The sequence below is a fragment of the Pelobates fuscus genome, chromosome 6, assembly GCF_036172605.1.
Source record: "Pelobates fuscus isolate aPelFus1 chromosome 6, aPelFus1.pri, whole genome shotgun sequence".
NCBI classification, from domain to species: Eukaryota; Metazoa; Chordata; class Amphibia; order Anura; family Pelobatidae; genus Pelobates; species Pelobates fuscus.
In genome coordinates, this window is record NC_086322.1 from 290863192 (window position 1) to 290935280 (window position 72089).

The 72089-nt window shown below is 51.6% G+C and overlaps 1 protein-coding gene across 1 annotated transcript; it reads right to left on the reverse strand.

Annotated features, from left to right (window-relative positions):
• Window positions 1-18073: 18073 nt before the first annotated feature.
• LOC134566203 (uncharacterized) lies at window positions 18074-40067 on the reverse strand. Its single transcript, XM_063425910.1, has 17 exons — window positions 39723-40067; window positions 35244-35342; window positions 34940-35086; window positions 34727-34810; window positions 34386-34499; window positions 29054-29152; window positions 28750-28896; window positions 28537-28620; window positions 28196-28309; window positions 25012-25110; window positions 24708-24854; window positions 24495-24578; window positions 24154-24267; window positions 18938-19036; window positions 18634-18780; window positions 18421-18504; window positions 18074-18193 (listed from the first exon to the last, which is right to left on the reverse strand). Exons 1-17 carry the CDS (start codon window positions 40065-40067, stop codon window positions 18074-18076), a joined length of 2127 nt encoding a protein of 708 aa, XP_063281980.1.
• Between the last annotated feature and the right edge of the window lie 32022 nt (window positions 40068-72089).

A 72089-nucleotide genomic window follows, 5' to 3' on the forward strand; every position in this document is an offset into this window, starting at 1 on the left:
TACCAAATCCTTCAATACTATGTATAAATTTAACGCGCTGACTACTCTATCCTACCTGAATGTAACCTTACTTTATACCGTGCATTTGAGACCTGCGAGTCCACACTAACATATATGTATGTTTACTTATGCCAATCTTTTACTGTTACACCAATAAAAGAGATTCACAAAAAAAAAGAGTATATTCAACTTTGTTCAAGATATTATTATTGCTTGAAGACTCTATTGTTGACTATACTGTTATTATGTGACTGCTATGCTTGCTTTCAGCAAGTAAGAGGCAAGGCTTAGTGGGAAGTCCCTGCCAGTATCAATTCTCACACTAGACTGGAAGCTCAGACATTAAACATTCACCAGCGGAGACGTGAGAGAGAACACAGTGAACACAGATTGTGACCAGGGGTAGGTCCAATGTAAAGGACACCATGACAAGACTACAAACAGGACATTTTTATCATATGATGGGGCTCTGAGCACAGCTCTTAGTGGGTATCCTATTATACAGCCCTGGCTAAGTGTGAGGCTTATTATACAGGCTCAGCCGTGGATGAGTGAAGCTGTAGTTACAGAGCTGCTGTGCAGATCGTCTCTGAATGTTCTCGACAGTGAGACAGTGCTGTACAGTCCTCATTGCTGCCCGATAGCTGGAGACATTGACCACACAGTTGCCGTTGCTTATAATGAACTGCAGGGCAAGTTGGAACCCACTTCCAAAAGTTTTCAGCTGCTGGTTGTTTCGAGGGAGAGGCAGCAATCACTGTATTAATGTGTCAAACGCAGGCAGTCTGGTTACATATTAAGCAAGAAACACAACTCTGAATTCAAGTTATATTTTAATGAGGTGAAACTGAAGATCGATCTAGATTGTTTGTTCCCACAGAAATAGGATCCTCAACTCCTCTTATATTTGTTTGTCAAATTTTGTATTGTCGGTTAGATGTATTGTACCTTTGTCTTTCTACTTGTATCAATTGTAACCATGAGCAGCACGGCAGAATGTGTTGGTGCATTACAATAAAAGTATGATAATAGCTCATCTTGGAAAAAAGTAATTTCTGAACTTTGAAGCTAAATCTTTCTGGAACATTTGCCTTTGGACTCAGACTGTGAGTGTGTCTCTCCCAGGGAATTATGTGTCTGTCGGCTAGAGCTATGTGTGATCATGAAGCTGCTGAGTGTAGAGTAACATTTCTTTGAGTCTGTATCTGTCTGTCAGTGTGAGTCTTGATTTACAGCCCTGGATGACTGAAGCTGCCATTTGCCTTGTCTATTTGGTCTTCAGTCTCCATCCAGCAGTCCTTTACCAACAGTCAATTTGAAGCAGAGACAAAGAAAAGACACAACACATTACAGAACACCATACATTGAATTAAACATTTTCCCTTCTATTCTAAGACAGCGCGTCACCACGCAACACATGAGCCCCGCGTGCGTCACCATGCAACAAATGAGCACTGTGCGCATCACCAGGCAACACATGAGCCATGCACATCACCAGGCAACACACAAGCCCAGCGCTCGTCACCAGGCAACACATGAGCCCTGTGAGCGTCGCCAGTCAACACATGAGTCCCGCGCGCGTCACCAGGCAACACATGAGCCTCGCGCCCATCACCAGGCAACTCCTCAGTCCTGCGCGCGTCACCAGGCAACACATGAGCCCCACGCGCGTCACCAGGCAACGCATGAGCCCCGCTCGAATCAATACGCAACACATGAGCCCCACACCCGTCACCACGCAACACATGAGCCTCGCGCGCGTCACCAGGCCACACATGAGCCTCGCGCGCATCACCAGGCAAAACATAAACCCCGCGCTCGTCACCAGGCAACACATGAGCCCCGCGCGCTTCACCAGGCAGCACATTAGCCCCGCATGCATCACCAGGCAACGCATGAGTCCCGCGCGCGTCATAAGGCAACACATGAGCCCCGAGCGCGTCACCAGGCAAAACATGAGCCCTGTGCCCGTCACCAGGCAACACATGAGCCTCGTGCGCGTCACCAGGACACACATGAGACCCGCGCGTCACCAGGCAAGACATGAGCCCTGCGCCCGTCTCCACGCAACACATGAGCCTCGTGCGCGTCACCATGACACACATGAGCCCCGCGCGTCACCAGGCAAAACACGAGCCCCGCACGCGTCACCAGGCAACACATGAGCCCAGCGTGCTGCACCAGGCAACACATTAGCCCCGCGAGCGTCACCAGGCAACACATGAGACTTGCGCGCGTCACCAGGCAACACATGAGCCCCGCGCATGTCACCATGCAAGACATGAGCCCTGCACCCGTCACCAGGCAACATATGAGCCTCGTGCGCGTCACCAGGACACAAATGAGCCCCGCGCACGTCACCAGACAACACATGAGCCTTGCGCGCATCACCAGGCAACACATGAGCCCTGCGCGCATCATAGGCAACAGCTGTACATCCCCTGCACGCACCTAGTACTGCACCTTCTAACTTTAAGTCCCAAAAATTGTTAGAGGACAGATTTCTTCGACGCGATGGGCGCCGCCACCACCGCCACCACTACCACCGTCTAGCACTGCGTGCCTGATGAGGAAGATGGGAGTCACAGCATGGAAATAGCTGCTTCAGGGCCTTGGTATGTGGCCGCACAAACCCTGGTGCTCAACGCCAGGGGGCGTGTGGTTACCCGGCACCAGACCCTGATTTTCTATTTCCACGCTGAGACTAGATGGTGGCGGCAGTGGCGACAGCTGACGCTGTCCAAGAAATCTGTCCTCTAACTATTTTCTGGACTTTAAGTTAGAAGGTGCAGTATTAGATGGTGGTGGTAACAGTGGTGGCGGCAGCGGCGGAAGCTGTCGCCTTCCAAGATATCTGTCCTCTAACAATTTTGGGGACTTAGGGTTAGAAGGTGCTGTACTAGATGGTGGTGGTGGTATCGGCGGCGGCGGTGGCTGTCAATTAAAATAATTATCTAATTGAAGACTAAACACGGTGGTCTAGTGGTAGACCAGTATGGACTTTTAGGACTCAACCTCTCAGTTTAAGCTTCTCAACTTGGGTTTTAATAACCAGCTTCTTTATAAGAGTCCACTGTGTTTTAGTAAGTAATCTCTATATCATTCTGTGGATTAGCTTCAGGCCTGTTCTACATACTAATATTATGTGCGGAATAAAATTCAGATTGCCTTTCTTCTCTACAGGATATATTGAGGTTTACATTTCCTGAATGACTCATCGAGAGCGTTTGTTTTTTGTTGCAAAAAGCTTCCTGCTTATGTTGCCAGTGAAGGCAGCTCCACAGGACTACATGCCGAGCCTTCCTTCCACACACAATTTTTGTAGAATCTTTTTATGCATACACATATTTTTCTTATTTGTATATCTCAATGTAAATCTCCCTCTTTCTTGGTGACTAGTGATGCTGCTGAAAGTCTGAACAACAAAAGACATTGTGTTAAAAATACACAATTACTTGGATTTTTGATGTCAGCTATTGACTTTGTATGTGGCGTTATATTCTGGATAATAGATAGTCAGAGAGCAGAACTGTCTCCTTTCTTGGCTCTGCCACCACTTAGAGCACCCCTTCTTGTTTAGAGCAGGAATGGCCCTGACTCCAGTGGCCCTGTGAGGGTTCGACGTTTAGACTCATATTACCACCCAAACTGTGCATTACTTTTTAGGAACTGTTCCAGTTCTCACCTTTGAGTGCTGACCGAGGTACAACACATTTCTAGAGACCACCAATATTATATTACAAATTTTCCCTTCTAAACTAAGACAGTCTGAAATCCAACCTTGAAATTTGGAGCGTCAAATATCAGTTTTTTCCAGTGTATTTATATTGCACAAAAAACAACTTCACAAATTATCAGCTTATACAAAGTTTATTTTCTCAAAGTAGCATACTCAAAGTAAGATATGTTGCGAGATAATTCTCGGTTGTACATGTTATATTCATATTTATTCTCCACTGTTCAGTTCATAGTATTTGGTTCATGGTTCCTTAATGACTATGTGAGTTTGATTGCGAGATCCATTTGGAATCCCGTGTAAGAACGCCACGAACATCTCTGTATCTAAGAGTCACACGCGATGTTGCTTTCTCAGATTCCATCTTCTCATTAAAGAGTAAAGTAGATCAACCCGCAGTAAAATCTCCTGAATTTTAGTTGTAGCGATAGCACGAGCACACGCCGTATCACCCTGCAGAGAAGAATAGAGAAATAATTATACAAATGGTAAAAGTAGAGAAAGGCAAATGGGGAGACAATGCTATGTCTGACACTATCCTCTGCTATATGATTGTTTTGACTTGTAATATGACTTGCTGAGAATAAATGCGCGTGGGAAACTTATCCTGAACTAGAAGATGCTGGAATTAGGGGTGGAGACGGGTTTGGCCAGAAAGTATTTGCAAACATTATTAATACCTGCTTTTGGACAATCTCCGTGAGGTTACTGAAATATCTTGTTATTTCTTCCAGGATAGGAGGATTTTCGTCAATCTTTGTAAACTGAAAACATGAAAGAATTTGTTATCAGTACCTTCACTATCAAGCAAAGACAGATTTTGTTACTTAATGAATGACTTAATAGCATAGTTTATAAAATACCAGCATATTCATCAGTGCTGTACAACTTACACACATGGCCAATGCATTTATATGGTAACGAAGAATTTGTTGGAACTCATCCCAGGTTGCAAGCTTATAACCGATTGACTTCTGTTGTAACCACGGGGACTTTCTTATTTCAATCAGAACCTTTCTCACATTGGCTGCAGCTAGCCCCTGGAATAACAAAGACAGACTTTAACAAGTGCATTAAGGTGAATACATTCAGTATTAATCAAATTAAAGCATTCATTGTCTCCTTTCAATTGTTGAGTAGAAACAGGTCACTACAGCAGGGTCACAATATGGTTCTTCGTGATTAATAATGGACTACCTGAGATTCCTTAGATGTTACTAAGATGTTGAAGACATTGGGAAGGTTTGGTAGCTCGAGGTCAAATGGACAAACCTCAAAAACATCTTTATCAGATCTCTAGAAATAAAAACAGATTAGTTAGTGAACGTGAATTTTTTTTAGAAATGTCTAAATTCAAGAAGTGTAAAGAGAGTGTTATCACTAACACACACCATGGGAATGAAGCTCTGGAGCAGATTTCCTCTCTTAGTCTCCTGTGTCGGACTGAGCTGTTTGCAGTTTGGCAAAAATATACCCGAAGAAAAGTTCAGCAAAATTAGAAACAAAAATTTCATTTTTAGACACATTTTCAACGGATCTTATTATTAGGCAGGAGGTCTGTCCTAAGTTGGGGTCCATCGTCGCAAGCATTTATAAGCAGGGTTTAACTTTGGATTTGTTCTGTGCGGAATATCTACACGATTACTTTATAGACTTTTATTCTATGAAGAGTATATTCAACTTTGTTCAATATATTATTATTGCTTGCAGAATCTATTGTTGTCTGTACTGTTATTATGTGACTGCTATGCTTGCTTTCAGCAAGTAAGAGGCGAGGCTTAGTGGGAAGTCCCTGCCAGTATCAATTCTCACACCAGGCAACACATGAGCCCCGCGCGTTTCACCAGGCAAGACATGAGCCCTGCGCCCGCCATCAGGCAACACATGAGCCTCGTGCGCGTGACCAGGACACACATGAGCCCCGCGCATCACCAGGCAAAACATGATCCCAGCGCGCGTCACCAGGCAACACATGAGTCCCGAGCACGTCAACAGGCAAGACATGAGCCCCACGCGCATCACCAGGCAACACATGAGCCCCACGCGCATCACCAGGCAACACATGAGCCCCGCGCGCATCACCAGGCAACACATGAGCCCCGCGCGCGTCATCAGACAAGACATGAGCCCGCCACCAGGCAACACATTAGCCCCGCGCGCATCACCAGGCAACGCATGAGTCCCGCCCTCCCGCTCGCGTCACCAGGCAAGACATGAGCCCCGTGCGTGTCACCAGGCAAGACATGAGCCCCGCGTGCGTCACCAGGCAACAAATGAGCCCCGTGCGCGGAACCAGGCAAAACATGAGCCCCGCGCTCATCACCAGGCAGCACATGAGCCCCGCGCATGTCTCCAGGCAAGACATGAGCCTTGCGCCCGCCATCAGGCAACACATGAGCCTCGTGCGCGTCACCAGGCAAAACATGATCCCAGCGCGCGTCACCAGGCAACGCATGAGTTCCATGCACGTCACCAGGAAAGACATGAGCCCTTCGCCCGTCACCAGGCAACAAATGAGCCCCACGCGCATCACCAGGCAAGACATGAGCCCTGCGCGCGTCACCAGGCAACGCATGAGTCCCGCGCGCGTCACCAGGCAACACATGAGCCCCGCGCGTCACCAGGCAAGACATGAGCCCTGCGCCCATCACCAGGCAAGACATGAGCCCTGCGCCCGTCACCAGGCAACATATGAGCCTTGTGTGCATCACCAGGCAACGCATGAGTCCCGCGCGTGTCACCAGGCAACACATGAGCCCCGCGCATGTCACCAGGCAAGACATGAGCCCTGCACCCATCACCAGGCAAAACATGAGCCCTGCACCCATCACCAGGCAAAACATGAGCCCTGCGCCTGTCACCAGGCAACACATGAGCCTCATGTGCGTCACCAGGCAACGCATGAGTCCCGCACTCCCGCGCGCGTCACTAGGTAACACATAATTCCCGCGCTCGTAACCAGGCAAGACATAAGCCCCGTGCGCATCACCAGGCAATAAGTGATTCCCGAGCGCATCACCAGGCAAGACATGAGCCCTGCGCCCGCCATCAGGCAACACCTGAGCCTCGTGCGCGTCACCAGGACACATTAGGCAACAAATGAGCCCAACGCGCGTCACCAGGCAACGTATGAGTCCCGTGCTCCCGCGCGCGTTACCAGGTAACACATGAGCCCGGCGCGTGTAACCAGGCAACACATGAGCCCCGCGCGCATCAACAGGCAACACCAGGCAAACCATGAGCCCCGCGCTCATCACCAGGCAGCACATGAGCCCCGCGCATGTCACCAAGCAAGACATGAGCCTTGCGCCCACCATCAGGCAACACATGAGCTTCGTGCGCGTCACCAGGCAAAACATGATCCCAGCGCGCGTCACCAGGCAACGCATGAGTTCCGTGCACGTCACCAGGCAAGACATGAGCCCTTCGCCCGTCACCAGGCAACAAATGAGCCCCACGCGCATCACCAGGTAACACATGAGCCCCGCGCGCGTCACCAGGCAACACATGAGCCCCGCGCGCTTCATCAGGCAATACATTAGCCTCGCGCGCATCACCAGGCAATGCATGAGTCCCGCGCGCGTCAGCAGGCAACACATGAGCCCCGCACGCGTCATCAGGCAAGACATGAGCCCGCCTGGTGACGGGCGCAGGGCTTATGTCTCGCCTGGAGACGTGCGCGGGGCTCATGCGTGGCCTAGTGACGCGCGTGGGACTCATGCGTTGCCTGGTGACGCGCTCGGGGCTCATGTGTTGCCTGGTGACGCGCGCGGACTCATGCGTTGCCTGGTGACGCGAGCGGGGCTCATGTGTTGCCTGGTGGCGGGCGCAGGGCTCATGTGTTGCCTGGTGACGCGCGCGGGACTCATGCGTTGCCTGGTGACGCGCGCGGATATCATGTGTTGCGTGGTGACGGGCGCGGGGCTCATGTGTTGCGTAGTGACGCGCAGTGCTCATGTCTTGCCTGGTGACACGCACGGGACTCATGTGTTGCCTGGTGACGCGCGCTGGACTCATGCGTTGCCTGGTGACGCGCGCAGGGCTCATGTCTTGCCTGGTGACGCGCGCGAGGCTCATGTGTTGCCTGGTGGTGGGCGCAGGGCTCATGTCTTGCCTGGTGACACGCGCGAGGCTAATGTGTTGCCTGGTGATGCGCGCGGGACTCATGCGTTGCCTGTTGACGCTCGGGGCTCATGTCTTGCATGGTGACGCGCGCGAGGCTAATGTGTTGCCTGGTGACACGCGCGAGGCTCATGTGTTGCCTGGTGGTGGGCGCAGGGCTCATGTCTTGCCTGGTGACGCGCGCGAGGCTAAACCATGAGCCCCGCGCTCATCACCAGGCAGCACATGAGCCCCGCGCATGTCACCAGGCAAGACATGAGCCTTGCGCCCACCATCAGGCAACACATGAGCTTCGTGCGCGTCACCAGGCAAAACATGATCCCAGCGTGCGTCACCAGGCAACGCATGAGTTCCGTGCACGTCACCAGGCAAGACATGAGCCCTTCGCCTGTCACCAGGCAACAAATGAGCCCCACGCGCATCACCAGGCAACACATGAGCCCCGCGCGCGTCACCAGGCAACACATGAGCCCTGCGCGCTTCATCAGGCAATACATTAGCCCCGCGCGCATCACCAGGCAATGCATGAGTCCCGCGCGCGTCAGCAGGCAACACATGAGCCCCGCACGCGTCATCAGGCGCACGCGTCATGAGCCCGCCACCAGGCAACACATTAGCCCCGCACGCATCACCAGGCAACGCATGAGTCCCACGCTCCCGCGCGCGTCACCAGGCAACACATGAGCCCAGTGTGCGTCACCAGGCAAGACATGAGCCCCGCGTGCGTAACCAGGCAAAACATGAGCCCCACGCTCATCACCAGGCAGCACATGAGCCCCGCGCATGTCACCAGGCAAGACATGAGCCTTGTGCCCGCCATCAGGAAACACATGAGCCTCGTGCGCGTCACCAGGCAAAACATGATCCCAGCGCGCGTCACCAGGCAACGCATGAGTTCCGTGCATGTCACCAGGCAAGACATGAGCCCTTCGCCCGTCAACAGGCAACAAATGAGCCCCACGCGCATCACCAGGCAAGACATGAGCCCCGCGCGCGTCACCAGGCAACGCATGAGTCCCGCGCGCGTCACCAGGCAATGCATGAGTCCCGCGCGCATCACCAGGCAACACATGAGCCCCGCGCGCGTCACCAGGCAAGACATGAGCCCTGCACCCATCACCAGGCAATAAATGTGCCCCCAGCGCGTAACCAGGCAAAACATGAGCCCTGCGCTCATCACCAGGCAACACATGAGCCCCGCGCGCGTCAACAGGCAACAAATGAGCCTCGCGCGCATAACCAGGCAACACATTAGCGCCTTGCGCATCACCAGGCAAAACATGAGTCCCGCGCGCGTCACCAGGCAAAACATGATCCCAGCGCGCGTCACCAGGCAACACGAGTCCCGCGCACTTCACCAGGCAACACATGAGCCCTGCGCCCGCCACCAGGCAACGCATGAGTCCCGCGCGCGTTACCAGGCAACAAATGAGCCCTGCGCCTGCCACCAGGCAACACATGAACCCCGCGCACGTCACCAGGCACCGCATGAGTCCGCGCGCGTCACCAGGCAACACATGAGCCCCGTGCGTGTCACCAGGCAACGCATGAGTCCCACGCGCGTCACTAGGCCACACATGAGCCCCGCGCACGTCACCAGGCGAGACATAAACCCTACGTCCGTCACCAGGCAAAATATAAGCCGCGCGCGTCACCAGGCAACACATGAGCCCCGCGCACGTCACCGTGCAAGACATGAGCCCTGCGCGTCACTACGCAACACATGGGCCCCGCGTCCGTCACCACGCAACACATGCGCCCCGCGCCCATCACCACGCAACACATGAGCCACGCGCGCGTCACCAGGCAACGCATGAGTCCCGCACGCGTCACCAGGCAACGCATGAGTCCCACACGCGTAACCAGACAACAAATGAGATGACATGTGTTGTGACGGGCGTGGGGCTCATGTGTTGCCTGGTGACGCGCACTGGGCTCATGTGGTGCCTGGTGACGCGCGCGGCTCATGTGTTGCCTGGTGACGCGCGCAGGGCTCATGTGTGGCCTGGTGACGCGTGCGGAACTAATGCTCTACCTGGTGACGCAAGAGGGGGTCTTGTGTTGCGTGGTGACGCATGAGCCACGCGCATAACCAGGCAACACATTAGCCCTGCACGCGTCACCAAGCAACACATGAGCCTCGTGCACGTCACCAGGACACACATGAGCCCCGTGTGTCACCAGGCAAAACATGAGCCCAGCGCGCGTCACCAGGCAAAATATGAGCCGCGCGAGTCACCAGCCAGCAAAAGAACCCTGCGCGCGTCACCTCGCATTGCATGAGCCCCGTGCGCGTCACCAGGCAACACATGAGTCCAGTGCGCGTCACGAGGACACATGAGCCCCACGACCATCACCAGGCAACACCAGAGCCACACGCGCATCACCAGGCCACACATGAGCCCCGCTCGCATCAATAAACAACACATGAGCCCCGCGCCCGTCACCACGCAACACATGAGCCCCGCGCACGTCACCAGGCAACACATGAACCCCGCGCCCGTCACAACGCAACACATAAGCCCCGCGCGCGTCACCAGGCAACGCATGAGTCCCGCGCGCGTCCCCATGCAACACATGAGCCCCGCGCGCGTCACCAGGAAACACATGAGCCCTGCGCCCGTCACCAGGCAACACATGAGCCTCGCGCACGTCACCAGGCAACACATGAGCCCCGCACGTGTCACCAGGCAACACATGAGACCAGCGCACGTAACCTGGCCACACATGAGCCCCGTGCGTATGACCAGGCAACACATGAGCCCCACGTGCATCACTACGCAAAACATGAGCCCAGCGCGCGTCACCAGGCAAAATATGAGCCGCGCGAGTCACCAGCCAGCAAAAGAACCCTGCGCGCGTCACCTCGCAACGCATGAGCCCCGTGCGCGTCACCAGGCAACACATGAGTCCAGAGCGCGTCACGAGGACACATGAGCCCCACGATCATCACCAGGCAACACCAGAGCCACACGCGCATCACCAGGCCACACATGAGCCCCGCTCGCATCAATAAACAACACATGAGCCCCGCGCCCGTCACCACGCAACACATGAGCCCGGCGCACGTCACCAGGCAACACATGAACCCCGCGCCCGTCACAACGCAACACATAAGCCCCGCGCGCGTCACCAGGCAACGCATGAGTCCCGCGCGCGTCCCCATGCAACACATGAGCCCCGCGCGCGTCACCAGGAAACACATGAGCCCTGCGCCCGTCACCAGGCAACACATGAGCCTCGCGCACGTCACCAGGCAACACATGAGCCCCGCACGTGTCACCAGGCAACACATGAGACCAGCGCACGTAACCTGGCCACACATGAGCCCCGTGCGTATGACCAGGCAACACATGAGCCCCACGTGCATCACTACGCAACACATGAGCCCCGCGCCAGTCACCGCGCAACACATGAGTCCCGCGCTCATCACCATGCAACACATGAGCCCAGTGCGCATCACCAGGCAACATATGAGCCCCGTGCGCGTCACCAGGCAACACATGAGCCCCGTGCATGTCACCAGGCAACACATGAGCCCCGCACGCGTCACCAGGCAACACATGAGCCCCGCACGCGTCACCAGGCAACACATGAGCCCCGCGCGTGTCACCAGGCAACACATGAGCCCAGCGTGCATCACCAGGCAACACATGAGCCCAGCGCGCATCACCAGGCAACACATGAGCCCGTGCGGATCACCAGGCAACACATGAGCCCAGCGCATGTCACCAGGCAACTCATGAGCCGAGCGCGTCACCAGGCAAGACATGAGCCCTGCGCCTGTCACCAGGCAACACATGAGCCTCGTGCGCTTCACCAGGACACACATGAGCCCCATGCGTCACCAGGCAAAACATGAGCCCAGCGGGCGTCACCAGGCAAAACATGAGCCCAGCGGGCGTCACCAATGCAAAATATGAGCCGCACGAGTCACCAGCCAACAAAAGAGCCCTGCGCGCGTCACCTCGCAACACATGAGCCCCGCGCGCATCACCAGGCAACAGATGAGCCCCCTGCGCGTCACCTCGCAACACATGAGCCCCGCGCGCATCACCAGGCAACAGATGAGCCCCCTGCGCGTCACCAAGCAACACAAGTCCAGCGCGCATCACCAGGCCACACATGAGCCCTGCGCGTCACCAGACAACACATGAGCCTCGCGCCCGTCACCAGGCAACACATGAGCCCCGCGCGCGTCATATGCAACAGCTGAGCACCCCCTTCGCGCACCTAGTACTGCACCTTCTAACTTTAAGTCCCAAAAAATTGTTAGAGGACAGATTTCTTGGACGGCGATGGGCGCCGCCACCACCGCCACCACCACCACCGTCTAGCACTGCGTTCCTGATGAGGAAGATGGGAGTCACAGTATGGAGCTGCTTCAGGGCCTTGGTATGTGGCCGCACAAACCCGGTGGCCGCACAAACCCAGGGGGCGTGTGGTTACCCAGCACCAGACCCTGATTTTCTGTTTCCACACTGAGACTAGATGGTGGCGGCAGCGGCGGCGGCTGACACCGTTCAAGAAATCTGTCCTCTAACTATTTTATGGACTTAAAGTTAGAAGGTGCGGTATTAGATGGTGGTGGTAACAGTGGTGGCGGCAGCGGCGGAAGCTGTCGCCTTCCAAGATATCTGTCCTCTAACAATTTTTAGGACTTAGGGTTAGAAGGTGCAGTACTAGATGGTGGTGGTGGTGATGGTGGTGTCGGCGGCGGCGGTGGCCGTCTATTAAAATAATTATCTAATTGAAGACTAAACGCGGTGGTCTAGTGGTAGACCAGTATGGACTTTTAGGACTCAACCTCTCAGTTTAAGCTTCTCAACTTGGGTTTTAATAACCAGCTTCTTTGTAAGAGTCCACTGTGTTTTAGTAATTAATCTCCATATTATTCCATGGATTATCTTCAGGCCTGTTCTACATACTAATATTATGTGCGGAATATAATTCAGATTGCCTTTCTTCTCTACAGGATATATTGAGGTTTACATTTCCTGAATGACTCATCGAGAGTGTTTGTTTTTTGTTGCAAAAAGCTTCCTGCTTATGTTGCCAGTGAAGGCACCTCCACAGGACTACATGCCGCGCCTCCCTCCCACACACAAGTTTTGTAGAATCTTTTTATGCAAAGACATATTTTTCTTTTTTGTATATCTCAATGTAAATCTCCCTCTTTCTTGTTGACTAGCGATGCTGCTGAAAGTCTGAACAACACAAGACATTGTGCTAAAAAAACACAAATACTTGGATTTTTGATGTCAGCTATTGACTTTGTATGTGGCGTTATATTCTGGATAATAGATAGTCAGAGAGCAGAACTGTCTCCTTTCTTGGCTCTGCCACCACTTAGGGCACCCCTTCTTGATTAGAGCAGGAATGGCCCTAACTCCAGTGGCCCTGTGAGGGTTCGACGTTTAGACTCATATTACCACCCAAACTGTGCATTACTTTTTAGGAACTGTTCCAGTTCTCACCTTTGAGTGCTGACCGAGGTACAACACATTTCTAGAGACCACCAATATTATATTACAAATTTTCCCTTCTAAACTAAGACAGTCTGAAATCCAACCTTGAAATTTGGAGCGTCAAATATCATTTTTTCCAGTGTATTTATATTGCACAAAAAACAACTTCACAAATTATCAGCTTATACAAAGTTTATTTTCTCAAAGTAGCATACTCAAAGTAAGATATGTTGCGAGATAATTCTCGGTTGTACATGTTATATTCATATTTATTCTCCACTGTTCAGTTCATAGTATTTGGTTCATGGTTCCTTAATGACTATGTGATTTTGATTGCGAGATCCATTTGGAATCACGTGTAAGAACGCCACGAACATCTCTGTATCTAAGAGTCACACGCGATGTTGCTTTCTCAGATTCCATCTTCTCATTAAAGAGTAAAGTAGATCAACCCGCAGTAAAATCTCCTGAATTTTAGTTGTAGCGATAGCACGAGCACACGCCGTATCACCCTGCAGAGAAGAATAGAGAAATAATTATACAAATGGTAAAAGTAGAGAAAGGCAAATGGGGAGACAATGCTATGTCTGACACTATCCTCTGCTATATGATTGTTTTGACTTGTAATATGACTTGCTGAGAATAAATGCGCGTGGGAAACTTATCCTGAACTAGAAGATGCTGGAATTAGGGGTGGAGACGGGTTTGGCCAGAAAGTATTTGCAAACATTATTAATACCTGCTTTTGGACAATCTCCGTGAGGTTACTGAAATATCTTGTTATTTCTTCCAGGATAGGAGGATTTTCGTCAATCTTTGTAAACTGAAAACATGAAAGAATTTGTTATCAGTACCTTCACTATCAAGCAAAGACAGATTTTGTTACTTAATGAATGACTTAATAGCATAGTTTATAAAATACCAGCATATTCATCAGTGCTGTACAACTTACACACATGGCCAATGCATTTATATGGTAACGAAGAATTTGTTGGAACTCATCCCAGGCTGCAAGCTTATAACTGATTGACTTCTGTTGTAACCACGGGGACTTTCTTATTTCAATCAGAACCTTTCTCACATTGGCTGCAGCTAACCCCTGGAATAACAAAGACAGACTTTAACAAGTGCATTAAGGTGAATACATTCAGTATTAATCAAATTAAAGCATTCATTGTCTCCTTTCAATTGTTGAGTAGAAACAGGTCACTACAGCAGGGTCACAATATGGTTCTTCGTGATTAATAATGGACTACCTGAGATTCCTTAGATGTTACTAAGATGTTGAAGACATTGGGAAGGTTTGGTAGCTCGAGGTCAAATGGACAAACCTCAAAAACATCTTTATCAGATCTCTAGAAATAAAAACAGATTAGTTAGTGAACGTGAATTTTTTTTAGAAATGTCTAAATTCAAGAAGTGTAAAGAGAGTGTTATCACTAACACACACCATGGGAATGAAGCTCTGGAGCAGATTTCCTCTCTTAGTCTCCTGTGTCGGACTGAGCTGTTTGCAGTTTGGCAAAAATATACCCGAAGAAAAGTTCAGCAAAATTAGAAACAAAAATTTCATTTTTAGACACATTTTCAACGGATCTTATTATTAGGCAGGAGGTCTGTCCTAAGTTGGGGTCCATCGTCGCAAGCATTTATAAGCAGGGTTTAACTTTGGATTTGTTCTGTGCGGAATATCTACACGATTACTTTATAGACTTTTATTCTATGAAGAGTATATTCAACTTTGTTCAATATATTATTATTGCTTGCAGAATCTATTGTTGTCTGTACTGTTATTATGTGACTGCTATGCTTGCTTTCAGCAAGTAAGAGGCGAGGCTTAGTGGGAAGTCCCTGCCAGTATCAATTCTCACACCAGGCAACACATGAGCCCCGCGCGTTTCACCAGGCAAGACATGAGCCCTGCGCCCGCCATCAGGCAACACATGAGCCTCGTGCGCGTGACCAGGACACACATGAGCCCCGCGCATCACCAGGCAAAACATGATCCCAGCGCGCGTCACCAGGCAACACATGAGTCCCGAGCACGTCAACAGGCAAGACATGAGCCCTGCGCCCGTCACCAGGCAACAAATGAGCCCCACGCGCATCACCAGGCAACACATGAGCCCTGCGCCCGTCACCAGGCAACACATGAGCCTCGCGCACGTCACCAGGCAACACATGAGCCCCGCACGTGTCACCAGGCAACACATGAGACCAGCGCACGTAACCTGGCCACACATGAGCCCCGTGCGTATGACCAGGCAACACATGAGCCCCACGTGCATCACTACGCAACACATGAGCCCCGCGCCAGTCACCGCGCAACACATGAGTCCCGCGCTCATCACCATGCAACACATGAGCCCAGTGCGCATCACCAGGCAACATATGAGCCCCGTGCGCGTCACCAGGCAACACATGAGCCCCGTGCATGTCACCAGGCAACACATGAGCCCCGCACGCGTCACCAGGCAACACATGAGCCCCGCGCGTGTCACCAGGCAACACATGAGCCCAGCGTGCATCACCAGGCAACACATGAGCCCAGCGCGCATCACCAGGCAACACATGAGCCCGTGCGGATCACCAGGCAACACATGAGCCCCGCGCATGTCACCAGGCAACTCATGAGCCGAGCGCGTCACCAGGCAAGACATGAGCCCTGCGCCTGTCACCAGGCAACACATGAGCCTCGTGCGCTTCACCAGGACACACATGAGCCCCATGCGTCACCAGGCAAAACATGAGCCCAGCGGGCGTCACCAGGCAAAACATGAGCCCAGCGGGCGTCACCAATGCAAAATATGAGCCGCACGAGTCACCAGCCAACAAAAGAGCCCTGCGCGCGTCACCTCGCAACACATGAGCCCCGCGCGCATCACCAGGCAACAGATGAGCCCCCTGCGCGTCACCTCGCAACACATGAGCCCCGCGCGCATCACCAGGCAACAGATGAGCCCCCTGCGCGTCACCAAGCAACACAAGTCCAGCGCGCATCACCAGGCCACACATGAGCCCTGCGCGTCACCAGACAACACATGAGCCTCGCGCCCGTCACCAGGCAACACATGAGCCCCGCGCGCGTCATATGCAACAGCTGAGCACCCCCTTCGCGCACCTAGTACTGCACCTTCTAACTTTAAGTCCCAAAAATTGTTAGAGGACAGATTTCTTGGACGGCGATGGGCGCCGCCACCACCGCCACCACCACCACCGTCTAGCACTGCGTTCCTGATGAGGAAGATGGGAGTCACAGTATGGAGCTGCTTCAGGGCCTTGGTATGTGGCCGCACAAACCCGGTGGCCGCACAAACCCAGGGGGCGTGTGGTTACCCAGCACCAGACCCTGATTTTCTGTTTCCACACTGAGACTAGATGGTGGCGGCAGCGGCGGCGGCTGACACCGTTCAAGAAATCTGTCCTCTAACTATTTTATGGACTTAAAGTTAGAAGGTGCGGTATTAGATGGTGGTGGTAACAGTGGTGGCGGCAGCGGCGGAAGCTGTCGCCTTCCAAGATATCTGTCCTCTAACAATTTTTAGGACTTAGGGTTAGAAGGTGCAGTACTAGATGGTGGTGGTGGTGATGGTGGTGTCGGCGGCGGCGGTGGCCGTGTATTAAAATAATTATCTAATTGAAGACTAAACGCGGTGGTCTAGTGGTAGACCAGTATGGACTTTTAGGACTCAACCTCTCAGTTTAAGCTTCTCAACTTGGGTTTTAATAACCAGCTTCTTTGTAAGAGTCCACTGTGTTTTAGTAATTAATCTCCATATTATTCCATGGATTATCTTCAGGCCTGTTCTACATACTAATATTATGTGCGGAATATAATTCAGATTGCCTATCTTCTCTACAGGATATATTGAGGTTTACATTTCCTGAATGACTCATCGAGAGTGTTTGTTTTTTGTTGCAAAAAGCTTCCTGCTTATGTTGCCAGTGAAGGCACCTCCACAGGACTACATGCCGCGCCTCCCTCCCACACACAAGTTTTGTAGAATCTTTTTATGCAAAGACATATTTTTCTTTTTTGTATATCTCAATGTAAATCTCCCTCTTTCTTGTTGACTAGCGATGCTGCTGAAAGTCTGAACAACACAAGACATTGTGCTAAAAAAACACAAATACTTGGATTTTTGATGTCAGCTATTGACTTTGTATGTGGCGTTATATTCTGGATAATAGATAGTCAGAGAGCAGAACTGTCTCCTTTCTTGGCTCTGCCACCACTTAGGGCACCCCTTCTTGATTAGAGCAGGAATGGCCCTAACTCCAGTGGCCCTGTGAGGGTTCGACGTTTAGACTCATATTACCACCCAAACTGTGCATTACTTTTTAGGAACTGTTCCAGTTCTCACCTTTGAGTGCTGACCGAGGTACAACACATTTCTAGAGACCACCAATATTATATTACAAATTTTCCCTTCTAAACTAAGACAGTCTGAAATCCAACCTTGAAATTTGGAGCGTCAAATATCATTTTTTCCAGTGTATTTATATTGCACAAAAAACAACTTCACAAATTATCAGCTTATACAAAGTTTATTTTCTCAAAGTAGCATACTCAAAGTAAGATATGTTGCGAGATAATTCTCGGTTGTACATGTTATATTCATATTTATTCTCCACTGTTCAGTTCATAGTATTTGGTTCATGGTTCCTTAATGACTATGTGAGTTTGATTGCGAGATCCATTTGGAATCCCGTGTAAGAACGCCACGAACATCTCTGTATCTAAGAGTCACACGCGATGTTGCTTTCTCAGATTCCATCTTCTCATTAAAGAGTAAAGTAGATCAACCCGCAGTAAAATCTCCTGAATTTTAGTTGTAGCGATAGCACGAGCACACGCCGTATCACCCTGCAGAGAAGAATAGAGAAATAATTATACAAATGGTAAAAGTAGAGAAAGGCAAATGGGGAGACAATGCCATGTCTGACACTATCCTCTGCTATATGATTGTTTTGACTTGTAATATGACTTGCTGAGAATAAATGCGCGTGGGAAACTTATCCTGAACTAGAAGATGCTGGAATTAGGGGTGGAGACGGGTTTGGCCAGAAAGTATTTGCAAACATTATTAATACCTGCTTTTGGACAATCTCCGTGAGGTTACTGAAATATCTTGTTATTTCTTCCAGGATAGGAGGATTTTCGTCAATCTTTGTAAACTGAAAACATGAAAGAATTTGTTATCAGTACCTTCACTATCAAGCAAAGACAGATTTTGTTACTTAATGAATGACTTAATAGCATAGTTTATAAAATACCAGCATATTCATCAGTGCTGTACAACTTACACACATGGCCAATGCATTTATATGGTAACGAAGAATTTGTTGGAACTCATCCCAGGCTGCAAGCTTATAACCGATTGACTTCTGTTGTAACCACGGGGACTTTCTTATTTCAATCAGAACCTTTCTCACATTGGCTGCAGCTAACCCCTGGAATAACAAAGACAGACTTTAACAAGTGCATTAAGGTGAATACATTCAGTATTAATCAAATTAAAGCATTCATTGTCTCCTTTCAATTGTTGAGTAGAAACAGGTCACTACAGCAGGGTCACAATATGGTTCTTCGTGATTAATAATGGACTACCTGAGATTCCTTAGATGTTACTAAGATGTTGAAGACATTGGGAAGGTTTGGTAGCTCGAGGTCAAATGGACAAACCTCAAAAACATCTTTATCAGATCTCTAGAAATAAAAACAGATTAGTTAGTGAACGTGAATTTTTTTTAGAAATGTCTAAATTCAAGAAGTGTAAAGAGAGTGTTATCACTAACACACACCATGGGAATGAAGCTCTGGAGCAGATTTCCTCTCTTAGTCTCCTGTGTCGGACTGAGCTGTTTGCAGTTTGGCAAAAATATACCCGAAGAAAAGTTCAGCAAAATTAGAAACAAAAATTTCATTTTTAGACACATTTTCAACGGATCTTATTATTAGGCAGGAGGTCTGTCCTAAGTTGGGGTCCATCGTCGCAAGCATTTATAAGCAGGGTTTAACTTTGGATTTGTTCTGTGCGGAATATCTACACGATTACTTTATAGACTTTTATTCTATGAAGAGTATATTCAACTTTGTTCAATATATTATTATTGCTTGCAGAATCTATTGTTGTCTGTACTGTTATTATGTGACTGCTATGCTTGCTTTCAGCAAGTAAGAGGCGAGGCTTAGTGGGAAGTCCCTGCAAGTATCAATTCTCACACCAGGCAACACATGAGCCCCGCGCGTGTCACCAGGCATCACATGAGTCCCGCGTCCGTCACCACGCAACACATGAGCCCTGCGCACGTCACCAGGCAACAAATGAGCCGGGCGCATCACCAGACAACACATGAGCCCCGCACGCGTCACCAGGCAACACATGAGCCCTGTGTGCGTCACTAGGCAACACATGAGTCCCCAGGTGCATCACCAGGCAACACATGAGCCCCACGCACGACACTAGGCAAAACATGAACCGCGCGCGACACCACACAAAACATGACCACGCAACACATGAGTCGAGCGCATCACCATGCAACACATGAGCTGGGCGCGTCACCAGGCGACACATGAGCCCAGCGCGCGTTCACCAGGCAACACATGAGTCCCGCGCGCTTCACCAGGCAAGACATGAGCCCTGCGCCCACCATCAGGCAACACCCGAGCCTCGTGCTCGTCACCAGGACACAATAGGCAACAAATGAGCCCCGCGCACGTCACCAGGCAAAGCATGAGTCCCACGCTCCTGCGCGCGTCACCAGGTAACTTATGAGCCATGCACGCGTAACCAGGCAACACATGAGCCCCGCGCGCATCACCAGGCAACACCAGGCAAGATATGAGCCCTGCGCCCACCATCAGGCAACACCTGAGCCTCGTGCGCGTCACCAGGACACACCAGGCAAAACATGAGCCCCGCGCGCGTCACCAGGCAGCGCATGAGACCCGCGCTCCTGCGCTCGTCACCAGGTAACACATGAGCCCCGCGTGCGTCACCAGGCAACACAAGAGTCCCGCACGCGTCACCAGGCAAGACATGAGCCCTGCGCCCACATCAGGCAACGCATGAGTCCCGCGCACGTCACCAGGCAAGACATGAGCCCTGCGCCTGTCACCAGGCAAGACATGAGCCCCACGCGCGTCACTAGGAAACACATGAGCCCCACACGCGTCACCAGGCAACACATGAGCCCAGCGCACTTCATCAGGCCACACATTAGCACCGCGTGCGTCACCAGGCAACGCATGAGTCCCGCGCGCATCACCAGGCAACACATGTGCCCCGCGCCCGTCACCAGGCAAGACAAGAGCACTGCGTCCATCACCAGGCAACACATGAGCCCCGAGCGTCACCAGACAAAACATGAGCCCCGCGCACGTCACCAGGCAACACATGAGCCCCGCGCGCTTCACCAGGCAACGCATGAGTCCCACACGCGTCACCAGGCAACGCATGAGTCCCACACGCGTCACCAGGCAACAAATGAGATGACATGTGTTGTGACGGGCGTGGGGCTCATGTGTTGCCTGGTGACGCGCACTGGGCTCATGTGGTGCCTGGTGACGCGCGCGGCTCATGTGTTGCCTGGTGACGCGCGCAGGGCTCATGTGTGGCCTGGTGACGCGTGCGGAGCTAATGCTCTACCTGGTGACGCAAGTGGGGGTCTTGTGTTGCGTGGTGACGCATGAGCCACGCGCATAACCAGGCAACACATTAGCCCTGCACGCGTCACCAAGCAACACATGAGCCTCGTGCACGTCACCAGGACACACATGAGCCCCGTGTGTCACCAGGCAAAACATGAGCCCAGCGCGCGTCACCAGGCAAAATATGAGCCGCGCGAGTCACCAGCCAGCAAAAGAACCCTGCGCGCGTCACCTCGCAACGCATGAGCCCCGTGCGCGTCACCAGGCAACACATGAGTCCAGTGCGCGTCACGAGGACACATGAGCCCCACGACCATCACCAGGCAACACCAGAGCCACACGCGCATCACCAGGCCACACATGAGCCCCGCTCGCATCAATAAACAACACATGAGCCCCGCGCCCGTCACAACGCAACACATGAGCCCCGCGCACGTCACCAGGCAACACATGAACCCCGCGCCCGTCACAACGCAACACATAAGCCCCGCGCGCGTCACCAGGCAACGCATGAGTCCCGCGCGCGTCACCATGCAACACATGAGCCCCGCGCGCGTCACCAGGAAACACATGAGCCCTGCGCCCGTCACCAGGCAACACATGAGCCTCGCGCACGTCACCAGGCAACACATGAGCCCTGCACGTGTCACCAGGCAACACATGAGACCAGCGCACGTAACCTGGCCACACATGAGCCCCGTGCGTATGACCAGGCAACACATGAGCCCCACGTGCATCACTACGCAACACATGAGCCCCGCGCCAGTCACCGCGCAACACATGAGTCCCGCGCTCATCACCATGCAACACATGAGCCCAGTGCGCATCACCAGGCAACATATGAGCCCCGTGCGCGTCACCAGGCAACACATGAGCCCCGTGCATGTCACCAGGCAACACATGAGCCCCGCACGCGTCACCAGGCAACACATGAGCCCCGAGCGTGTCACCAGGCAACACATGAGCCCAGCGTGCATCACCAGGCAACACATGAGCCCAGCGCGCATCACCAGGCAACACATGAGCCCCGCGCATGTCACCAGGCAACTCATGAGCCGAGCGCGTCACCAGGCATGACATGAGCCCTGCGCCTGTCACCAGGCAACACATGAGCCTCGTGCGCTTCACCAGGACACACATGAGCCCCATGCGTCACCAGGCAAAACATGAGCCCAGCGGGCGTCACCAGGCAAAACATGAGCCCAGCGGGCGTCACCAATGCAAAATATGAGCCGCACGAGTCACCAGCCAACAAAAGAGCCCTGCGCGCGTCACCTCGCAACACATGAGCCCCGCGCGCATCACCAGGCAACAGATGAGCCCCCTGCGCGTCACCTCGCAACACATGAGCCCCGCGCGCATCACCAGGCAACAGATGAGCCCCCTGCGCGTCACCAAGCAACACAAGTCCAGCGCGCATCACCAGGCCACACATGAGCCCTGCGCGTCACCAGACAACACATGAGCCTCGCGCCCGTCACCAGGCAACACATGAGCCCCGCGCGCGTCATATGCAACAGCTGAGCACCCCCTTCGCGCACCTAGTACTGCACCTTCTAACTTTAAGTCCCAAAAATTGTTAGAGGACAGATTTCTTGGACGGCGATGGGCGCCGCCACCACCGCCACCACCACCACCGTCTAGCACTGCGTTCCTGATGAGGAAGATGGGAGTCACAGTATGGAGCTGCTTCAGGGCCTTGGTATGTGGCCGCACAAACCCGGTGGCCGCACAAACCCAGGGGGCGTGTGGTTACCCAGCACCAGACCCTGATTTTCTGTTTCCACACTGAGACTAGATGGTGGCGGCAGCGGCGGCGGCTGACACCGTTCAAGAAATCTGTCCTCTAACTATTTTATGGACTTAAAGTTAGAAGGTGCGGTATTAGATGGTGGTGGTAACAGTGGTGGCGGCAGCGGCGGAAGCTGTCGCCTTCCAAGATATCTGTCCTCTAACAATTTTTAGGACTTAGGGTTAGAAGGTGCAGTACTAGATGGTGGTGGTGGTGATGGTGGTGTCGGCGGCGGCGGTGGCCGTGTATTAAAATAATTATCTAATTGAAGACTAAACGCGGTGGTCTAGTGGTAGACCAGTATGGACTTTTAGGACTCAACCTCTCTGTTTAAGCTTCTCAACTTGGGTTTTAATAACCAGCTTCTTTGTAAGAGTCCACTGTGTTTTAGTAATTAATCTCCATATTATTCCATGGATTATCTTCAGGCCTGTTCTACATACTAATATTATGTGCGGAATATAATTCAGATTGCCTATCTTCTCTACAGGATATATTGAGGTTTACATTTCCTGAATGACTCATCGAGAGTGTTTGTTTTTTGTTGCAAAAAGCTTCCTGCTTATGTTGCCAGTGAAGGCACCTCCACAGGACTACATGCCGCGCCTCCCTCCCACACACAAGTTTTGTAGAATCTTTTTATGCAAAGACATATTTTTCTTTTTTGTATATCTCAATGTAAATCTCCCTCTTTCTTGTTGACTAGCGATGCTGCTGAAAGTCTGAACAACACAAGACATTGTGCTAAAAAAACACAAATACTTGGATTTTTGATGTCAGCTATTGACTTTGTATGTGGCGTTATATTCTGGATAATAGATAGTCAGAGAGCAGAACTGTCTCCTTTCTTGGCTCTGCCACCACTTAGGGCACCCCTTCTTGATTAGAGCAGGAATGGCACTAACTCCAGTGGCCCTGTGAGGGTTCGACGTTTAGACTCATATTACCACCCAAACTGTGCATTACTTTTTAGGAACTGTTCCAGTTCTCACCTTTGAGTGCTGACCGAGGTACAACACATTTCTAGAGACCACCAATATTATATTTCAAATTTTCCCTTCTAAACTAAGACAGTCTGAAATCCAACCTTGAAATTTGGAGCGTCAAATATCATTTTTTCCAGTGTATTTATATTGCACAAAAAACAACTTCACAAATTATCAGCTTATACAAAGTTTATTTTCTCAAAGTAGCATACTCAAAGTAAGATATGTTGCGAGATAATTCTCGGTTGTACATGTTATATTCATATTTATTCTCCACTGTTCAGTTCATAGTATTTGGTTCATGGTTCCTTCATGACTATGTGATTTTGATTGCGAGATCCATTTGGAATCCCGTGTAAGAACGCCACGAACATCTCTGTATCTAAGAGTCACACGCGATGTTGCTTTCTCAGATTCCATCTTCTCATTAAAGAGTAAAGTAGATCAACCCGCAGTAAAATCTCCTGAATTTTAGTTGTAGCGATAGCACGAGCACACGCCGTATCACCCTGCAGAGAAGAATAGAGAAATAATTATACAAATGGTAAAAGTAGAGAAAGGCAAATGGGGAGACAATGCTATGTCTGACACTATCCTCTGCTATATGATTGTTTTGACTTGTAATATGACTTGCTGAGAATAAATGCGCGTGGGAAACTTATCCTGAACTAGAAGATGCTGGAATTAGGGGTGGAGACGGGTTTGGCCAGAAAGTATTTGCAAACATTATTAATACCTGCTTTTGGACAATCTCCGTGAGGTTACTGAAATATCTTGTTATTTCTTCCAGGATAGGAGGATTTTCGTCAATCTTTGTAAACTGAAAACATGAAAGAATTTGTTATCAGTACCTTCACTATCAAGCAAAGACAGATTTTGTTACTTAATGAATGACTTAATAGCATAGTTTATAAAATACCAGCATATTCATCAGTGCTGTACAACTTACACACATGGCCAATGCATTTATATGGTAACGAAGAATTTGTTGGAACTCATCCCAGGCTGCAAGCTTATAACCGATTGACTTCTGTTGTAACCACGGGGACTTTCTTATTTCAATCAGAACCTTTCTCACATTGGCTGCAGCTAACCCCTGGAATAACAAAGACAGACTTTAACAAGTGCATTAAGGTGAATACATTCAGTATTAATCAAATTAAAGCATTCATTGTCTCCTTTCAATTGTTGAGTAGAAACAGGTCACTACAGCAGGGTCACAATATGGTTCTTCGTGATTAATAATGGACTACCTGAGATTCCTTAGATGTTACTAAGATGTTGAAGACATTGGGAAGGTTTGGTAGCTCGAGGTCAAATGGACAAACCTCAAAAACATCTTTATCAGATCTCTAGAAATAAAAACAGATTAGTTAGTGAACGTGAATTTTTTTTTAGAAATGTCTAAATTCAAGAAGTGTAAAGAGAGTGTTATCACTAACACACACCATGGGAATGAAGCTCTGGAGCAGATTTCCTCTCTTAGTCTCCTGTGTCGGACTGAGCTGTTTGCAGTTTGGCAAAAATATACCCGAAGAAAAGTTCAGCAAAATTAGAAACAAAAATTTCATTTTTAGACACATTTTCAACGGATCTTAATATTAGGCAGGAGGTCTGTCCTAAGTTGGGGTCCATCGTCGCAAGCATTTATAAGCAGGGTTTAACTTTGGATTTGTTCTGTGCGGAATATCTACACGATTACTTTATAGACTTTTATTCTATGAAGAGTATATTCAACTTTGTTCAATATATTGTTATTGCTTGCAGAATCTATTGTTGTCTGTACTGTTATTATGTGACTGCTATGCTTGCTTTCAGCAAGTAAGAGGCGAGGCTTAGTGGGAAGTCCCTGCCAGTATCAATTCTCACACCAGGCAACACATGAGCCCCGCGCGTGTCACCAGGCATCACATGAGTCCCGCGTCCGTCACCACGCAACACATGAGCCCTGCGCACGTCACCAGGCAACAAATGAGCCGGGCGCATCACCAGACAACACATGAGCCCCGCACGCGTCACCAGGCAACACATGAGCCCTGTGTGCGTCACTAGGCAACACATGAGTCCCCAGGTGCATCACCAGGCAACACATGAGCCCCACGTACGACACTAGGCAAAACATGAACCGCGCGCGACACCACACAAAACATGACCACGCAACACATGAGTCGAGCGCATCACCATGCAACACATGAGCTGGGCGCGTCACCAGGCGACACATGAGCCCAGCGCGCGTTCACCAGGCAACACATGAGTCCCGCGCGCTTCACCAGGCAAGACATGAGCCCTGCGCCCACCATCAGGCAACACCCGAGCCTCGTGCTCGTCACCAGGACACAATAGGCAACAAATGAGCCCCGCGCACGTCACCAGGCAAACCATGAGTCCCACGCTCCTGCGCGCGTCACCAGGTAACTTATGAGCCATGCACGCGTAACCAGGCAACACATGAGCCCCGCGCGCATCACCAGGCAACACCAGGCAAGATATGAGCCCTGCGCCCACCATCAGGCAACACCTGAGCCTCGTGCGCGTCACCAGGACACACCAGGCAAAACATGAGCCCCGCGCGCGTCACCAGGCAGCGCATGAGACCCGCGCTCCTGCGCTCGTCACCAGGTAACACATGAGCCCCGCGTGCGTCACCAGGCAACACAAGAGTCCCGCACGCGTCACCAGGCAAGACATGAGCCCTGCGCCCACATCAGGCAACACAGAAGCCTCGTGTGCATCACCAGGCAACGCATGAGTCCCGCGCGTCACCAGGCAAAACATGATCCCAGCGCCCGTCACCAGGCAACGCATGAGTCCCGCGCACGTCACCAGGCAAGACATGAGCCCTGTTAGAGGACAGATTTCTTGGACGGCGATGGGCGCCGCCACCACCGCCACCACCACCACCGTCTAGCACTGCGTTCCTGATGAGGAAGATGGGAGTCACAGTATGGAGCTGCTTCAGGGCCTTGGTATGTGGCCGCACAAACCCGGTGGCCGCACAAACCCAGGGGGCGTGTGGTTACCCAGCACCAGACCCTGATTTTCTGTTTCCACACTGAGACTAGATGGTGGCGGCAGCGGCGGCGGCTGACACCGTTCAAGAAATCTGTCCTCTAACTATTTTATGGACTTAAAGTTAGAAGGTGCGGTATTAGATGGTGGTGGTAACAGTGGTGGCGGCAGCGGCGGAAGCTGTCGCCTTCCAAGATATCTGTCCTCTAACAATTTTTAGGACTTAGGGTTAGAAGGTGCAGTACTAGATGGTGGTGGTGGTGATGGTGGTGTCGGCGGCGGCGGTGGCCGTGTATTAAAATAATTATCTAATTGAAGACTAAACGCGGTGGTCTAGTGGTAGACCAGTATGGACTTTTAGGACTCAACCTCTCAGTTTAAGCTTCTCAACTTGGGTTTTAATAACCAGCTTCTTTGTAAGAGTCCACTGTGTTTTAGTAATTAATCTCCATATTATTCCATGGATTATCTTCAGGCCTGTTCTACATACTAATATTATGTGCGGAATATAATTCAGATTGCCTATCTTCTCTACAGGATATATTGAGGTTTACATTTCCTGAATGACTCATCGAGAGTGTTTGTTTTTTGTTGCAAAAAGCTTCCTGCTTATGTTGCCAGTGAAGGCACCTCCACAGGACTACATGCCGCGCCTCCCTCCCACACACAAGTTTTGTAGAATCTTTTTATGCAAAGACATATTTTTCTTTTTTGTATATCTCAATGTAAATCTCCCTCTTTCTTGTTGACTAGCGATGCTGCTGAAAGTCTGAACAACACAAGACATTGTGCTAAAAAAACACAAATACTTGGATTTTTGATGTCAGCTATTGACTTTGTATGTGGCGTTATATTCTGGATAATAGATAGTCAGAGAGCAGAACTGTCTCCTTTCTTGGCTCTGCCACCACTTAGGGCACCCCTTCTTGATTAGAGCAGGAATGGCACTAACTCCAGTGGCCCTGTGAGGGTTCGACGTTTAGACTCATATTACCACCCAAACTGTGCATTACTTTTTAGGAACTGTTCCAGTTCTCACCTTTGAGTGCTGACCGAGGTACAACACATTTCTAGAGACCACCAATATTATATTACAAATTTTCCCTTCTAAACTAAGACAGTCTGAAATCCAACCTTGAAATTTGGAGCGTCAAATATCATTTTTTCCAGTGTATTTATATTGCACAAAAAAAAACTTCACAAATTATCAGCTTATACAAAGTTTATTTTCTCAAAGTAGCATACTCAAAGTAAGATATGTTGCGAGATAATTCTCGGTTGTACATGTTATATTCATATTTATTCTCCACTGTTCAGTTCATAGTATTTGGTTCATGGTTCCTTAATGACTATGTGATTTTGATTGCGAGATCCATTTGGAATCCCGTGTAAGAACGCCACGAACATCTCTGTATCTAAGAGTCACACGCGATGTTGCTTTCTCAGATTCCATCTTCTCATTAAAGAGTAAAGTAGATCAACCCGCAGTAAAATCTCCTGAATTTTAGTTGTAGCGATAGCACGAGCACACGCCGTATCACCCTGCAGAGAAGAATAGAGAAATAATTATACAAATGGTAAAAGTAGAGAAAGGCAAATGGGGAGACAATGCTATGTCTGACACTATCCTCTGCTATATGATTGTTTTGACTTGTAATATGACTTGCTGAGAATAAATGCGCGTGGGAAACTTATCCTGAACTAGAAGATGCTGGAATTAGGGGTGGAGACGGGTTTGGCCAGAAAGTATTTGCAAACATTATTAATACCTGCTTTTGGACAATCTCCGTGAGGTTACTGAAATATCTTGTTATTTCTTCCAGGATAGGAGGATTTTCGTCAATCTTTGTAAACTGAAAACATGAAAGAATTTGTTATCAGTACCTTCACTATCAAGCAAAGACAGATTTTGTTACTTAATGAATGACTTAATAGCATAGTTTATAAAATACCAGCATATTCATCAGTGCTGTACAACTTACACACATGGCCAATGCATTTATATGGTAACGAAGAATTTGTTGGAACTCATCCCAGGCTGCAAGCTTATAACCGATTGACTTCTGTTGTAACCACGGGGACTTTCTTATTTCAATCAGAACCTTTCTCACATTGGCTGCAGCTAACCCCTGGAATAACAAAGACAGACTTTAACAAGTGCATTAAGGTGAATACATTCAGTATTAATCAAATTAAAGCATTCATTGTCTCCTTTCAATTGTTGAGTAGAAACAGGTCACTACAGCAGGGTCACAATATGGTTCTTCGTGATTAATAATGGACTACCTGAGATTCCTTAGATGTTACTAAGATGTTGAAGACATTGGGAAGGTTTGGTAGCTCGAGGTCAAATGGACAAACCTCAAAAACATCTTTATCAGATCTCTAGAAATAAAAACAGATTAGTTAGTGAACGTGAATTTTTTTTAGAAATGTCTAAATTCAAGAAGTGTAAAGAGAGTGTTATCACTAACACACACCATGGGAATGAAGCTCTGGAGCAGATTTCCTCTCTTAGTCTCCTGTGTCGGACTGAGCTGTTTGCAGTTTGGCAAAAATATACCCGAAGAAAAGTTCAGCAAAATTAGAAACAAAAATTTCATTTTTAGACACATTTTCAACGGATCTTATTATTAGGCAGGAGGTCTGTCCTAAGTTGGGGTCCATCGTCGCAAGCATTTATAAGCAGGGTTTAACTTTGGATTTGTTCTGTGCGGAATATCTACACGATTACTTTATAGACTTTTATTCTATGAAGAGTATATTCAACTTTGTTCAATATATTATTATTGCTTGCAGAATCTATTGTTGTCTGTACTGTTATTATGTGACTGCTATGCTTGCTTTCAGCAAGTAAGAGGCGAGGCTTAGTGGGAAGTCCCTGCAAGTATCAATTCTCACACCAGGCAACACATGAGCCCCGCGCGTGTCACCAGGCATCACATGAGTCCCGCGTCCGTCACCACGCAACACATGAGCCCTGCGCACGTCACCAGGCAACAAATGAGCCGGGCGCATCACCAGACAACACATGAGCCCCGCACGCGTCACCAGGCAACACATGAGCCCTGTGTGCGTCACTAGGCAACACATGAGTCCCCAGGTGCATCACCAGGCAACACATGAGCCCCACGCACGACACTAGGCAAAACATGAACCGCGCGCGACACCACACAAAACATGACCACGCAACACATGAGTCGAGCGCATCACCATGCAACACATGAGCTGGGCGCGTCACCAGGCGACACATGAGCCCAGCGCGCGTTCACCAGGCAACACATGAGTCCCGCGCGCTTCACCAGGCAAGACATGAGCCCTGCGCCCACCATCAGGCAACACCCGAGCCTCGTGCTCGTCACCAGGACACAATAGGCAACAAATGAGCCCCGCGCACGTCACCAGGCAAAGCATGAGTCCCACGCTCCTGCGCGCGTCACCAGGTAACTTATGAGCCATGCACGCGTAACCAGGCAACACATGAGCCCCGCGCGCATCACCAGGCAACACCAGGCAAGATATGAGCCCTGCGCCCACCATCAGGCAACACCTGAGCCTCGTGCGCGTCACCAGGACACACCAGGCAAAACATGAGCCCCGCGCGCGTCACCAGGCAGCGCATGAGACCCGCGCTCCTGCGCTCGTCACCAGGTAACACATGAGCCCCGCGTGCGTCACCAGGCAACACAAGAGTCCCGCACGCGTCACCAGGCAAGACATGAGCCCTGCGCCCACATCAGGCAACACAGAAGCCTCGTGTGCATCACCAGGCAACGCATGAGTCCCGCGCGTCACCAGGCAAAACATGATCCCAGCGCCCGTCACCAGGCAACGCATGAGTCCCGCGCACGTCACCAGGCAAGACATGAGCCCTGCGCCTGTCACCAGGCAAGACATGAGCCCCACGCGCGTCACTAGGAAACACATGAGCCCCACACGCGTCACCAGGCAACACATGAGCCCAGCGCACTTCATCAGGCCACACATTAGCACCGCGTGCGTCACCAGGCAACGCATGAGTCCCGCGCGCATCACCAGGCAACACATGTGCCCCGCGCCCGTCACCAGGCAAGACAAGAGCACTGCGTCCATCACCAGGCAACACATGAGCCCCGAGCGTCACCAGACAAAACATGAGCCCCGCGCACGTCACCAGGCAACACATGAGCCCCGTGCGCTTCACCAGGCAACGCATGAGTCCCGCACGCGTCACCAGGCAACGCATGAGTCCCACACGCGTCACCAGGCAACAAATGAGATGACATGTGTTGTGACGGGCGTGGGGCTCATGTGTTGCCTGGTGACGCGCACTGGGCTCATGTGGTGCCTGGTGATGCGCGCGGCTCATGTGTTGCCTGGTGACGCGTGCAGGGCTCATGTGTGGCCTGGTGACGCGTGCGGAGCTAATGCTCTACCTGGTGACGCAAGCGGGGGTCTTGTGTTGCGTGGTGACGCATGAGCCACGCGCATAACCAGGCAACACATTAGCCCTGCACGCGTCACCAAGCAACACATGAGCCTCGTGCACGTCACCAGGACACACATGAGCCCCGTGTGTCACCAGGCAAAACATGAGCCCAGCGCGCGTCACCAGGCAAAATATGAGCCGCGCGAGTCACCAGCCAGCAAAAGAACCCTGCGCGCGTCACCTCGCAACGCATGAGCCCCGTGCGCGTCACCAGGCAACACATGAGTCCAGTGCGCGTCACGAGGACACATGAGCCCCACGACCATCACCAGGCAACACCAGAGCCACACGCGCATCACCAGGCCACACATGAGCCCCGCTCGCATCAATAAACAACACATGAGCCCCGCGCCCGTCACCACGCAACACATGAGCCCCGCGCACGTCACCAGGCAACACATGAACCCCGCGCCCGTCACAACGCAACACATAAGCCCCGCGCGCGTCACCAGGCAACGCATGAGTCCCGCGCGCGTCACCATGCAACACATGAGCCCCGCGCGCGTCACCAGGAAACACATGAGCCCTGCGCCCGTCACAAGGCAACACATGAGCCTCGCGCACGTCACCAGGCAACACATAAGCCCCGCACGTGTCACCAGGCAACACATGAGACCAGCGCACGTAACCTGGCCACACATGAGCCCCGTGCGTATGACCAGGCAACACATGAGCCCCACGTGCATCACTACGCAACACATGAGCCCCGCGCCAGTCACCGCGCAACACATGAGTCCCGCGCTCATCACCATGCAACACATGAGCCCAGTGCGCATCACCAGGCAACATATGAGCCCCGTGCGCGTCACCAGGCAACACATGAGCCCCGTGCATGTCACCAGGCAACACATGAGCCCCGCACGCGTCACCAGGCAACACATGAGCCCCGAGCGTGTCACCAGGCAACACATGAGCCCAGCGTGCATCACCAGGCAACACATGAGCCCGTGCGCATCACCAGGCAACACATGAGCCCGTGCGGATCACCAGGCAACACATGAGCCCCGCGCATGTCACCAGGCAACTAATGAGCCGAGCGCGTCACCAGGCAAGACATGAGCCCTGCGCCTGTCACCAGGCAACACATGAGCCTCGTGCGCTTCACCAGGACACACATGAGCCCCATGCGTCACCAGGCAAAACATGAGCCCAGCGGGCGTCACCAGGCAAAACATGAGCCCAGCGGGCGTCACCAATGCAAAATATGAGCCGCACGAGTCACCAGCCAACAAAAGAGCCCTGCGCGCGTCACCTCGCAACACATGAGCCCCGCGCGCATCACCAGGCAACAGATGAGCCCCCTGCGCGTCACCTCGCAACACATGAGCCCCGCGCGCATCACCAGGCAACAGATGAGCCCCCTGCGCGTCACCAAGCAACACAAGTCCAGCGCGCATCACCAGGCCACACATGAGCCCTGCGCGTCACCAGACAACACATGAGCCTCGCGCCCGTCACCAGGCAACACATGAGCCCCGCGCGCGTCATATGCAACAGCTGAGCACCCCCTTCGCGCACCTAGTACTGCACCTTCTAACTTTAAGTCCCAAAAATTGTTAGAGGACAGATTTCTTGGACGGCGATGGGCGCCGCCACCACCGCCACCACCACCACCGTCTAGCACTGCGTTCCTGATGAGGAAGATGGGAGTCACAGTATGGAGCTGCTTCAGGGCCTTGGTATGTGGCCGCACAAACCCGGTGGCCGCACAAACCCAGGGGGCGTGTGGTTACCCAGCACCAGACCCTGATTTTCTGTTTCCACACTGAGACTAGATGGTGGCGGCAGCGGCGGCGGCTGACACCGTTCAAGAAATCTGTCCTCTAACTATTTTATGGACTTAAAGTTAGAAGGTGCGGTATTAGATGGTGGTGGTAACAGTGGTGGCGGCAGCGGCGGAAGCTGTCGCCTTCCAAGATATCTGTCCTCTAACAATTTTTAGGACTTAGGGTTAGAAGGTGCAGTACTAGATGGTGGTGGTGGTGATGGTGGTGTCGGCGGCGGCGGTGGCCGTCTATTAAAATAATTATCTAATTGAAGACTAAACGCGGTGGTCTAGTGGTAGACCAGTATGGACTTTTAGGACTCAACCTCTCAGTTTAAGCTTCTCAACTTGGGTTTTAATAACCAGCTTCTTTGTAAGAGTCCACTGTGTTTTAGTAATTAATCTCCATATTATTCCATGGATTATCTTCAGGCCTGTTCTACATACTAATATTATGTGCGGAATATAATTCAGATTGCCTATCTTCTCTACAGGATATATTGAGGTTTACATTTCCTGAATGACTCATCGAGAGTGTTTGTTTTTTGTTGCAAAAAGCTTCCTGCTTATGTTGCCAGTGAAGGCACCTCCACAGGACTACATGCCGCGCCTCCCTCCCACACACAAGTTTTGTAGAATCTTTTTATGCAAAGACATATTTTTCTTTTTTGTATATCTCAATGTAAATCTCCCTCTTTCTTGTTGACTAGCGATGCTGCTGAAAGTCTGAACAACACAAGACATTGTGCTAAAAAAACACAAATACTTGGATTTTTGATGTCAGCTATTGACTTTGTATGTGGCGTTATATTCTGGATAATAGATAGTCAGAGAGCAGAACTGTCTCCTTTCTTGGCTCTGCCACCACTTAGGGCACCCCTTCTTGATTAGAGCAGGAATGGCCCTAACTCCAGTGGCCCTGTGAGGGTTCGACGTTTAGACTCATATTACCACCCAAACTGTGCATTACTTTTTAGGAACTGTTCCAGTTCTCACCTATGAGTGCTGACCGAGGTACAACACATTTCTAGAGACCACCAATATTATATTACAAATTTTCCCTTCTAAACTAAGACAGTCTGAAATCCAACCTTGAAATTTGGAGCGTCAAATATCATTTTTTCCAGTGTATTTATATTGCACAAAAAACAACTTCACAAATTATCAGCTTATACAAAGTTTATTTTCTCAAAGTAGCATACTCAAAGTAAGATATGTTGCGAGATAATTCTCGGTTGTACATGTTATATTCATATTTATTCTCCACTGTTCAGTTCATAGTATTTGGTTCATGGTTCCTTAATGACTATGTGATTTTGATTGCGAGATCCATTTGGAATCCCGTGTAAGAACGCCACGAACATCTCTGTATCTAAGAGTCACACGCGATGTTGCTTTCTCAGATTCCATCTTCTCATTAAAGAGTAAAGTAGATCAACCCGCAGTAAAATCTCCTGAATTTTAGTTGTAGCGATAGCACGAGCACACGCCGTATCACCCTGCAGAGAAGAATAGAGAAATAATTATACAAATGGTAAAAGTAGAGAAAGGCAAATGGGGAGACAATGCTATGTCTGACACTATCCTCTGCTATATGATTGTTTTGACTTGTAATATGACTTGCTGAGAATAAATGCGCGTGGGAAACTTATCCTGAACTAGAAGATGCTGGAATTAGGGGTGGAGATGGGTTTGGCCAGAAAGTACTTGCAAACATTATTAATACCTGCTTTTGGACAATCTCCGTGAGGTTACTGAAATATCTTGTTATTTCTTCCAGGATAGGAGGATTTTCGTCAATCTTTGTAAACTGAAAACATGAAAGAATTTGTTATCAGTACCTTCACTATCAAGCAAAGACATATTTTGTTACTTAATGAATGACTTAATAGCATAGTTTATAAAATACCAGCATATTCATCAGTGCTGTACAACTTACACACATGGCCAATGCATTTATATGGTAACGAAGAATTTGTTGGAACTCATCCCAGGCTGCAAGCTTATAACCGATTGACTTCTGTTGTAACCACGGGGACTTTCTTATTTCAATCAGAACCTTTCTCACATTGGCTGCAGCTAACCCCTGGAATAACAAAGACAGACTTTAACAAGTGCATTAAGGTGAATACATTCAGTATTAATCAAATTAAAGCATTCATTGTCTCCTTTCAATTGTTGAGTAGAAACAGGTCACTACAGCAGGGTCACAATATGGTTCTTCGTGATTAATAATGGACTACCTGAGATTCCTTAGATGTTACTAAGATGTTGAAGACATTGGGAAGGTTTGGTAGCACGAGGTCAAATGGACAAACCTCAAAAACATCTTTATCAGATCTCTAGAAATAAAAACAGATTAGTTAGTGAACGTGAATTTTTTTTAGAAATGTCTAAATTCAAGAAGTGTAAAGAGAGTGTTATCACTAACACACACCATGGGAATGAAGCTCTGGAGCAGATTTCCTCTCTTAGTCTCCTGTGTCGGACTGAGCTGTTTGCAGTTTGGCAAAAATATACCCGAAGAAAAGTTCAGCAAAATTAGAAACAAAAATTTCATTTTTAGACACATTTTCAACGGATCTTATTATTAGGCAGGAGGTCTGTCCTAAGTTGGGGTCCATCGTCGCAAGCATTTATAAGCAGGGTTTAACTTTGGATTTGTTCTGTGCGGAATATCTACACGATTACTTTATAGACTTTTATTCTATGAAGAGTATATTCAACTTTGTTCAATATATTATTATTGCTTGCAGAATCTATTGTTGTCTGTACTGTTATTATGTGACTGCTATGCTTGCTTTCAGCAAGTAAGAGGCGAGGCTTAGTGGGAAGTCCCTGCCAGTATCAATTCTCACACCAGGCAACACATGAGCCCCGCGCTTGTCACCAGGCATCACATGAGTCCCGCGTCCGTCACCACACAACACATGAGCCCTGCGCACGTCACCAGGCAACAAATGAGCCGGGCGCATCACCAGACAACACATGAGCCCCGCACGCGTCACCAGGCAACACATGAGCCCTGTGTGCGTCACTAGACAACACATGAGTCCCCAGGTGCATCACCAGGCAACACATGAGCCCCACGCACGACACTAGGCAAAACATGAACCGCGCGCGACACCACACAAAACATGACCACGCAACACATGAGTCGAGCGCATCACCATGCAACACATGAGCTGGGCGCGTCACCAGGCGACACATGAGCCCAGCGCGCGTTCACCAGGCAACACATGAGTCCCGCGCGCTTCACCAGGCAAGACATGAGCCCTGCGCCCACCATCAGGCAACACCCGAGCCTCGTGCTCGTCACCAGGACACAATAGGCAACAAATGAGCCCCGCGCACGTCACCAGGCAAAGCATGAGTCCCACGCTCCTGCGCGCGTCACCAGGTAACTTATGAGCCATGCACGCGTAACCAGGCAACACATGAGCCCCGCGCGCATCACCAGGCAACACCAGGCAAGATATGAGCCCTGCGCCCACCATCAGGCAACACCTGAGCCTCGTGCGCGTCACCAGGACACACCAGGCAAAACATGAGCCCCGCGCGCGTCACCAGGCAGCTCATGAGACCCGCGCTCCTGCGCTCGTCACCAGGTAACACATGAGCCCCGCGTGCGTCACCAGGCAACACAAGAGTCCCGCACGCGTCACCAGGCAAGACATGAGCCCTGCGCCCACATCAGGCAACACAGAAGCCTCGTGTGCATCACCAGGCAACGCATGAGTCCCGCGCGTCACCAGGCAAAACATGATCCCAGCGCCCGTCACCAGGCAACGCATGAATCCCGCGCACGTCACCAGGCAAGACATGAGCCCTGCGCCTGTCACCAGGCAAGACATGAGCCCCACGCGCGTCACTAGGAAACACATGAGCCCCACACGCGTCACCAGGCAACACATGAGCCCAGCGCACTTCATCAGGCCACACATTAGCACCGCGTGCGTCACCAGGCAACGCATGAGTCCCGCGCGCATCACCAGGCAACACATGTGCCCCGCGCCCGTCACCAGGCAAGACAAGAGCACTGCGTCCATCACCAGGCAACACATGAGCCCCGAGCATCACCAGACAAAACATGAGCCCCGCGCACGTCACCAGGCAACACATGAGCCCCGCGCGCTTCACCAGGCAACACATTAGCCCCTCGCGCGTCACCAGGCAACTCATGAGTTCCACGCGTGTCACCAAGCAAGACATGAGCCCTGCGCCCGCCACCAGACAACACATTAGCCCCGAGCGCGTCACCCGGCAACACATGAGTCCCGCGCTCCAGCGCGCGTCACCAGGCAACACATGAGCCCCGTGCGCGTCACCAGGCAAGACATGAGCCCCACGCTCATCACCAGGCAAGACATGAGCCCCGCGCGCGTCACCAGGCAACACATTAGCGCCTCGCGCGCGTAACCAGGCAACACATTAGCGCCTCTCGCATCACCAGGCAACACATGAGTCCCGTGCGCATCACCAGGCAAGACATGAGCCCTGCGCCCGCCATCAGGCAACACATGAGCCTCGTGCGCGTCACCAGGACACACATAAGCCCCGCGCATCACCAGGCAAAACATGATCCCAACGCGCGTTACCAGGCAACACATGAGTTCCACGCACGTCACCAGGCAAGACATGAGCCCCGCGCCCGTCACCAGGCAACAAATGAGCCCCACGCGCGTCACCAGGCAACACAAGAGCCCCGCGCGCGTCACCAGGCAACACATAAGCCCCACGCGCTTCATCAGGCAATACATTAGCCCCGCGCGCATCACCAGGCAACACATGAGTCCCGCGCGCGTCACCAGGCAACACATGAGTCCCGCGCGCATCACCAGGAAACACATGTGCCCCGCGCCCGTCACCAGGCAAGACAAGAGCACTGCGTCCATCACCAGGCAACACATGAGCCCCGAGCATCACCAGACAAAACATGAGCCCCGCGCACGTCACCAGGCAACACATGAGCCCCGCGCGCTTCACCAGGCAACACATTAGCCCCTCGCGCGTCACCAGGCAACTCATGAGTTCCACGCGCGTCACCAAGCAAGACATGAGCCCTGCGCCCGCCACCAGACAACACATTAGCCCCGAGCGCGTCACCAGGCAACACATGAGTCCCGCGCTCCAGCGCGCGTCACCAGGCAACACATGAGCCCCGTGCGCGTCACCAGGCAAGACATGAGCCCCACGCTCATCACCAGGCAAGACATGAGCCCCGCGCGCGTCACCAGGCAACACATTAGCGCCTCGCGCGCGTAACCAGGCAACACATTAGCGCCTCTCGCATCACCAGGCAACACATGAGTCCCGTGCGCATCACCAGGCAAGACATGAGCCCTGCGCCCGCCATCAGGCAACACATGAGCCTCGTGCGCGTCACCAGGACACACATAAGCCCCGCGCATCACCAGGCAAAACATGATCCCAACGCGCGTTACCAGGCAACACATGAGTTCCACGCACGTCACCAGGCAAGACATGAGCCCCGCGCCCGTCACCAGGCAACAAATGAGCCCCACGCGCGTCACCAGGCAACACAAGAGCCCCGCGCGCGTCACCAGGCAACACATAAGCCCCACGCGCTTCATCAGGCAATACATTAGCCCCGCGCGCATCACCAGGCAACACATGAGTCCCGCGCGCGTCACCAGGCAACACATGAGCCCCGCGCGTGTCACCAGGCAACACATGAGCCCCGCGCGCGTCATCAGGCAAGACATGAGCCTGCCACCAGGCAACACATTAGCCCCGCGCGCGTCACCAGGCAGCGCATGAATCCCGCGCTCCCGCGCGCGTCCCCAGGCAACACATGAGCCCCGTGCGCATCACCAGGCAAGACATGAGCCCCACGCGCGTCACCAGGCAACAAATGAGCCCTGCACGCGTAACCAGGCAAAACATGAGCCCCGCGCTCATCACCAGGCAGCACATGAGCCCCGTGCATGTCACCAAGCAAGACATGAGCCTTGCGCCCGCCATCAGGCAACACATGAGCCTCGTGCGCGTCACCAGGCAAAACATGAGCCCCGCGCTCATCACCAGGCAACACATGAGCTCCACGCGCGTCACCAGGCAACAAATGAGCCTAGCGCGCGTAACCAGGCAACACATTAGCGCCTCGCGCATCACCAGGCAACACATGAGTCCCACGCGCGTCACCAGGCAAGACATGAGCCCTGCGCCCGCCATCAGGCAACACATGAGCCTCGTGCGCGTCACCAGGACACACATGAGCCCCGCGCATCACCAGGCAAAACATGATCCCAGCGCGCGTCACCAGGTCACACATGAGTCCCGCGCATGCCACCAGGCAACACATGATCCCCGCTGGTGTCACCAGGCAACGCATGAGTCCCGCGCGCGTCACCAGGCAACACATGAGCCCTGCGCCCGCCACCAGGCAACACATGAGCCGCGCGCGTCACCAGGCAACACATGAGCCCCGAGCGTGTCACCAGGCAACGCATGAGTCCCACGCGCGTCACTAGGCCACACATGAGCCCCGCGCACGTCACCAGGCGAGACATAAGCCCTACGTCCGTCACCAGGCAAAATATAAGCCGCGCGCGTCACCACGCAACACATGAGCCCCGTGCACGTCACCGGGCAAGACATGAGCCCTGCGGGTCACTACGCAACACATGAGCCCCGCGTCCGTCACCACGCAACACATGAGCCCCGAACGCATGACCTGTAAACGCATGAGTCCCGCGCACTTCACGAGGCAAGACATGAGCCCTGTGCCTGCCACCAGGCAGCACATGAGCCCCGTGCATGTCACCAGGCAAGACATGAGCCTTGCGCCCGCCATCAGGCAACACATGAGCCTCGTGCGTGTCACCAGGCAAAACATGATCCCAGCGGGCGTCACCAGGCAACGCATGAGTTCCGTGCACGTCACCAGGCAAAACATGATCCCAGCGGGCGTCACCAGGCAACGCATGAGTTCCGTGCACGTCACCAGGCAAGACATGAGCCCTGCGCCCGCCATCAGGCAACACATGAGCCTCGTGCGCGTCACCAGGACACACATGAGCCCCGCACATCACCAGGCAAAACATGATCCCAGCGCGCGTCACCAGGCAACACATGAGTCCCGCGCACGTCACCATGCAACACATGATCCCCGCGCGCGTCACTAGGCAACGCATGAGTCCCGCGCGCGTCACCAGGCAAGACATGAGTCCGCCACCAAGCAACACATTAGCCCCGCGCGCGTCACCAGGCAACGCATGAGTCCCGCGCTCCCGCGCGCGTCACCAGGCAACACATGAGTCCCGCACGCGTCACCAGGCAAGACATGAGCCCTGCGCCCGCCATCAGGCAACACATGAGCCTCGTGCGCGTCACCAGGATACACATGAGCCCCGCGCATCACCAGGCAAAACATGATCCCAGCGCGCGTCACCAGGTCACACATGAGTCCCGCGCACGTCACCAGGCAACACATGATCCCCGCGCGTGTCACCAGGCAACGCATGAGTCCCGCGCGCGTCACCAGGCAACACATGAGCCCTGCGCCCGCCACCAGGCAACACATGAGCCGCGCGCGTCACCAGGCAACACATGAGCCCCGAGCGTGTCACCAGGCATGAACCCGCGTGTCACCAGGCATGAGCACGCCACCAGGCATTATATTAGCCCCGCGCGCGTCACCAGGCAACGCATGAGTCCCGCGCTCCGGCGCGCGTCATCAGGTAACACATGAGCCCCACGTGCGTCACCAGGCAAGACATGAGTCCGCCACCAGGCAACACATTAGGTAACACATGAGCCCCACGTGCGTCACCAGGCAAGACATGAGTCCGCCACCAGGCAACACATTAGCCCCGCGCGCGTCACCAGGCAACGCATGAGTCCCGCGCTCCCGCGCGCATCACCAGGCAACACATGAGTCCCGCGCGCGTCACCAGGCAAGACATGAGCCCTGCGCGCGTCACCAGGCAACACATGATCCCCGCTGGTGTCACCAGGCAACGCATGAGTCCCGCGCGCGTCACCAGGCAACACATGAGCCCTGCGCCCGCCACCAGGCAACACATGAGCCGCGCGCGTCACCAGGCAACACATGAGCCGCGCTCGTGTCACCAGGCAACGCATGAGTCCCACGCGCGTCACTAGGCCACACATGAGCCCCGCGCACGTCACCAGGCGAGACATAAGCCCTACGTCCGTCACCAGGCAAAATATAAGCCGCGCGCGTCACCAGGCAACACATGAGCCCCGTGCACGTCACCGGGCAAGACATGAGCCCTGCGGGTCACTACGCAACACATGAGCCCCGCGTCCGTCACCACGCAACACATGAGCCCCGCACGCATCACCTGTAAACGCATGAGTCCCGCGCACTTCACGAGGCAAGACATGAGCCCTGTGCCTGCCACCAGGCAACACATGAGTCTTGTGCGCATCACCAGCACACACATGAGCACAGCGCGTCGCCAGGCAAAACATGAGCCCTGCGCGCGTCACCAGGCAACACATGAGCCCCGCGCGTGTCACCAGGCAAGACATGAGCCCTGCGCGTCACTACGCAACACATGAGCCCCGCGCCCGTCACCACGCAACACATGAGCCCCGCGCGCGTCACCAGGCAATACATGAGTCCCGCGCACGTCACCAGGCAAGACATGAGCCCTGCGCCCGCCATCAGGCAACACATGAGCCTCGTGCGCGTCACCAGGACACACATGAGCCCCGCGCATCACCAGGCAAAATATGATCCCAGCGCACGTCACCAGGCAACACATGAGTCCCGCGCACGTTAACAGGCAACACATGATGCCCGCGCGCGTCACCAGGCAACGCATGAGTCCCGCGCGCGTCACCAGGCAACACATGAGCCCTGCGCCCGCCACCAGGCAACACATGAGCCCCGCGCACGTCACCAGGCAATGCATGAGTCCGCGCACGTCACCAGGCAACACATGAGCCCCGAGCGTGTCACCAGGCAACGCATGAGTCCCACGCGCGTCACTAGGCCACACATGAGCCCCGCGCATGTCACCAGGCGAGACATAAGCCCTACGTCCGTCACCAGGCAAAATATAAGCCGCGCGCGTCTCCAGGCAACACATGAGCCCCGCGCACGTCACCGGGCAAGACATGAGCCCTGCGCGTCACTACGCAACACATGAGCCTCGCGTCCGTCACCACGCAACACATGAGCCTCGTGCGCGTCACCAGGACACACATGAGCCCCGCGCATCACCAGGCAAAACATGATCCCAGCGCACGTCACCAGGTCACACATGAGTCCCGCGCATGCCACCAGGCAACACATGATCCCCGCTGGTGTCACCAGGCAACGCATGAGTCCCGCGCGCGTCACCAGGCAACACATGAGCCCTGCGCCCGCCACCAGGCAACACATGAGCCGCGCGCGTCACCAGGCAACACATGAGCCCCGAGCGTGTCACCAGGCAACGCATGAGTCCCACGCGCGTCACTAGGCCACACATGAGCCCCGCGCACGTCACCAGGCGAGACATAAGCCCTACGTCCGTCACCAGGCAAAATATAAGCCGCGCGCGTCACCACGCAACACATGAGCCCCGTGCACGTCACCGGGCAAGACATGAGCCCTGCGGGTCACTACGCAACACATGAGCCCCGCGTCCGTCACCACGCAACACATGAGCCCCGAACGCATGACCTGTAAACGCATGAGTCCCGCGCACTTCACGAGGCAAGACATGAGCCCTGTGCCTGCCACCAGGCAGCACATGAGCCCCGCGCATGTCACCAGGCAAGACATGAGCCTTGCGCCCGCCATCAGGCAACACATGAGCCTCGTGCGTGTCACCAGGCAAAACATGATCCCAGCGGGCGTCACCAGGCAACGCATGAGTTCCGTGCACGTCACCAGGAAAAACATGATCCCAGCGGGCGTCACCAGGCAACGCATGAGTTCCGTGCACGTCACCAGGCAAGACATGAGCCCTGCGCCCGCCATCAGGCAACACATGAGCCTCGTGCGCGTCACCAGGACACACATGAGCCCCGCACATCACCAGGCAAAACATGATCCCAGCGCGCGTCACCAGGTAACACATGAGTCCCGCGCACGTCACCATGCAACACATGATCCCCGCGCGCGTCACTAGGCAACGCATGAGTCCCGCGCGCGTCACCAGGCAAGACATGAGTCCGCCACCAGGCAACACATTAGCCCCGCGCGCGTCACCAGGCAACGCATGAGTCCCGCGCTCCCGCGCGCGTCACCAGGCAACACATGAGTCCCGCGCGCGTCACCAGGCAAGACATGAGCCCTGCGCCCGCCATCAGGCAACACATGAGCCTCGTGCGCGTCACCAGGATACACATGAGCCCCGCGCATCACCAGGCAAAACATGATCCCAGCGCGCGTCACCAGGTCACACATGAGTCCCGCGGATGCCACCAGGCAACACATGATCCCCGCTGGTGTCACCAGGCAACGCATGAGTCCCGCGCGCGTCACCAGGCAACACATGAGCCCTGCGCCCGCCACCAGGCAACACATGAGCCCCGAGCGTGTCACCAGGCAACGCATGAGTCCCACGCGCGTCACTAGGCCACACATGAGCCCCGCGCACGTCACCAGGCGAGACATAAGCCCTACGTCCGTCACCAGGCAAAATATAAGCCGCGCGCGTCACCAGGCAACACATGAGCCCCGTGCACGTCACCGGGCAAGACATGAGCCCTGCGGGTCACTACGCAACACATGAGCCCCGCGTCCGTCACCACGCAACACATGAGCCCCGCACGCATCACCTGTAAACGCATGAGTCCCGCGCACTTCACGAGGCAAGACATGAGCCCTGTGCCTGCCACCAGGCAACACATGAGTCTTGTGCGCATCACCAGCACACACATGAGCACAGCGCGTCGCCAGGCAAAACATGAGCCCTGCGCGCGTCACCAGGCAACACATGAGCCCCGCGCGTGTCACCAGGCAAGACATGAGCCCTGCGCGTCACTATGCAACACATGAGCCCCGCGCCCGTCACCACGCAACACATGAGCCCCGCGCGCGTCACCAGGCAATACATGAGTCCCGCGCGCGTCACCAGGCAAGACATGAGCCCTGCGCCCGCCATCAGGCAACACATGAGCCTCGTGCGCGTCACCAGGACACACATGAACCCCGCGCATCACCAGGCAAAATATGATCCCAGCGCTCGTCACCAGGCAACACATGAGTCCCGCGCACGTCAACAGGCAACACATGATGCCCGCGCGCGTCACCAGGCAACGCATGAGTCCCGCGCGCGTCACCAGGCAACACATGAGCCCTGCGCCCGCCACCAGGCAACACATGAGCCCCGCGCACGTCACCAGGCAATGCATGAGTCCGCGCACGTCACCAGGCAACACATGAGCCCCGAGCGTGTCACCAGGCAATGCATGAGTCCCACGCGCATCACTAGGCCACACATGAGCCCCGCGCATGTCACCAGGCGAGACATAAGCCCTACGTCCGTCACCAGGCAAAATATAAGCCGCGCGCGTCTCCAGGCAACACATGAGCCCCGCGCACGTCACCGGGCAAGACATGAGCCCTGCGCGTCACTACGCAACACATGAGCCCCGCGTCCGTCACCACGCAACACATGAGCCTCGTGCGCGTCACCAGGACACACATGAGCCCCGCGCATCACCAGGCAAAACATGATCCCAGCGCGCGTCACCAGGTCACACATGAGTCCCGCGCATGCCACCAGGCAACACATGATCCCCGCTGGTGTCACCAGGCAACGCATGAGTCCCGCGCGCGTCACCAGGCAACACATGAGCCCTGCGCCCGCCACCAGGCAACACATGAGCCGCGCGCGTCACCAGGCAACACATGAGCCCCGAGCGTGTCACCAGGCAACGCATGAGTCCCACGCGCGTCACTAGGCCACACATGAGCCCCGCGCACGTCACCAGGCGAGACATAAGCCCTACGTCCGTCACCAGGCAAAATATAAGCCGCGCGCGTCACCACGCAACACATGAGCCCCGTGCACGTCACCGGGCAACACATGAGCCCCGCGTCCGTCACCACGCAACACATGAGCCCCGAACACATGACCTGTAAACGCATGAGTCCCGCGCACTTAACGAGGCAAGACATGAGCCCTGTGCCTGCCACCAGGCAGCACATGAGCCCCGCGCATGTCACCAGGCAAGACATGAGCCTTGCGCCCGCCATCAGGCAACACATGAGCCTCGTGCGTGTCCCCAGGCAAAACATGATCCCAGCGGGCGTCACCAGGCAACGCATGAGTTCCGTGCACGTCACCAGGAAAAACATGATCCCAGCGGGCGTCACCAGGCAACGCATGAGTTCCGTGCACGTCACCAGGAAAAACATGATCCCAGCGGGCGTCACCAGGCAACGCATGAGTTCCGTGCACGTCACCAGGCAAGACATGAGCCTTGCGCCCGCCATCAGGCAACACATGAGCCTCGTGCGTGTCCCCAGGCAAAACATGATCCCAGCGGGCGTCACCAGGCAACGCATGAGTTCCGTGCACGTCACCAGGAAAAACATGATCCCAGCGGGCGTCACCAGGCAACGCATGAGTTCCGTGCACGTCACCAGGAAAAACATGATCCCAGCGGGCGTCACCAGGCAACGCATGAGTTCCGTGCACGTCACCAGGCAAGACATGAGCCCTGCGCCCGCCATCAGGCAACACATGAGCCTCGTGGGCGTCACCAGGACACACATGAGCCCCGCACATCACCAGGCAAAACATGATCCCAGCGCGCGTCACCAGGCAACACATGAGTCCCGCGCACGTCACCATGCAACACATGATCCCCGCGCGCGTCACTAGGCAACGCATGAGTCCCGCGCGCGTCACCAGGCAAGACATGAGTCCGCCACCAGGAAACACATTAGCCCCGCGCGCGTCACCAGGCAACGCATGAGTCCCGCGCTCCCGCGCGCGTCACCAGGCAACACATGAGTCCCGCGCGCGTCACCAGGCAAGACATGAGCCCTGCGCCCGCCATCAGGCAACACATGAGCCTCGTGCACGTCACCAGGATACACATGAGCCCCGCGCATCACCAGGCAAAACATGATCCCAGCGCGCGTCACCAGGTCACACATGAGTCCCGCGCACGTCACCAGGCAACACATGATCCCCGCGCGTGTCACCAGGCAACGCATGAGTCCCGCGCGCGTCACCAGGCAACGCATGAGCCCTGCGCCCGCCACCAGGCAACACATGAGCCGCGCGCGTCACCAGGCAACACATGAGCCCCGAGCGTGTCACCAGGCATGTACCCGCGTGTCACCAGGCATGAGCACGCCACCAGGCATTATATTAGCCCCGCGCGCGTCACCAGGCAACGCATGAGTCCCGCGCTCCGGCGCGCGTCATCAGGTAACATATGAGCCCCACGTGCGTCACCAGGCAAGACATGAGTCCGCCACCAGGCAACACATTAGGTAACACATGAGCCCCACGTGCGTCACCAGGCAAGACATGAGTCCGCCACCAGGCAACACATTAGCCCCGCGCGCGTCACCAGGCAACGCATGAGTCCCGCGCTCCCGCGCGCATCACCAGGCAACACATGAGTCCCGCGCGCGTCACCAGGCAAGACATGAGCCCTGCGCCCGCCATCAGGCAACACATGAGCCTCGTGCGCGTCACCAGGACACACATGAGCCCCGCGCATCACCAGGCAAAACATGATCCCAGCGCGCGTCACCAGGTCACACATGAGTCCCGCGGATGCCACCAGGCAACACATGATCCCCGCTGGTGTCACCAGGCAACGCATGAGTCCCGCGCGCGTCACCAGGCAACACATGAGCCCTGCGCCCGCCACCAGGCAACACATGAGCCGCGCGCGTCACCAGGCAACACATGAGCCCCGAGCGTGTCACCAGGCAACGCATGAGTCCCACGCGCGTCACTAGGCCACACATGAGCCCCGCGCACGTCACCAGGCGAGACATAAGCCCTACGTCCGTCACCAGGCAAAATATAAGCCGCGCGCGTCACCAGGCAACACATGAGCCCCGTGCACGTCACCGGGCAAGACATGAGCCCTGCGGGTCACTACGCAACACATGAGCCCCGCGTCCGTCACCACGCAACACATGAGCCCCGCACGCATCACCTGTAAACGCATGAGTCCCGCGCACTTCACGAGGCAAGACATGAGCCCTGTGCCTTCCACCAGGCAACACATGAGTCTTGTGCGCATCACCAGCACACACATGAGCACAGCGCGTCGCCAGGCAAAACATGAGCCCTGCGCGCGTCACCAGGCAACACATGAGCCCCGCGCATGTCACCAGGCAAGACATGAGCCCTGCGCGTCACTACGCAACACATGAGCCCCGCGCCCGTCACCACGCAACACATGAGCCCCGCGCGCGTCACCAGGCAATACATGAGTCCCGCGCGCGTCACCAGGCAAGACATGAGCCCTGCGCCCGCCATCAGGCAACACATGAGCCTCGTGCGCGTCACCAGGACACACATGAGCCCCGCGCATCACCAGGCAAAATATGATCCCAGCGCACGTCACCAGGCAACACATGAGTCCCGCGCACGTCAACAGGCAACACATGATGCCCGCGCGCGTCACCAGGCAACACATGAGCCCTGCGCCCGCCACCAGGCAACACATGAGCCCCGCGCACGTCACCAGGCAATGCATGAGTCCGCGCACGTCACCAGGCCACACATGAGCCCCGAGCGTGTCACCAGGCAACGCATGAGTCCCACGCGCGTCACTAGGCCACACATGAGCCCCGCGCATGTCACCAGGCGAGACATAAGCCCTACGTCCGTCACCAGGCAAAATATAAGCCGCGCGCGTCTCCAGGCAACACATGAGCCCCGCGCACGTCACCGGGCAAGACATGAGCCCTGCGCGTCACTACGCAACACATGAGCCCCGCGTCCGTCACCACGCAACACATGAGCCTCGTGCGCGTCACCAGGACACACATGAGCCCCGCGCATCACCAGGCAAAACATGATCCCAGCGCGCGTCACCAGGTCACACATGAGTCCCGCGCATGCCACCAGGCAACACATGATCCCCGCTGGTGTCACCAGGCAACGCATGAGTCCCGCGCGCGTCACCAGGCAACACATGAGCCCTGCGCCCGCCACCAGGCAACACATGAGCCGCGCGCGTCACCAGGCAACACATGAGCCCCGAGCGTGTCACCAGGCAACGCATGAGTCCCACGCGCGTCACTAGGCCACACATGAGCCCCGCGCACGTCACCAGGCGAGACATAAGCCCTACGTCCGTCACCAGGCAAAATATAAGCCGCGCGCGTCACCACGCAACACATGAGCCCCGTGCACGTCACCGGGCAAGACATGAGCCCTGCGGGTCACTACGCAACACATGAGCCCCGCGTCCGTCACCACGCAACACATGAGCCCTGAACGCATGACCTGTAAACGCATGAGTCCCGCGCACTTCATGAGGCAAGACATGAGCCCTGTGCCTGCCACCAGGCAGCACATGAGCCCCACGCATGTCACCAGGCAAGACATGAGCCTTGCGCCCGCCATCAGGCAACACATGAGCCTCGTGCGTGTCACCAGGCAAAACATGATCCCAGCGGGCGTCACCAGGCAACGCATGAGTTCCGTGCACGTCACCAGGAAAAACATGATCCCAGCGGGCGTCACCAGGCAACGCATGAGTTCCGTGCACGTCACCAGGCAAGACATGAGCCCTGCGCCCGCCATCAGGCAACACATGAGCCTCGTGCGCGTCACGAGGACACACATGAGCCCCGCACATCACCAGGCAAAACATGATCCCAGCGCGCGTCACCAGGCAACACATGAGTCCCGCGCACGTCACCATGCAACACATGATCCCCGCGCGCGTCACTAGGCAACGCATGAGTCCCGCGCGCGTCACCAGGCAAGACATGAGTCCGCCACCAGGCAACACATTAGCCCCGCGCGCGTCACCAGGCAACACATGAGTCCCGCGCGCGTCACCAGGCAAGACATGAGCCCTGCGCCCGCCATCAGGCAACACATGAGCCTCGTGCGCGTCACCAGGATACACATGAGCCCCGCGCATCACCAGGCAAAACATGATCCCAGCGGGCGTCACCAGGCAACGCATGAGTTCCGTGCACGTCACCAGGCAAGACATGAGCCCTGCGCCCGCCATCAGGCAACACATGAGCCTCGTGCGCGTCACGAGGACACACATGAGCCCCGCACATCACCAGGCAAAACATGATCCCAGCGCGCGTCACCAGGCAACACATGAGTCCCGCGCACGTCACCATGCAACACATGATCCCCGCGCGCGTCACTAGGCAACGCATGAGTCCCGCGCGCGTCACCAGGCAAGACATGAGTCCGCCACCAGGCAACACATTAGCCCCGCGCGCGTCACCAGGCAACACATGAGTCCCGCGCGCGTCACCAGGCAAGACATGAGCCCTGCGCCCGCCATCAGGCAACACATGAGCCTCGTGCGCGTCACCAGGATACACATGAGCCCCGCGCATCACCAGGCAAAACATGATCCCAGCGCGCGTCACCAGGTCACACATGAGTCCCGCGCACGTCACCAGGCAACACATGATCCCCGCGAGTGTCACCAGGCAACGCATGAGTCCCGCGCGCGTCACCAGGCAACGCATGAGCCCTGCGCCCGCCACCAGGCAACACATGAGCCGCGCGCGTCACCAGGCAACACATGAGCCCCGAGCATGTCACCAGGCATGAACCCGCGTGTCACCAGGCATGAGCACGCCACCAGGCATTATATTAGCCCCGCGCGCGTCACCAGGCAACGCATGAGTCCCGCGCTCCGGCGCGCGTCATCAGGTAACATATGAGCCCCACGTGCGTCACCAGACAAGACATGAGTCCGCCACCAGGCAACACATTAGGTAACACATGAGCCCCACGTGCGTCACCAGGCAAGACATGAGTCCGCCACCAGGCAACACATTAGCCCCGCGCGCGTCACCAGGCAACGCATGAGTCCTGCGCTCCCGCGCGCATCACCAGGCAACACATGAGTCCCGCGCGCGTCACCAGGCAAGACATGAGCCCTGCGCCCGCCATCAGGCAACACATGAGCCTCGTGCGCGTCACCAGGACACACATGAGCCCCGCGCATCACCAGGCAAAACATGATCCCAGCGCGCGTCACCAGGTCACACATGAGTCCCGCGGATGCCACCAGGCAACACATGATCCCCGCTGGTGTCACCAGGCAACGCATGAGTCCCGCGCGCGTCACCAGGCAACACATGAGCCCTGCGCCCGCCACCAGGCAACACATGAGCCGCGCGCGTCACCAGGCAACACATGAGCCCCGAGCGTGTCACCAGGACACGCATGAGTCCCACGCGCATCACTAGGCCACACATGAGCCCCGCGCACGTCACCAGGCGAGACATAAGCCCTACGTCCGTCACCAGGCAAAATATAAGCCGCGCGCGTCACCAGGCAACACATGAGCCCCGTGCACGTCACCGGGCAAGACATGAGCCCTGCGGGTCACTACGCAACACATGAGCCCCGCGTCCGTCACCACGCAACACATGAGCCCCGCACGCATCACCTGTAAACGCATGAGTCCCGCGCACTTCACGAGGCAAGACATGAGCCCTGTGCCTGCCACCAGGCAACACATGAGTCTTGTGCTCATCACCAGCACACACATGAGCACAGCGCGTCGCCAGGCAAAACATGAGCCCTGCGCGCGTCACCAGGCAACACATGAGCCCCGCGCGTGTCACCAGGCAAGACATGAGCCCTGCGCGTCACTACGCAACACATGAGCCCCGCGCCCGTCACCACGCAACACATGAGCCCCGCGCGCGTCACCAGGCAATACATGAGTCCCGCGCGCGTCACCAGGAAAGACATGAGCCCTGCGCCCGCCATCAGGCAACACATGAGCCTCGTGCGCGTCACCAGGACACACATGAGCCCCGCGCATCACCAGGCAAAATATGATCCCAGCGCACGTCACCAGGCAACACATGAGTCCCGCGCACGTCAACAGGCAACACATGATGCCCGCGCGCGCCACCAGGCAACGCATGAGACCCGCGCGCGTCACCAGGCAACACATGAGCCCTGCGCCCGCCACCAGGCAACACATGAGCTCCGCGCACGTCACCAGGCAATGCATGAGTCCGAGCAGGTCACCAGGCAACACATGAGCCCCGAGCGTGTCACCAGGCAACGAATGAGTCCCACGCGCGTCACTAGGCCACACATGAGCCCCGCGCATGTCACCAGGCGAGACATAAGCCCTACGTCCGTCACCAGGCAAAATATAAGCCGCGCGCGTCACCAGGCAACACATGAGCCCCGCGCACGTCACCGGGCAAGACATGAGCCCTGCGCGTCACTACGCAACACATGAGCCCCGCGTCCGTCACCACACAACACATGAGCCACGCACGCATCACTATCAACACATGAGCCACGCACGCATGAGTCCCGCGCACTTCACGAGGCAAGACATGATCCGTGTGCCCGCCACCAGGCAACACATGAGTCTTGTGCATGTCACCAGGACACACATGAGCACCGCGCGTCGCCAGGCAAAACATGAGCCCTGCGCGCATCACCAGGCAACACATGAGCCCCGCGCGTGTCACCAGGCAAGACATGAGCCCCGCGCCCGTCACCACGCAACGCATGAGTCCCGCGCGCATCACCAGGCAACGCATGAGTCCCGCGCGCATCACCAGGCAAGACATGAGCACTGCGCCCGCCACCAGGCAACACATGAGCCTTGCGCCCGCCACCAGGCAACACATGAGCCCCGCGCGCGTCACCAGGCAACGCATGAGTCCGCGCGCGTCACCAGGAAACTCATGAGCCCCGAGCACGTCACCAGGCAACGCATGAGTCCCTCGCGCGTCACCAGGCAAGACATGAGCCCTGCGCATCACTACGCAACACATGAGCCCCGCGCCCGTCACCACTCAACACATGAGCCCCGCACGCATCACCAGGAAATGCATGAGTCCCGCGCGCGTCACCAGGCAAGACATGAGCCCTGCGCCCGCCACCAGGACACACATAAGCCTTGTGCGCGTCACCAGGACACACATGAGCCCCGCGCATCACCAGGCAACACATGAGTCCCGTGCGCATGACCAGGCAACACATGAGCCCCACGCGCTTCACCAGGCAACACATGAGCCCCACGCGCGTCACCAGGCAACACATGAGACCCACGCGCGTCACCAGGCAAGACATGAACCCAGCGCGCGTCACCAGGCAAGACATGAACACAGCGCGCGTCACCAGGCAAAATATGAGCCGCTTGAGTCACCAGCCAACAAAACAGCCCTGCGCGCGTCACCTCGCAACACATGAGCCCGCATGCATCGCCAGGCAACAGATGAGCCTCGTGCGCGCGCATCTCCAGGCAACATATGAGCCCCGTGCGCGTCACCAGGCAACGCGAGTCTAGCGCGCGTCACCAGGCCAGACATGAGCCCCGTGCACATCACCAGACAACACATGAGCCTCGCGCATGTCACCATGACACACATGAGCCCTGCGCGTCACCAGGCAAAACATGAACCCCGCGTTTCACCAGGCAAAATATGAGCCGCGCGAGTCACCAGCCAACAAAAGAGCCCTGCACGCGTCACCTCACAACACATGAGCCCCGCGCGCGTCGCCAGGCAACAGATAAGCCCTGCACCCGTCACCACGCAACAAATGAGCCCCACGCGCATCACCAGACAACACATGAGTCCTGCGCGCGTCACCAGGCAACAAATAAGATGACATGTGTTGTGACGGGCGCGGGGCTCATGTGGTGCCTGGTGACGCTCGCGGCTCATGCGTTGCCTGGTGACGCGCGCGGCTCTTGCGTTGCCTGGCGACACGCGCGGATCATGTGTTGCCTGGTGACGCGTGCAGGGCTCATCTGTGGCCTGGTGACGCGCGCAGCTCATGCGTTGCCCGGTGACGCGCGCGGAGCAAATGTGTGGTGACGCATAAGCCGCGCGCGTCACCAGGCAACACATGAGCCGTGCGCATCACCAGGCAACACATTAGCCCTGCACGCGTCACCAAGCAACACATGAGCCTCACGCGCATCACCAGGACACACATGAGCCCCGTGCGTCACAAGGCAAAACATGAGCCCAGCGTGCGTCAACAGGCAAAATATGAGCAGCGCGAGTCACCAGCCAACAAAAGAACCCTGCGCGCGTCACCTCGCAGCGCATGAGCCCCACGACCATCACCAGACAACACCAAAGCTACGCGCGCATCACCAGGCCACTCATGAGCCCCGCTAGCATCAATACGCAACACATGAGCCCCGCGCCCGTCACCACGCAACACATGAGCCCTGCGCACGTCACCAGTCAACACATGCGCCCCGCGCCCATCACCACGCAACACATGAGCCACGCGCGCGTCACCAGGCAACGCATGAGTCCCGCACGCGTCACCAGGCAACGCATGAGTCCCGCACGCGTCACCAGGCAACAAATGAGATGACATGTGTTGTGACGGACATGGGGCTCATGTGTTGCCTGGTGACGCGCACTGGGCTCATGTGTTCCCTGGTGACGAGCGCGGCTCATGCGTTGCCTTGTGATGCGCGCGGCTCTTGCGTTGCCTGGCGGCGCGCGCGGCTCATGTGTTGCCTGGTGATGCGCGCGGCTCTTGCGTTGCCTGGCAACGCGAGCGGCTCATGTGTTGCCTGGTGACGCGTGCAGGGCTCATGTGTGGCCTGGTGACGCGTGCGGAGCTAATGCGCTACCTGGTGACGCAAGCGGGCGTCTTGTGTTGCGTGGTGACGCATGAGCCACGCGCATAACCAGGCAACACATTAGCCCCGCACGCGTCACCAAGCAACACATGAGCCTCGTGCACGTCACCAGGACACACATGAGCCCCGTGTGTCACCAGGCAAAACATGAGCCCAGCGCGCGTCACCAGGCAAAATATGAGCCGCGCGAGTCACCAGCCAACAAAAGAACCCTGCGCACGTCACCTCGCAATGCATGCATGGGACTTTCTTATTTCATTCAGAACCTTCTGATTGTCTCCTTTCAATGGTTGAGTTGAGACAGGTCACTACAACAGGGTCACAATGTGGTTCTTCATGATTAACAATGGACTACCTGAGATTCCTCACATGTTACTAAGATGTTGAAGACGTTGGGAAGGTTTGGAATCTCGAGGTCAAATGGACAAACTTCAAAACCATCTTCATCAGATCTCTAGAAATGTAAACAGATTAGTTAGTGAATGTGAAAAAAAAATCAAAATTTCTAAATTCAATAAGTGTAAAGAGAGTGTTATCACTAACACACACCATGGGAATGAAGCTCTGGGGCAGATTTATTCTCTTAGTCTCCTGTGTCGGACTGAGCTGTTTGCAGTTTTGCAAAAATATACCCAAAGAAAAGTTCAGCAAAATTAGAAACAAAAATTTTATTTTTAGACACATTTTCAAAGGATCTTGTTATTAGGCAGGAGGTCTGTCCTAAGTTGGGGTCCATCGTCGCAAGCATTTATAAGCAGGGTTTAACTTTGGATTTGTTCTGTGTGGAATATCTACACGATTACTTTATAGACTTTTATTCTATGAAGAGTATATTCAACTTTGTTCAATATATTATTATTGCTTGCAGAATCTATTGTTGTCTGTACTGTTATTATGTGACTGCTATGCTTGCTTTCAGCAAGTAAGAGGCGAGGTTTAGTGGGAAGTCCCTGCCAGTATCAATTCTCGCACTAGACTGGAAGCTCAGACATTAAACATTCACCAGCGGAGACGTGAGAGAGAACACAGTGAACACAGATTGTGACCAGGGGAAGATCCAATGTAAAGGACACCAGGAAAAGACTACAAACAGGAAATTTTTATCATATGCTGGGGCTCTAAGCACAGCTCTTAGTGGGTATCCTAGTATACAGCCCTGGCTAAGTGCGAGGCTTATTTTACAGGCTCAGCCGTGGATGAGTGAAGCTGTAGTTACAGAGCTGCTGTGCAGATCGTCTCTGAATGTTCTCGACAGTGAGACAGTGCTGTACAATCCTCATTGCTGCCCGATAGCTGGAGACATTGACCACACAGTTGCCGTTGCTTATAATGAACTGCAGGGCGAGTTGGAACCCACTTCCAAAAGTTTTCAGCTGCTGGTTGTTTCGAGGGAGAGGCAGCAATCACTGTATTAATGTGTCAAACGCAGGCAGTCTGGTTACATATTAAGCAAGAAACACAACTCTGAATTCAAGTTATATTTTTATGAGTCGAAACTGAAGATCCATCGAGATTGTTTGTTCCCACAGAAATAGGATCCTCAACTCCTCTTATATTTGTTTGTCAAATTTTGTATTGTCGGTTAGATGTATTGTACCTTTGTCTTTCTACTTGTATCAATTGTAACCATGAGCAGCACGGCGGAATGTGTTGGTGCATTACAATAAAAGTATGATAATAGCTCATCTTGGACAAAAGAAATGTCTGAAGCTAAATCTTTCTGGAACATTTGCCTTTGGACTCAGACTGTGAGTGTGAATCTCCCAGGGAATTATGTGTCTGTCGGCTAGAGCTATGTGTGATCATGAAGCTGCTGAGTGTAGAGTAACATTGCTCTGAGTCTGTATCTGTCTGTCAGTGTGAGCCTTGATTTACAGCCCTGGATGACTGAAGCTGCCATTTACCTTTTCTATTTGGCACTCAGCCTCTGTCCAGCAGCCCTTTACCAACAGTCAACATGAAACAGAGACAAAGAAAAGACACAAAGCATTACAGAACACCATACATTGTATGAAACTTTTGCCCTTCTATTCTAAGATAGTATGTTGTGCCACCATTGCACAATTAGTATAAAATATCTTAGTTTTTTTCCACTGTGCAAGAAATGTATATATTTTCAGTGTCAATGGAGGTTGACTGTGTGCGCTACACACGCCTACACTGTGTGCACTGCGCAACACATACACTGCATAAGCAACTCAACACATATGCTGTGTGAGATAGGCAACACACACAGTGCGCGCGATACGCAACACACACTACTTACACTACACAACACACACACTGCATGCGCTACACATACTGCATGCCCTATACAAAACATACACTGTGTGCGCTACTCAGCTCATAAGCTGCATTACGCAACACATACACTGCATGCGCTACACACACTGTGTGAACTACACAGCGCTCGTAAAGCATACAGTGCGTGTGCTACGCAACACATACACTACGTGTACTACACATCACACACTGCATGTGCTACACAGACACACGCACACACACTGCATGCGCTACATACAAACACACAGCGCACGCAAAGCACTCACACACTTTGTGCACTACACAACACACTGCATGTGCTACACACATACATTGCATTTGCTGCACAACACACACTACATGCACTACATACACATGCACACTGCCTGTGCATGTAGACACACATGACGGCATGTGTCACGCAACACACTGTCTGCGCTATGCAACACACTGCTTGCACTACACATGCACACAGCGTTTGCGCTACACACACTGCATGCATTATGCAACTCGCATATTGCATGCGCTACACAACACACACTGTATGCGCTGTGCAACACACTCTGTGTGCTATCCACAACAAACACCACATGCGCTACACAACACACACTGAGTGCACCACAGAGCACACACTGCCTGCGCAATGCAACACACACCCCATGCGCTACACAAGACACTTCTTGCTGCCCTAGGCAGGACAAAACTAGGGGCATGTTTTAACCCCTTCAGTGACATGGGATGGTGGGCGGGAGGGAGGGGGGCACTACAGGATTCTCTAGTGCCAGGGAAACGGGTTTGTTTTCCTGGCACTGGAGAGTCCCTGTTAAAGGGTGTGACATGTCATGATTCCATTTTATTCCAGAAGTTTGGTCCTTAAGGGGTTAAGGTACTCTTAGGGATACAAAATAAAAACAAGATGAAACGATACCATTAAGTCCCTCTTGATTACAAAATTGTCGATCTGACTTTGCTCCCGACACATAGTATTCTAGTTTACTCCCGACACATAGTATACTGCTGAATAAAGGGTTGTTTTTTTGTTCCTACTCCAAGTTTGAATACTTTTATTTTGATAAAAGATGCCAACATGTTTTGGGGCAAATTAGCCATAAATGTTCCGCATAAAAGAAAATATTTGAAGAGGTCAGGCCTTGGCCGCCATACAGAGTAGTCGCATGGGACACGAGCTCCGCAAATTCTCTCTATAATCTTGGGCATGTGTGCTACCCCAACCACTACAACAAGCTGGTTTGATTCTTGAAGACACCGGGTAATTTCTAGGCTCTGTGGAGAAGCTTTCTGGTTGCCGAGACCGTGACTTGCACTGTTTATTCTGCAGTCTACTGTGGGACATGCCAAGAGGACATGCCAAGAGGGGTGGCCAACCTCTCTGGCAGGACCTTATCTGCCAATCTGTGGCCCAGTTTTGTATCCTCCTTGTTAAGACCTGCAGTGGTTATGGTACTGCAGTCTTCTATTCCTTTCCCAATAGCTGAGCATAAGTGATTATAACTGCAGTTAGGAGGTAGAGGAAAAGTGTAGATGAATGCAGCTTCCAAGACGATTCTCCCCAGCAAGTAGAATATTCCCCAAGCATGAGCCTAGACTTCATGAAGGGTGTAACATGATTTTTATTGAGGCCACACTGCCTTTTATGAGAATCCTCCTGCAAGAGGACCTCCCACAAACAAAGACAATAACCAATCAACATACAGATTTACAGTAACACCTGCCCTCTCTCTGCCTGGGAGATGTTGAGATAAGTTAAGGAATAACTCAATTATCTCCAGGCAGAGGGCACACAATTTTACCCAAAATTAGAACACCCCTTTCCACACAAGGTATCCCTACAAATTACATATCCCCTGATAGCCGCGATCTGGGGGACCAACATATCCAAATTTCACCCAGATCGGTTCAGGGGTTCTCAAAAAGTATGGAAGTCATAAGTTACCGACCACTCACAAGGCTCCTGCCCAAAACAGTTCCACGAATTCAGGGTTGTGCGGTCGGTCAATTCAGTAAATGGCATAAAAACGAATAAAGTCCCGAATGGATCCTCCTGGCTCATAGGAGCAATTGCTCCCCTTGTTCGTATGAACCAAACTACCGAATGGCGCTCTCCTGGCTGTTCGGCAACTAAAGGAAGCAGGCATTCGGTAGTTTCAGCGGTGGTTCGAGAGGTCGAGTGTCCGATTTTAGTTCCAGACACTCGACGACCAAGTCCCGCTGCCTCCTTTCATGCAAACAAGATGGCTGCCATTTTCTGTTCCACATGGCATTCGGCTATACGAACAGCGGCCGCCCAGACAGCGCTTAATAGACGCTTCTTTTGAAGTTAAAGAGCCAGGAGGGTGGTCGGTGTTCGGTAGTTTTAAACTACCGAACCAATAAATCCAAAATTAATGAAATGGTGCAGAAAAGCACGAACACAGAAGAAAATACCGAACTCAGTCTATTTTCTTCACACTCCTCCCTTGGACCGGTGGGGGTTATGCCGGTCCATGCTACCGCAACATCTAACTACCTGAGTCACTTGCTGATGCTGCCTCTTAAGACCTACTTCTGAACCCGCTGGCATGCACCAAGATGGCGGATCTGCTTGCAGGCACTACTACACAGCAAGTCAGGGGGTGAACAGATCCCCTATCTGTCTATCCTGATTCTATTTATTTCAGCCCACCTGGGCCAAAGGCCACAAGGGGCAGGACCCGAAGGCGACACCCGCAGAGATAGCAGGCCATTCTCCGTTGGCGGCATAGGAACACCAGGGTTTCTGCGTCTCCCACTGTGGGAAGGACTGGGAATCTCAAAGCCACCTGGTCCACTGCTCAAACGTGCTGGTCCACAAGGACCTGGGACTGGAAGGTTGCTCCACCTAGCTCCCACTATGCTTCTACCTTTGCTGACCCCTTTCAGATGCCAGAGTACATCCCAAACATGGGAATTGGCTGAAAGCTGAACAGCTACTTTCTCTGGCTATACAGGTTGAAAGGTCATCCTGTTCTTGAAGTACGCTATCCGGCCCCGTTTGGGCCTATTTAGCCTTGCCGTGTTATTGGTTATTGAATTTCCTTTTGTTCTTTTGCCTTTTCTTTTATGTTCTTATATACTAACCATTCTCATCGTGCGTGCTATACATAATACAGTTATTATAGTTACCCAAATACGCAAGATCGAATGCCATGTTGTGTAAGCACTATCAATCGACAGTCACTAGTCTATTTTGTTTTATCACACACTACCTTTGTTGAGCACTCCTAATAAACGGAGTCATAATCATGCAGTATGGCGATATTGATGCTTACTGGTACACTGCATACTCAGCTGTGTGACTTGTTCTATAAACGTGTGGTAACCCATGTTCAGTTTGTAAAAAAAAAAAAAAAAAAAAAACAAATGGTGTAGTATTATATATGCCTTCACATTTTATTTTTTTTTTATTTCAAAGTTTTTTATTGTTTTGTATTTTATACATAACAAGTTTACATTCAGATATAGCGAAATAACAGAAAATTATACGCTTATTTTAACATGTTCCAAGAAAAACATTATGACGTTTGTTATGAAGAATAAACAATTTTAAAGTACTTTTTGCATAGCATTTATACATAGTGGTAGAAAGTAAGTATTGTAGGTTTTATGATAAAATATGTAAGTTAACAGTGACGATTAAATATTAATAAAGCAATGAAGTGATTGTCTCATTGAACTTAGGATGGTTGAAAATTCCAAGCTAGCAGTTTGTCTAATAATCAATCCAGTGAATCTTGGAACGTGACTTTAGGTTAACAATAACGTGTATATGGTAAATATCATCCTAAAAAACACAGGTTAATAGTTAATAGTATAAATATGGAAAACATTGTCACTGTACATCTTTATAACAACGTAGGTTATGTGTGTATAAATAGAAATCGGAAGATCAAGAAAATGCCTTCACATTTTATGCTTACATCACAGTAAAAAAAAGAGAGTGACATAAAAATATATAAAAAATATTTGAGGTGTGCGAAGGAGTAAGGTCTGTCCTTGCACGATTATTACGTTCAACCGAACAGGATCATATGGCACCTTTACCTAATTTGAAACCTTCGAGTTTGTTTTAACCCCAACTTTAAGTTTGTAATGTTGAACTGGTAGTTAAAGTAAATACCAATGACATAGAGACACTGATTAGTAAAGTGAATACCATTGACATAGAAACACTGATGTCTCATGAACCTATTAAACAATTTTATTTTTGCAAAGAAGGCATTGTGTGAATTGCATAATCTCTCACACCTTATTAGATAATCTGACAAAGACAGGAATATGTTCTTCTAAAAAGAGATATGTACCTAGCGATGTGTATGGACCATCTCTGTGACACCTCTATTTTTCTGCCTCTGCCCTCTGATTACAGACTAGAGTTTCTGTGTGGACTTTACACTGCAAGTTAAATTTCCTTTTATGAACCTGACAGTCACTATGTTATATTCATCATATTACTGCTTGCCTAAAATTTATAAAGATTATAAATACTTTATACTTTATACTTTATAAAGATTATAAAGTGGAGAAAAAGTACATATTAATAAACGATCACGTCTAACACTCAACGTGGCTTTCACTCGTGATTCAGGAGTCTAACCCACGCACACTGACAACATCTTTAAAAACCCCATCATACATTCTAATTGCTCAAAGCTCAGGTCACGTGTTAGCATTCAAAGCCGCGACCACAAGATCGCTCTGTTAACAAACAAGTAGATTGTGTTATTGCCATTGTTTAAATACATGACTTTCAGGCAATAGAACCATGTGGTTATACAGACCAAAGAAAAGGAGCATCCACTTGCTTGGATGTACCCCAGAAGATATGCGAGAACCATATATTGCTGACATTTTTGTCTGGGTGTGTCCACTAAGGGGGTATGTCATCCGACCACCAATCAATGTACGCCCGAGGAGGCACCTGACACCGGCCAGGCAGCCATTAAATTAACTCATAACGAAGACGGTAATTGCAAAAAAGAAGAATCTATGAACATCTACACCGCAGGTTCAAACCCCGGCAGGGTTGACTCAGCCCTTCATCCTTTCCAAGGTAAATAAAATGAGAAACATCCCCTGGATATTGGGCAAAAGTAACATTTTCTGGACGTACTTGGAAACCAGAGCAATCTGAATGTACCTTCCCTGGTCAAATACTTTGTTGTTGTTATTATTAATACCTGGGAGGCTGTAAATGGTAATAAATAATAAATTAATGAACAAACTATGAAAAAGTAAATAAAAAGTGTAGAGCTGTGCTGGAGGAACAAACCTCCATACCAAGCGTAATGTAGTGAATTAGAGTTCCCAAAAGCAATTAGCTTGTTCACACACAGCCATAAATAGACTGATAATTAAAAACATAAGGCGCTAAGTATAGCAAAGCTGTATTTTAACAGCGTATATATTTAGACAGATCGAATTATACCTAGCCTTTAATAATTAACCTAATGGCAATGGAAATACCATAATGCTTTGCAACATGTAATATTAAATGTAAAAAATAAATAAAGAGGAAGAGTACTGTACTTACATAGAGTCAATTGAAATATCAACAGGATCAGTAACCCATTGTTATTATTATTACAATTATTACCATTTATATAACACCAACAGATTCTGTAGCGCTTTACAATATTATTAGAGGGGGAATTTAAATATAAATAGGACAATTACAAGAAAACTTACAGGAACGATAGGTTGAAGAGGACCCTGCTCAAACCAGCTTGCAGTCTATAGGAGGTGGGGTGTAAAACATGTTAGGAAATATCAATCAAATAGGGTGGGAGTGAAGCAGGGCTGGAGGAGAGAGTAGAGTGCTGCCCTTTAGGAGAGAGCAAGAGACAGGTATGTAAGGTAGAGATCACTCTTGGCAGCCATAAACCTTCTTGGGTTTTAAGGCACTTTTTAAACAATTGAAGACTAGGGGAGAGTCTGATGGCGGTAGGCAGGCTGTTCCATGCTATCATATTAATAATCTAAAGATAAATATAGCCCGATCGGCAAAAAGGTAGGTCATAAACCGGAGGACCCATAAATTAACTAACTTCTTATTAAGTAAAAAGATTTTACTAGGAGTTAGCAAATGGAAAATAGATGTATATCCTGGCACACCTGAGGTTTCTTCTAAAAGGCAGTCTTTTATCCGGAACAAAAAAGCCTTTGAGCCTTTGTCAAAACTAGGAGTTATGACAGAAAACTGGTATCATAGGATCGCCGCATATTATCAAAATATTAATGCAACAGTTACAATTTCGTCTTTACTAAAGAAGTTACGGTAAACTGCAACTGTATAGTATCAAAAAACTGCCATTGAATGACAAGCCAACTAGGTCATATTCTATTTTCATTTTGGATAGAACAAGATGGTGTTATAGAAACTATGATAATAATAATAGCAACAGGTTGATTACCAAACCATCCAGTACCATTTAAATATCCTAATCTCAGGTAAAATGCTAATATAGAAATCAGCCAAAAATATGAAAATTATAATATCAGATAGCGACAGGTACCTCACAGGAAACGCTCTCTGACTGACTGACAATACCTAAATGGAAATAATGGATTATTAAACAATATGCTCAAAGATGTGGAAGTCATATACACTGTTATAAATGTTGTATCCCAAAGAATACTGTGCACTGCATAGCAGAAAAATCTTAATTATGATCATCTTGTCATTCAGAAAAAACTAAAATAGGGAGATATGTATGTAATGTAAATGTAATTTATTTATGTATATAAGGAACATCCCTTGTGTGATAGAATCTATATCTGCACTTGAGAAAGACCCAAGCTTAGGGTTGAAACGCGTTGTGCTTTTATTTTGTGTTTTTATATTTACAATACATTCATTTTATTCAACCATCCACCTTGGAGATCCTGTCTCCAGTTACCAAACATTTCCTGGGACGAGAACCTACTAAAGGATTTTTCCTATATGCTCTATAAGTCCAGAGCCAACTTTAATGGGCTCAGAAAAGTGTGAATGTTCTGAATTTTAAAACCTACTCACCATCTATTTTAACAGATTACACTATGTTATGTTCTATCTTTGTTTATTTAGGCCTGATATTTACATTACTCTGTTAAGAAGAGATTATGTATGTATTTTAACCCCTTAATGACCAAACTTCTGGAATAAAATGGAATCATGACATGTCACACATGTCATGTGTCCTTAAGGGGTTAAGGTAACCAATCCTTTTTATAAGTGTGTGCGCTTGTCACCTTACCCTTTTACACTGTCTTGCACTTTAAGTATATATAGTGACAAATATACTTGGGTGAAAATAGCTGCACTGCACATTTGTTGCACTTGAGCGCCACCTATACTCTATCTTTAGATAAAAACATGATCGTGGTCTTTGATACAAAACTCCTCAAAGTGAAAAAGAAAAAAGAGAATAAGCTCCAATCAAAAATACAATACTATGATAAAATCAAAATCAAAAAAACTTGCTTGCAATTTATTTTTGTTTAAAAAGAATACATATGTATAAATGCATCCTGTCCTTGAAACTACTAGAAAATCTAGTTTAACATATTCATTAATTTCCAATGCAAGATGTATTATTAAATTCTTCATTTAGACCATAAGACACTTTTAAACTCATAAATACATTATTCGCTCTGAAGAAGTCTTCTGTTTGTCTCTCCCCTTCTTGGAGAATGTTTTACTTGTTCAATGGCTGAAATGGTAGATTAGAGGTGTCACTATCACGGAAACCTTGAATATGGCAAAGAATCAAAGTGTCCAGATTTGTTAAAATGGAACCAACATGTAGTATTCTTCTGCGGAACTGTTGGTAGACTTTGCCTATGTATTGTAGTCAACATATACATGTAACCAAATACACTTCATAGGTGGTGGAGCAGTTTTTTTCTCCAGAAAATATATTTTTAGCATCTCTGCTTCATGAAGAAAATCTTCATCTATAAAGCAGTTCTTTCTTGCCTTAAGATATTGGAAGTAGGGATGTGCATGGGCAAAAAATTTGGCTCGGGGAGACTTCGGCAGTTCGGGACTTCGGTTCGCCCCTTCCAAAATGTGGGACTTCAGCAATTTGGGACTTTGGTTCGGTCCCCCACTTCCGGAATTTGGGACTTCAGCTGGACGGAACTTCAGCAATTCGGAACTTTGACACTTCGGGACTTTGGCATTTTGGGACTTCGGCACTTTGGCAATTCCCTAACCCTAACCCCTACCCCTAACCTTACCCCTAACTGGACCCCCTAACCCTACCCCTTTTCATGAGATGACTGGATGACCTGGAGGCAGGGCCGGTGCAAGAATTTTTGCTGCCCTAGGCCAACAAAAATTTGCGCCCCCCCCCATATGTTCTGCCCACCATGTGACATCACAATGCCCCACACATATGGTCTGCCATATGGGCCAACGCTAGTTCTGCACACAGTGTCTTTTATCTGAAAAGACAGTATGTTTACATTAAAAAGCCTGCAGGGACAGACTACAGACACCAGAACCAATACATTAAGCGGTAGTGGTTCTGGTGACTATAGTGTCCCTTTAATGTGAGGTAAATTAGAGATTAGTGCCACTAATAATATATTGGATTGTCTACTTACCACCAGATGAGGACAAGAGGACGATGATGGGCTCAGGCTGCAGTCTGGCTCCACAGGTCTGGTGTAGAAGAGGCTCTCTGGAGAATGTTTGTAACAATGCTCACAAAAATCAACAAAGAGGAAGCAGCTCCATTTTTTGGGGCCCCTTACACAGTTCAAGGTCTGAGCCCCCAGGGCCTGACCATGAGTATGCCAAGAAGGCCCACCCATAATTCCACCTACATGGCCCACCCATGAGTTTGCTCACAGGGAGTGGAGTGTATGTGTATAGGGGATGTGTTATTGTAGAGGATGTAATGTGTGCGTGTTCTTATAGAATGTAGGGTATAGGGATACCAATTTGTGTAAGGGATGTAGCATATGCAGTGTGTGTTTGTGTGTAAGGAATGCATTGTGTGTTTCTGGGTGTGTAAGGGATGCATTGTGTGAATCTGTGTTTGTATGTGTAAGGAATGCAAGGTGTGTTTCTGTGTATGTAATGTAATGCAGTGTGTGTCTGTAAGGGGTGCACTGAGTGTGTGTAAGAGATGCATTTTGTTTCTGTGTGTGTGTGTAAGGGATGCATTGTGTGTTTCGGTGTGTCTGTGTGTGAGTAGGGATGCATTGTATGCTTCTGTGTGTGTAGGGATGTATTGTGTGTATGTTTTAGGATGCATTGTGTATGTGTGTAGTGTGAGGATTTGTGGGGTAGGATAGGGGCTTAGAGGGGAACAGCTCTTTATTTTTTATTTTTTTTATAGTGCTCTCCCCTCCTGTCACTTAGTAATCTCCCCGCCTGTCCCTCAGTGCTCTCCCCCCTCCCTCCTGTCCCTTAGTGCAGGATTTTTGCCGCCCTAGGCAAAAGTAAAGTTTGCCGCCCCCCCCCCATGTGACATCACAATGCCCCACCCATATGATCTGCCATGTTAACTAACGCCAGTGCTGCAGTGCCGCCGTGTTTACATTAAAAGGCCTGCAGGGACAGGCTATAGACACCAGAACCACTACATTAACCCCTTAAGACCGCAGCCAAATGTACAAGTTGTGATCCAAAAAAAACGTAAACAAAACCTGGCATTTGCGCTATATGTCTGTCCAACCGTAATTCACCTCTTTCATATTAAATGCACCCACACTTATTATATATCATTTTATTCAGGGGAAACATGGCTTTCATTTAACATCAAATATTTAGGTATGGAACATAACGTAATATGAAAACAATATAAAAAAATGAGAGAAAATAAGATTTTTTTTTTAATTTTCTTAGTTCTATGTGACATTCTAACTGTGAATGTCATAATACTGTTTGCTTTTACTGCAATAAAATACACATATTTGTATTCAGCAAAGTCTCACGTGTAAAACAGTACCCCCTATGTACAGGTTTTATGGTGTTTTGGGAAGTTGCAGGGTCAAATAAAGCATGTTACACTTTTCAGTTTTTTCACATTGAAATTTGCCAGTTTGGTTACGTTGCCTTTGAGACTGTATTGTAGCCCAGGAATGAGAATTACCCCCCTGATGGCATACCATTTGCAAAAGTAGACAACCCAAGGTATTGCAAATGGGGTATGTCCAGTCTTTTTTAGTAGCCACTTGGTCACAAACACTAGCCAAAGTTAACGTTAATATTTGTTTGTGTGTGAAAAATGCAAAAAACTAATTTGAAAGACAATTTTGGCCAGTGTTTGTGACTTAAGTGGCTACTAAAAAAGACTGAACATACCCCATTTGCAATACCTTGGGTTGTCTACTTTTGCAAATGGTATGCCATTATGGAGGTAATTCTTATTTCTGGGCTACTATACGGTCTCAAAGCCAACGTAACCAATCTGGCAAATTTTATTGTGAAAAAACTGAAACACAAGCCTTATGTTTGACTCTGTAACTTTTGAAAACACCCTAAAACCTGTACATGAGGGGTACTGTTATACTCAGGAGACTTTGCTGAACACAAATATTTGTGTTTCAAAACAGTAAAAAGTATTATAGCAAAAATATTGTCAGTGTAAGTGCCGTTTGTGTGCGAAAAATGCAATAAATGTCACTTTCCCTGACGATATCATTGTTGTAATACATTTTACGGTTTTGAAACACAAATATTTGTGTTCAGCGAAGTCTCCCGAGTAAAACAGTACCCCCCATGTACAGGTTTTATAGTGTCTTGGAAAGTTATAGGGTTAAATATAGTGCTAGCAAATTAAATTCCCTATACTTTCGGCCTGGGTTGTTAGGCAGGTCCCGCTAATTGTAATTAATTAGGATACCTAATTATGTAAAATTATTACATAAATATATATGTAAAATTATTATATATACACGTGTGTGGATATATATATGTATATATACAAAACAATATGTATATATATGTATATAATTTTTTTACAATTATTTTTATTTATATATAGGTAAACATATAGTGATGTATACGTATATACTTAGGTATATACATATATATATTATTTTGTTCTACGTGTATTTTTATATCAATATATATATATTAATATCAAAATACAGTTAGAACGAAATTACACACATATATATATTTTTAATTATTATTTTTTTTATTTTTTTTAACGTATTTATATTTTTTTATTATAAAATATATATATATATATATATAATTATAATTATGTATATATTTAATCAATATCCTTCTACGTGTATTTTGATATTAATATATATATATAATTATATATATATATAAATATTAAAATACACTTAGTGTATGTGTAAATGTGTGTGTCTATATATATATATATATCTAATTATATTTGATGTGTAACTGTATTTTATTTTATTTTGTAACATTAAGGGGTTAAGAGGGGAGCAGAGGGGCAGAGACAGTGTCAGCCAGTGATTTTACATCACTGGCTGACACACAGGATCAGTGATCACAGTGACAGGCTGTCACTGTGATCACCTCCTGCAGATCACGGTAATTGGCCACAGGGGGAGTGCCTGGGTGGCCAGGCATGCCCCCCACCGTGATCTGCAGGGGGATCCTGCCTGCAGTTACTATGGGTCAGCCAATAGGCTGACACATAGTAACTCTGATCGCAGTGACAGGCTGTCACTGCGATCAGACTCTGCAGATCGCGGTTACTGACCGCAGGGGGACTGCCTTGGGGGCCAGGCATGTCCCCCGACCGCGATCTGCACAGTGAAAATGCCGCGGCTCCATGTGTCAGCCGATTTTAAAATCGGCTGACACATGGTAAATACCGATCGCAGTGACAGCCTGTCACTGCGATCGGAAGCTGCAGACTGCGGTCCCCAGGCACAGGGGGGCTGCCTGGGGGGCCAGGCATGCCCCCCGACCGCGATCTGCAGCGGCCATGTGCCGCCGGCCACGTGGGGGGTAAGACCGCCCAGGACGTACTATGCCGTCCTGCGGCGTTTAGAGCCGCCCAAATAAGGACGGCATAGTACGTCCTGCGGTCTTAAGGGGTTAAGCTGCAGTGGTTCTAGGGACTATAGAGTTTCTTTAATGTGAGGTAAATTAGAGATTAGTGCCACGAATAATATACTAGATGAGGATGATGATGGGCTCTAACTGCAGTCTATCTCCACTGGTCTGGTGTAGAACAGGCTCGCTAGAGGCTGTTTGTAACTGTGGTCACAAAAATCAATGTTCTGGGAGAACGGGAAGCAGCTCCATTTTTTGGGGGCCCTTTACACAGCTCAAGGTCTGGGTCCCAGGGTCCACCTTCATGTTCCACCAATGAGTTTGTTCACAGGGGTTGGAGTGTGTAGGGGATGTCCTGATATGTGTGTAAGGAATGCACTGGGTGAATCTGTGTTTGTATGTGCAAGGGCTGCAAGGTGTGTTTTTGTGTATGTATGGGATGCAGTGTGTGAGTCTGTAAGGGGTGCATTGAGTGTGTGTAAGGGGTGCATTGAGTGTGTGTAAGGAATACATTGCGTTTCTGTGTGTGTAAGGGATGCATTACTTGTGTGTGTGTCTGTGTGTGTAATGAATTGTGTGTGTAATGCATTGTGTATTTTTCTGTGTGCAAGGGGTGCATTGTCTTTGTGTGTAAGGGGTGCATTGTGTGTGATTGTGTGTGTGTGTGTGTGATTGTGTGATGGATGGATGTCAATCTCTCCCCCCCTGTCACTCTCTTCTCCCCCCTCTTCCCCCTTGTCCCTCTCTTCTCCCCCCTCCCTTGTCACTCTCTTCTCCCCCCTCCATTGTCACTCTCTTCTCCCCTCCACCTCCCCGCTGTCATTCCCCCTCCCTACCCTGTCACTCTCAGCCCTCTGTCAATTTCTCTCTCCCCTGTCAATTTCTCTCTCCCCCTCCCTTGTCACTCTCTTCTCCCCTCTACCTCCCCACTCTCATTCACCCTCCCTACCCTGTCACTCTCACCCCCTGTCAATTTCTTTCTTCCCCCCTCTCCCTGTCAATTTCTTTCTTTCCCCCCCACTGTCAAATCATCCCCCCCTCACTGTCAATTCCTCCCCCCCTCACTGTCAATTCCTCCCCCCCTCACTGTCAAATCATCCCCCCACTGTCAATTCTTCCCCCCCTCACTGTCAATTCCCCCCCTCACTGTCAAATCATCCCCCCCTCACTGTCAAATCATCCCCCCCACTGTCAATTCCTGCCCCCCCTGTCAATTCCTCCCCCCTCACTGTCAATTCCTTCCCCCCCTCACTGTCAATTCCTTCCCCCCCTCACTGTCAATTCCTTCCCCCCCTCACTGTCAATTCCTTCCCCCCCTCACTGTCAATTCCTCCCCCCCTCACTGTCAATTCCTCCCCCCCTCACTGTCAATTCCCCCCCTCACTGTCAATTCCCCCCCTCACTGTCAATTCCCCCCCTCACTGTCAAATCATCCCCCCCTCACTGTCAAATCATCCCCCCTCACTGTCAATTTCTCCCCCCCTCACTGTCAATTCCTCCCCCCCTACCTCTATTGTAGCGTGGCCGAGCTCTGTATGGTCCGCGGGTACAGGGAGCTTTTGTTTCCTGTTCCCGGCAGGACTAAAAGGAAATAAACACTCAGTGTTCACTTCCTGTTAGTCCGGCCGGGTACAGGAGACAGATGCTCCCTGCACCCGCGGACCATACAGAGCTCGGCCACGCTACAGTGAGGGAGTGACAGGAGGGAGCACTGAGCGCTTCCCTCCTGTCAGCCCCTCTCCTCATTCTGCACCTGGGCGGTGCGCCCTCATGGACGCACCAGCCCGGGCAACGTTGCAGCCGCCTGAGGCTCTCTGCAGAGCGCTCGGGCAGCTGCAGCATGAGGGGGGCCGTCGCTCCTGGCGGCACCCCTTCCGAAGGGGCGCCCTAGGTGGCTGCCTAGTCTGCCTAACAGGTAGCGCCGGCCCTGCCTTAGTGCTCTCCCCTCCTGTCCCTAAGTGCTCTCTCTTGCCTCCCTGTCCCTTAGTGATATCCCCTCCAGTCAATTAGTGCTCTCCCCACCCATCCCTCAGAGCTCCCCACTCCTGTCCCTTAGTGCTCTCACCATCCCTCCTGTCCCTAAGTGATATTCCCTGTTCCTTAATGATCTCCCCTACCCTTCTGTCCCTTAGTGCTCTCTCCTCCCCTCCCTTAGAGATGTCCCCTCCGTCCTTAGAGCTCTCCCCTGCTCCCTGTCCCTTAGTGATTTCTCCCCTCTCTTCCCTTTCCCTCAGTGTTCCACTCTCCTCCCGGTCCCTTAGTGATTTATCCCTCCCCCCCTCTTAGTGGTCTTCTCTATTCCACCCCTCCTCACTAAGTGGTTCTCTCTCCCCCACCCACCCTATAGTGGTCCTCTCTACCCCACCCCCCTTAGTGGTCCTCCATCTCCCCAACTCCTTAGTTGTCCTCCCTCTACCCCCCCCCCTTAGTGGTCCTCCCTCTACCCCCCCCCCCTTAGTGGTCCTCCCTCTCCCCCTGTCAGGATCCCGCGGGCGGCTGCGAGGGGAGGTTGCAGTCCGCTCGCGGCACTCACCCTCCAGCCGTCCGTGGTCCCCTTCTCCTCGTGCGCTTGGCGAGCGGCATCCTCCCAGCCTCGGATGCCGCCCGCATCTTCCTCTTCGTCCCCCAGCGGCAGCATGCATGACGCTGCACGCTGGGAGACCACCCAGTTTTGTAAACGCCGGGGTCAGCCACCTGACCCGGCGTTAAAGGCACAGTGCCTCAATCACAGTGGAAGGTATAGATATAGAAGGTATAGATCAGAGTTAAGCAATGGTTTTAAATACTTACCTTTCCTGTCTCTCTCTGCCCTGTTGTGGTCTTTGCTTTCTAGTATTGCTGTCCTACTTGTGTTTCTCTCTGGTTACGTACTCTCTGGCTTGTTTATCCGACCTTGCGACTTTCTCCTACCCTTTAACCCCGGCTTGTCTCTCATTATTCTGTCTTCTGGTTCCCCTTACTCGGCTTGTCTCCTGACTATTCTTTGTGTGCTTAGCCCGGCCACTCTAAGGTCCGGTACTGCACCTTTTCTGTGTGTATGATAGCGTGTTTTGGTTCCCAGAATCGTGACACCCCCAACCCCTTAGTGGTCCTCCCTTCCTCTCCCCCTCTTAGTTGTCCTCTCTTTCCTCCCCTCCCCTCCCCCTTGGTGGTCCCCCCCTCCCCCCCTTAGTGATCCTCCCACTTCTCCTCTCCTCGTCTTAGTGATCCTCCCTTTCCTCCTCCCCCCTTTGGTGGTCCTCCCTCTCGCCCCTGCTCTCACCCATTTAGTGTTATTCCCCCTCCCTGCTGTGCCTCCTACCTAGCTTTGTAGTGTGGCTGGGTGCCGCGGACCGCGGTACAGGAGCTTCTGTTTCCTGTACCTGGCCGGACTGACAGAAAATGTACAGCTCCTGTACCGCGGTCTGCGCCGCCCGGCCATGCTACATTGAGTGACTGGAAGGAGAGAGCGCTGTGCGCTTCTCTCCTGCCGGGTTACCCAAATCTGGCGCCACCCGGGCCGGTGCGCCTTAGGTGAGTTCTTAAGGTTTTTATGAATTTTGGTCAAATAATATAAGGTTGCCAAGTTTTTGTTTTTTTTTTATTAATATAACTCCCATTCATTTTGTGAGATAAGTTTACCTTGTTATCCCTCATTAGGAAATTATGGTGGTTCTTTCAGGAACATTTCAGTTGGATCAGAGGGTAAAATCTTATATCCCTCCTGGTTTGTCAAATGTTCTATGTGCATATTTATATAAGAATCCTTATTCGGAAATACTATATTCCCACCTTTATGTGATGGTTTATTTATAGTGGACAATTCTTTAAGAACTATTCTCTCAGAAATTGTTAATTTGTCAGGTGTTACCAGCTTTTCCGGTGAATTTTTTTTCCATTTCAGCGCATTTCAGCTTGGTAAATACATCTATGCAGAAGAATTTCGATAGCGAAGGAGTGAACATACTCTTAGATCTAGAGAAGTTACTGAATTAAATTAATCCCATTCTTCTAATAGGGATACCGGGGCCTGGACATGTTGAAGGTCATTCTCTCGCATTTT

Excerpts from the sequence above, each read along its gene's own strand:
- LOC134566203 (XM_063425910.1), bottom strand. The coding sequence starts at position 40,067 with ATGTTTTGCCTGGTGATGTGCGGGGCTCATGTGTGTCCTGGTGACGCG. Across the intron at positions 35,343-39,722 it reads CTCATGTCTTGCCTCGTGAA|AGATCTGATAAAGATGTTTT; the intron begins GTGCGCGGGACT and ends TTTTATTTCTAG. Across the intron at positions 24,268-24,494 it reads CGGAGATTGTCCAAAAGCAG|GGTGATACGGCGTGTGCTCG; the intron begins GTATTAATAATG and ends TCTTCTCTGCAG.